Raw genomic sequence first — 65,667 nt, forward strand, 5'->3', positions numbered from 1 at the left:
AGGTGGGAATAGGTCATGAACTAAACATTAAGGCTGATTCTTTACACCTAATGAATAATTAAAACAATGATTTTTATTTATTTAGTAGAAAAATTCAAACAAAAGGCCCACTTTCTCCCTAAAAATCAACCTCAATCGAAGAAAACCTATTTGGGGCTTAAAACAATACACATAGCAGTGCCTGGTGGCTCAGTTTGTCACGCGTCAGACTCTTGGCTCAGGTCATGGTCTCACGATTTGTGAGTTCGAGCCCCCTGTCAGTCTCTGTGCTGATAGGGAGACTGCTTGGAATTCTCTCTCCCTGTCTCTCCACCCCTACCCAACTCGTGTGCTCTCTCTCTCTCAAAATAAATAAACTTACAAAAATTAAAAAAACAGTATATACAAGACCTTTCTGTGTGTAGTGACATTCTGGGCTGGATAACTCTTGGTAGAAAGAAGCTGTTTTGTATCTTGCAGAGAATGTAGCTGCTTACCCAGCCTCTACCCAGTAGATGCCATTAGCATCACCCTCTTGTATGTGACTGTCATGGTTGTTTTCAAATATTGTCAAATATCCCCCAGGGATGGGGCAGTTGCCTCTGGTTGAGAAGCACTGGCCTAAATTATCCACAAACAGCTTTCTCTACAAATATAGTAAAGTTGAGTATTGAAGTTGCTTTTATCTGATCTCATGGGGGAATGCTAAATCAGTTTATCTACTTTGATGCCCCACTGAGACTCTATTTGTTCAGATCATTGTTTTTAGAATCCACTTGAGAATTGAAAGCAGGAACTTCCTTATTCCATTCCTATGGCTCTGGCATGCCTGTTCACTCCCTGTTTAATAATCTTTTCAGCTATCTAGATATTTAGTGATCTGTCTGATTTTCTACACCCTTTGAGTTTGTACTGTTCAAGTTTCCATTCCTTCTTCTGTGTTATCATCTCTTCCCACTTCAGACCTAAGCTGAACTCACATAGCAACTTGGAGAGGTTGGAGTCTCTGGTTGCTATGATCAGTTTGTGGGTACATGGTTCAGGAAACAAAACTGTTGGCTTTGAGATTACAGATGTGAGCATTAACAGGAATTCTGCCGTCACAAATTGTTCCTTATATAATGTGCAGTGACTGCAAGATGGCCAACAGTTTGGGGGAGGATTTTACTAGCTGTTTGAAGTGAGGAATGGCTCTAGTGTACAAAATGTGTAAACCAAATTATGTCTTACAATGTTCAACAAAACACTGCAAACATCAGTTCTGAGGGGGGTGGGGGGAAGCCACCCTCCAAGACAGGGTTATAGGCACTTCTGGGAGTTGTAAACTCATGCAGGCTCCAGAAATATGTGCCTTCTAGGGGCTGGAAACTTCTGAATTCCCAACAAATAATCAGTGAGTGTGACAAAGAGGTAAAGTGCACAGACGTTACTTTCACAAAATTTATGGTGCAGTAAAGAGGTTTTAAGATGCGGACCTGAGACTGCAAACCCATGGTCAACGGGGCTAAATAAGGACCATGGATTTGTTTTGCTTGGCTTGTAGAGGATTGGCCTCCAGCATGTCTAAGAAAGGGAGAAAAAGTGAGAAAGAATGAGAGAAGTAGCTAACCTTTCGGATAAAAGAGATTTTTTGCATTAAAATCCAGATTTCCAGCTGTTTTTGAAAAATACGAAGATCTGCCAGCACTGGCCCTTATTCTGTTTCCCCACAGTGGTGCTTGGCCGGAGTGGAACAGCAGCTGCCCCTCTGATTCGAACAGGCACTCTTTGGGTCCCCACCCTGGCCCACGAAACTTCCTCACCAGGCCTCTGTCCCACTTGAGATTGGCCACCCCGCATGCAGAGCATTTACTTTGTCTTTTCACTGTGGAAACAAGCCATGAGCAAAACAGCAGCTGCCCGTTTGTGTGAGATGATGCCGGCTCAGGCCGCAGAGGTGATAACAGAGGCAGTGAGAAACGGTCAGATTTGGCATGTGTGTGTGTGTTTTTAAATTTTTTAATATTTTTTATTTTTATTTTTTGAGAGACAGAGACAGCGCGAGCAGGAGAGCTTCAGAGAGAGAGGGAGACACAGAATCTGAAGACATGGCATGTGTTTTGAAGGTAGAGTTAATAAGATTCCATGGTGGATTGGATCAGGCTATGAGGGGGAAGATTTGAAAATGACTCCAATTTTGATTTTTATGTAGATTAATATATCTACGCAAACCTATGGTGGAGTATTGGAAAACCAGTATTGACCTCTTAAAAAGAACATTTAAAAGTTTTTCTTCACAAGTACTTTTCCACCTGGGTACCCTAAGAAGTGCCACCATCACAGTCTGGTAAATGCTGACACTTCGGGGAATTTTGAGGGAAAGAACAATGAGAAGACCCCAGATGACTAAGAAAGAGACCTAAGTTCTTGTCCCAGAAGGCGGGTTGGAGAGACACCAGTCTACAGGTGAGCTCTGTGTGTCTCACTGGCCTCTCCTGTCCAGAAGGGTGTGTGTGCCCCTAACTACCCTGGGGTTGATCTCCCAGTACATGGACGGTCCTACCTCAGGAAACTCCAAATTTAGGCGCTGCAAAAGGGGCTGGGAAAGGAGAGACTCCAAGATTTACAAATGGGTGGTGTTTCAGGGCTGCATCTAGTAAGAAAGTGTTCAGAAGTTTGTTTTGAAGCTGGTTTTCGTAGAAAATCTAAACTAAGTGAAGAATTCTCTTCACCTAGATTTATATAGTTACTTTAAAAAATCAATAAAAGCAGCAAACTTGTGTCTGAAGTGTTTTTATTTTTTTTTATTTTTTGAGAAAATGTGCAATTGTCCCTACCGGGGGCAATAGTTTTATTTTGTTACCATGCGGGCAGCTTTGGTGAGTGCAGACTACTACTGGCCATGGTGGCGGTGGGAGCTGGCCGACGCCCACTCCCGGCTGGCCTTTGCCGCAGAGCCCCCGGCGGATTTGAAGCTGGACTTGGCCGCGGGAAGCCAAACTCTAAAGCTTCCTTCCCTCCGGTACCGCAGCGGCCACTTAACCCCTCCCGCGCATGCGCGGACCCCAGCGGCGTCCTCCCCGGCTCCTTCCCTCCCTCATCCGGGTCCTGGGCGAGCGGGCGCCGTGCGCGTGTCCCGCGGCCGAGCTGCTAATAAAGTTGCACTAAGGGGAAGCGCAGCGACGGCGCCGGGGGAGTGCGTCCAGCCGGCGGGTGAGTGAGTGTGGGGCCCAGGGCGAGTGAGCGGGGCCGGGGGCTGCAGCTTCTTCCGGGACGCCGCTTGCCCTGAGGCCGGAGTGGCTGGACTCCGGCCGAGCTGGGGGCGTTGGGCTGCGGGCGGAAAGGAAACCGCCCGGGCCTGCGGGGCGGGGAGAGGTAGGCCGAGTCCCGGCCTGCAGAGGTTCGGGCGGCCCGGGATGGGGCGGCCCGTCCCGCTGCCGAGGCCTCGCAGCGGCCGGTGGTGTCCCGTGCTGGCCTTTCCCTGCGCCTCCGTAGCCGCCGGGACTGTGGAGGGTGGCGCTCGGGACGCCCTCGGGGGGGGGGGGGGGGGGGAATCCGCGGCCCCACTTGTGTCCAGAGGAGCGGTTTGCTCGACCTCATCTAAGCACCACCCTCAGTCACACCCCTGGTAGGATCGCCGTGCGCGGCGGAGCCTTCCGATCTGCTTGCTAGACTGCAAAGCTGTCCAATGGCTGGATGAATCGGTGCCGCCGTCGCTTTGTGTTTCTAAGATAAGGATCCGCGCTTATCGCTGGGAATTACACCCTGGGCACTTGTGACCTGCTCCTGCACTCAGCTGGTAGTTAGACCTGGTTTCGGGCCCTTGCCCTGCCGGTTCTCACCATTGCAAAGATTTCTTCCCCTTCGTGTAAACTTCTGCATTGCTGCACGGAGAACGCCAAGCCGGGCCTGGGTGCACATTCAGGACTCTGCCCGGGCTTCCAGTTCTATATCAGTACTCAAATTCATATTCCGGTCTCTCCCCCTCCCCCGCCCCTTTCCCTCTCTTCCCCTTTCAGCTGCTGTTATTACGTGGAGTTTGGAGCCTAAGCTTTGAAAACTCTCATGTGGCGCCCGTCTTAAGTCGGAGCATGCTCAGTAGCCAAAACAGAATTTGGTTGCAGAAAGAAGCCGGGCGAGGATAGTCCGGGTATTTGGACGTTTGCCCGATTCCTAACAAAATGTTCCAATTCTGGGTTTGATGGCATTGGAGAATGGAGCTGTAGGCCAGCCTGGAGGTGAGGAATGCCTGCCTGAACACTCTGGGCCAGATCACTATCTTGATTGCAGAGACATTGTTTCCTGACCAGCTGGAGGTCTGGAGTTGAGGGGGGTGGAGGGGGGCAGGGAGGAACATTCCTGGCTGCCTGTGCGTTTAAATGGGTGTGGTGCTAAGTATATCTTGTTTACCTTATCTTTCTGTGGAAAACGTTTTGAAGTCTGGTCGGGTTTGTCACATCATGCCTGTTGCCTAGCACTCCCCAAAGTGTTCTTATCTAGCAACAAAGGCTGGAGAGGTGGAGGTCGTGCCTTGGCCTCACAGAAGTGGAGAGGAAAAGGTGCTTGAGTCACCGTTTTAAAAATTAAGTTCTTTTTAAGTAAGAGCGCTTGAATTTCCTTACAGTGCCTGAATCGTCCAGCGTGAGTTTTCAATTGTATTTTGAAACCCGAGAAGCTGAAAAACCTTAGTCCCATTAGGTTTGGTGCCTTGCAAGTAGTTCTGAGATTTCTGCAAGGTGTCATTGTGTGGAAATGGCTGTTCTAGGGAAAACAAGACTTAGACACAGTGTGACAGTTTGACATACGTAGATCAGAATGTTGTTAGGAAATCAGTGTGTTGCAGATTCAGTAGGTAAGGGATCAATTACAGATTTGTACCCACTTCTCTTTTACTCCTTCTTTGGTAACTATTATGTCCCTCTGTGTGGAACCCCAAGATGACAAGAAAACACACGCCATAAGAGACAGTTTAACAAAATTTAACCTTCACCAAAGTGGTACATAATACTTTTTAGAGTTTTAAATTTTAATTTTCGTTTTGTTTGTAGATCTATATTCCCTCGATAATGCAGATCCCTTGGTCATTGGGCCTTTCTTTTTCACATAGCTCATTTTTGATCACATAGATGTTACCGTGTAGCTTTAAAAACATTTTTTTTTTTTTGAGAGACAGAGAGCGTGGGCGAGCAGGGGAGGGACAGAGAGAGGGGGACACAGAATCTTAAGTAGGCTTCAGGCTCTGAGCTGTTAGCACTGAGCCCATTGTGGGGCTCAAACTCAAAAACTGAGATCATGACCTGAGCCGCAGTCAGATGCTTACAGACACTTAACCAATTGAGCCACCCAGGTGCCCCCCCTTAAAAAAGTTTTTTAAATGTTACTACTTGTCTTTGTTACAAAATTTCATTCATTCGTCATTTATCCTTTCCTACCTGAAATAGCTGAGATCAGCAATAAAAGTTAGGTGAACATTCTCAGCTGACGTTCCTCTTAGATTTTAAATGCATCCATATGATACAGTGTGGTAAAAAGGAAAGTCAGCAGTGGACTGGAAAAAAAAAAGGAATAAGATATTTTTGTAGAATACATGCAGATTTAGTGGTATTATCTAGTCTGGTTCACCTAGGAAGGCGCCACAGAAATGGGTAGATTGATATGTGTTGCATTTCTTTCCCCTCTGGCAAAGTCAGCTATTCATTTCAGTGGGAGACAGTGGCAGAATGTTGTTACTAATGAGGTTTGAATCAGATTGTTGTTTACTGTTGGTTATGTAACATGTTGCTGGAAGTATTATTAAAAGTTGCCTTCTGTAGCAAGGTAGAGGCAAGTAAATTCTGCTTACTCTTCACTGGGTTTTAATTCTTGGCTGAACCTGAAGGCACATTACACTATAACCATAATTATACCTGGGCAGCCTGTCTGTTTCCTGTTTTCATCATGAACCCAAACATTATGATTTGCAGTGATGATCTTTTTTGTCTTTTGCGTTAAATAGAGGCAGTATGTTTTCTGTGTCTACTGAAAACAGATTTGTAACTTGGTCAAATCAAAGATACTGGATTCTCCGTGTTTTTGAAGACTAGGCAGTAAAATATCAGTTTTTCATTTCTTACTGATGTAAATCGAAATGCTAATGCTATCTAAAAGAACCTATTTTACACGTATTGTTTGATAGTTTTATGTAAATTTTAATGTTACCAGTAGTTTGTAGAGGTTGTGAATTAAGAAAGCCCTTTTTGTTTATGACTTATCTGTGTTTATTATTACCAGATGTATATGTTGGTTTGGGCAGTGAGCCACACATTTGGGTGAATTTCAGAGCCTGCTTGAATATACTTTAGGGTATAGCTGCCTTTGGTTTATCATTCTTCCCTGTTCTCTTTATTTCTGGAAGATCTGTGTTCCATGTCTCTTTTTTTACGTTTTTCTTTTTTTAATGTTTATTTATTTATTCATTTATTGATTGAGAGAGTGGGGGAGGAGCAGAGAGAGAAGGAGACACAGAATCCAAAGCAGGTTCCAGGCTCTGAACTGTCAGCACAGAGCCCTACGTGGGGCTCGAACCGTGAGATCATGACCTTAGCCAAAGTCGGATACCTAACTGACTGAGCCACCCAGGGGCCCCACGTGTCTCTCTTTGTGTGTGTATGTTCCATACGAATCACAAAGAAGCCAAAATAGTTTATTTCTTCACATGCTACCAATGCTTTATAACTGATGGGTATGCCACTTGACTCATAAGGTCAAAGATATTGAAAATTTCCTTTTTAAAGGACAGTTGCAGCCTGAGAGATGATTTGTAACTCACCCAGTCTGAATCTTCTGGAGAGGAGAGTTACCTGGAAGGGTAGTACTGGAGAAGGCTACGGGGACATAGGGTACTTTCCCACCGAAGTTGATGCACGACCCCAGGAAACCTGTCCATATCTTTTCATACCTTGTTTTCCCACTTCCAGAGCTAATAGAGTAACAGTAATTGAAATTTTAGTGTTAGATTATCTAGTTTATTGTCATTATCTAGAACTCTGAATCTGAGAAGCATGTTTACTAGTTAGAAGGTTAAGAGGCACAGTTCTTTTTGAAGAATTGACTGTTGTGAGGACCAGTTAATTTCCCATTTTCATACGTCACCTTCATATTCTAACATTTTATTGTTTTACAGCTTTGAAAAGATGGGATAATTACAGAGTTAGTAGTTTTTTCATAAATCACCTAGTTTCTAGCTCTTTAGTTTTTGTTTTTGTTTTGTTTTGTATTTTTGCCTTGGGCAGCTAGGTGGAGAAATTTTTGGCTTCACCTTAGGAGAGAGGTGGTGTGAATGACTTTTCTTCCTGCTTTTACTGTCATATTCCTAACTTGGTTGTAATAATAGTTTGGAAGAAAGAATTCTTTATTGGACAGTTCTGTACAGGCAAGACTAAAATTGAAATTCACTTTTGGAAGCTAGTTGTTAAAGTCCATTTTGTGAACAGGTTTTGCTCTTGAATTCTATGGTATACTAGTCTCTGTCTGTAATATTCATACAATTTACAGACTAGTATTCTCTATGAAAATCTGACAGTGCTTTAATCTGTTGTCAGATTCTAACTGGGTTTTCCCTTGTGACTTCCATATGTGTCATTTTGTTCCTGCTGACAGAAGCAGTTCTCCCTGCCAATGTCCCCATCAGAACCTTCCTCTCTGCTTAGCACCTGGAGTCCTGAGAAGTGCCTTACACTTTGTGAATTTAACTGTGATCTCAGAATATGGCTGGTGCTTTCAAGGCAAGTTTTGTTTTGTTCACTTTTGTTTTCATGATGTGTTAGGATCTGCCTTGCATCCTATCTGGTAGGCTGTATAACTTGAGATCTCGTTATTCTGGTTTGTGTGTTCCGAGAAGGGGGTACTGTGGAAATATGTCAAAGCTAGTCTTTGTTTTCTTTCCCCATACTCAGGTCTTTCTGCCCACTTCAGCGAGTGCCTCCTTAACTCACTGACCATGTCCGTTTCCACTCTTTGGAATTGAGAGTATATATTAAATGAATGACAAGAGCTGAAAAGGTACCCAGAGCCATCTTTGCTCCCTTGTCTTCTAAGCAGGTGACTTGAACTCTGGGGGCGCATGTCTGGGATGCGCACGAGGTATGTGCGCATCCTCCTAAAGCACTGTGCGCTCAGGTTAGTGCTTTGTGCTCCACAGACACATTTGTGATGTAATGATTTGGTATCTGCCCTTGACAATTTTATAATTTAAAGGAAAGCACCATAATGATTGACCAGCTCTGTGTCTATTCCTGTGCCTGCAAGCCTGTACGCGTATGCTCCAACACAGCTGGGAGTAATAGAGGAAATCTTGCAGGCTCTGGGGGGGTGAGTATACATCTAGACCAGGCTCTGCTTAATTAGAGGACTTAGAGGAGCAGGTGAAGTTTAAAGAGTGATTGAAAACTGGGAAACAAAAGTCTGGATGTGGGAGATAAAAACATAGAGACTTGTGTGGGTACAAAGAGAGACTGTGCAAGATTAATCTGTGAGAAGTGTCAGGGAACATGAGTTCAGCTTCTGATTGGCTTTGAAATCCACTACGAGAATTTTTGATATCCTTGGAAATTGAGAGCCCTGGTTCAGAAAAGTAGTGATTTAAATGTTTCTCTAGAAAAGTTATTTTGGCGCCCATGTGATTGTATTCCCTCTTCCTCATAGATATTCCCATAAAGAATAGTAGAGTTTCTGGATTGGGGAAAGCTTGTGGGCAAACTTGGTTCTGGCTCGTTTCTCTTTGTCTGCAGCCAGAGATATGGCTTACATGTTTTAGTAATTGTATGTCTGGATTTAGGGTTGGTTTGACACGGGTAGTGCTGGTACTTGGTGAGTTCTGTTGCTATTAGACCCGTAAGGGTAAGATATTCTTAAAGCTTTACTCCCACCAGCCACAAAAAAAGTTACACCCTTGCAAGTGACTTCTTTGCATTGTTCCTAAGGGCCTTGTTTCTCAGACCTGCTGCAAATCCGGGGACTCTTGTTGAGATAGGTGGGAGGTAGGGTTCTCCTTGCAAACCTAATATATCTGAATTTTGTAGGATGGTTGTGAGAAATTCGTTTCCTTAGAACCCCCATCTGTAATTCTTTTGCACAGAGTTGGCTGAGATCATGGTGCGTTGTGACCTGTATCGGCATTTATTTGCGTGGGTCGATGTGCCCAGGAGATTTTGTTTTGACTAACAGTGTTGGGTGAAATTTTTGGATTGGTTGCTTGCCTTTTATTTTGGATTGAACCAGTTGGAGAAGTGTTGGAGCAGAAAGTGAAGGAACTGTTTCTGTAAATTGTTTTGCCAAGTCTGGGCATGAACCCTGCGTGTGTGTCTGGGGATGAGTTTGGAGAGTGGTGTGAGTATATCTTAGGAGAGGTGGTCAGGAGGTCCTACTTAGGGATATTGAGGTAAGAACAGGATCTTTGGGTTCTTGATATTAGTATGATTTCATTTGACTTGGAAGCCTGGTGAAGCTTAATAACATTTTATTATTACATTTAATGTATGTAAAATGTAAGTAAGTCCTAGTCTTCCTTTAGCTTTGTTATCAGTCTTCCCCCAAATCAGTTGATGACAAATCCTGTTCTTCCCGTAGTCCGGGATGACACCTTGCCATCATTGTTGACTCCTCTGTTCTCATGTTCCCCACATCTCTTCTATCAGGAAACTTACTATTCCCTAAAATGCATGTGAAGTTGTCTCCTTCTCACCACCCAGCTGCCATCACTCTGATCTAGGCTGTTATCATCTCTCACCTAGCTTACTGCAACTTTGAACTGGCCTTCCACTTTTACCCTTGCTATTGGCCAGAGCAATTCTTTCATGTTTGTCAGAAAATGTCATGTCTCCACTCAGAGCTTTCAAATCGGTTCCTATTTGAGTTATAGTAAAAGCCACTGCCCTTATATGCAGGATGTCCAATCTGGGCCTCTCCCCTCTTTAACCCCATTCGTTACTTTCCCCTCCTTGTTCACTTGATTCTCAGGCTACCTTGGTCTTGGCAGTTCCCAGAATGTGCCAGACATGCTCCCACCTTGAGATCTTTGCATTGCCTATTGTAGTTGCCTGCCGTGATTTTTCCCAGGTATCTGCCTGTCTTGCTCCTATTTCCTTAATGTTCTGACTCCCTTGGAAAATAGTCAAGTGAGGCCCAGCTCAGCCGCCCTATTCACCTTCCTCTGCTCTGTTTTTCTCCATAGCACTTTCCCCCTAACAAACTATAGTATTGCTTGTTTATCTTTTGTCTGTCTCTTTCCTCTGGAGTCTAATACTGCTGAGGACAAGGGTTCTCTTCATTTGTGTGTGTGTTCCCAGCTCCAGGAATGCTGCCTCAGAAAATATACTTTTGAATGAATTACTTGAATCAATTTAACAAGTTCTCCGAATATGCTTAGTATTGTTTCTTAAAGATTACAATCTAGTGAGAAAGAGAAAATCGCGTTAAGTCAGCAAATATTTACAAACTGATTAATATACGGAAGGAAATGAACATGGTATTAGGTTGGGGATTGGGGAAAACTTACTTTATATAGGATTATGAGGTGATCAGGGAAGGTCTCCAGGGTGACACTGACGCTGAAGTCTGAATGACCGAGAGTTTGGAAATGAGTGGTTGGAGCAGAGAATGGCAATTTTAACATCTCTGAGCTACAAAAGACATTCTAGTATAGGAAGATAAATGCTTTTGAAAGGTGAATTCTTACTAATGCTTATTGGGAGCAGGACGTGTTTGCCCCTGGTTTCTTGTTGATTTTTCTTAAAATTTGGCTTCCAAATTTGAATAATCCTAGGTAGGTCTATTGGAGAGAATTTTTTTTTTTTGAAATACGAATGTCTCTTTAAATATAAGTCCTCTCTTTAGTAAGAATTTTAATATGGCTGAGGTATAGCTGCACCTTGATTAAAAAAATTTTTTTTCCTGCTGACTGTACCGGAAGTATGTTTGTTTTAAGAAGTGTAGAATTGTATGAAGCAGAACGTGAGAAGTACACTGCCCCTTCAGCTAAGTCCCTTTCGAAAGCTTTTGGTGCACATTCACTTCCATTCATTAAACAAATATTTCCTGGGCATATGTATCACCGAGCTTACAGTGTTGAGTGAAAATAGGAATGGTTCCTCTAATATACTTCCTTACAGAATTTGTACTCTTACGGAGTTGGGCAGATCCGTGTAAAAAGACAGGTGTGTGAAGTGCTACGAGGTAGAGGAGCGTGACGCAGTGAGGGGGATCTCACCTGCGCACCGCACCGCCGTCTGGGATGGTGGTCCCCGCTGGGGAAGGCTTCGCGGAAGAAGAGATCTTTGAGCTGAAATAGAATTGGGGTGTGTGTCGTGTCTGTTTTTTAATAAGCTAGATTCTTCTGTAATGCATGATATTTCTTAATTTTATAAGGTTTATAATGCCCTCAGTAGTTGAGCTACCACTGCTTTTTCTTTGTATTTCCAAGGTACATTGGAATACTGCATTATTAATTGAAAGTTTGTGGTTTTTTAGAAGAATTTCAAGGAACTTAACACACAAGGATTCCTCCATCTTATTGTTACCCTGTTTTGTTTTGTTTTGTTTTCTTTTCCTAGCTCTGAGGGGTCATTTCCCTAAGAAATAACAAAACACTTTAATGAAAGGATCATCTAGTCAGGTTTTCATAAGCCAGAGGTAGATTGTAAAAGTCCAAGATACAGCAGATAGTAGGTCCATAGTTAGTTTCTTAAGTCCCACCAAGTTCTGATGTAGGACGTAGCACACTCCTGCCTGCTGGGTTACTGGCCTTCTCTGCTTGCTGTACATATTTTTACTCTATTTTGATGGTTAGTCTTTTTAAAAAAATTTTTTTTATTTTAATGTTTGTTTATTTTTGAGAGAGAGAAACAGAGCAGAGGGGCAGAGAGAGGGGGACACAATCTGAAGCAGGCTCCAGGCTCTGAGCTGTCAACACAGAGCCCGATGCAAGGCTCGAACTCGTGGACCACAAGATCATGACCTGAGCGGAAGTCGGGCACCCAACCGAGTCACCCAGACGCCCCAGATGGTTCATCTTTGTTAGTTATCATGTGAAAGTAAATCTAGGAGAAAATGAAATGGTGTACTAACCAGCATGTGAAGTTCTTCATAGCGCCTTCTCTTTTCTCCATTACTTTTAAGATCTTTGATATTACAGATAATGTCTTTTCAGCCTGAGTTTTTGGCTTATTAGCTCTCCAACAGGTTTTGAATAAATGAAACATCTACTCTCAGATTCACCTCTTCCTTCTGTTCATATGTGTAAGATTTAATAGATGGAGGCAGAGATGAGAGGAAAGAAAGAGAGCACGTTATGGAGCCAAGAAAGCCTTTATTGGGATCTGCGATTCCCGGGCGCGGTTCCGTGACTCTGGGAGTGGGGAGTCAGGGAATTTGCGCCTGGTTTGAAAAGGGCCGGGTTTTTATGGATGAGGGGGTTCTGGGTTTGATCTTGCGAGGGCAGATTATCAAATAAGGGCATTTTAGGGTCATGGCGGGACAGGATAGGTTGCCTGTCGTTGGGGTGAGGGAAAACTGGAGCTTCATGATTGGCTGTTTCCAAATGGGGCAGGACATTCCAGGTCTGCCGGTGGGGGGTGGGGGTTGTCTGTGCACGGTGTTCTCCTCCAGCCCACAGCAGAATGGCCACTCAGTCACCACCTTAAGGTAACGCTTACAATATGTTCCTCCAAATCTACATACTCCTCTCTTGAGATTTAGTTTCACTATTGCCTAGATGTGCATCAGTGCTTACTACTTCCTTATGGCCTTCCACCAACACTTTCTTGACCCTTGTCTCATCTTGGCTATAACTAGAATTGTCCTTTTTAGGTAAATGATGTCTTTATTTTTCAGCGTTTAAACCGTTACCTTTCTTGTTTGCCTTTGGTTCTCTTGTGTTTTATTTGTGATGCCCGTCACATCATTTTTTGTCTCTGCTGCCGTCCCTGCCCTGGTCTGTGTACTACTGTGCTGGTGTGTCTTTCTGTCATTGTGGGATTTCTACCATATATTCCGTCTACCCTCTGCCTCCTGAATTAAATAACTCTCTTACTTGGTCATGTGCTGTTGCCATTTTTGACTTCTTGAAATTCCTCTTTGAACATACCTTTCTGCTTAGAACTCTGCACTGCATATAGGGTTCCTTCTAGCCTTTTTCTTTCTTTCCCTTTTTGTCATTCATCCTGGGGCCTTTCCCTTTTGCTTCACAGACTAATTGTCCTCTTCCTGCCTCATTTGGCTTAATGATACTTTGTTTTCCTTATTCTTGTCCTTTATTAACAACTGTATTGTGAATTATAGATTATCATCTTCCTCTTTTGAGTTAGTGATAGGCATTCCCAAAATTTGTGCAAATATGATGTGCTGTTATCCACAACTCATCTTTAAGACTTTTATTCACTTCTGTGCAGTGTATGTGGTTGGGGAAGGACGCACAGCTAGGCAGAGCTAAGATGTTTTGTACACTGGCTAAGCCTCCCCCTTTTTTTTTGTCACTAGCCATTTGCAGCCTAATTAATTTTTTCTTCAGCATTCTTATTCACAAGTATATAATCTTATTACCTTCTTTATCTCCTATTTTCCAGTTATATTGAGATAATTCCTCTTTCTTTCTATTTTATTTATGGTCCCTCTAAATATATCTAAGTTTCACAGTGTTTGTTCACTAGATTTAATTATATTTAATCAAACTGCAATATTGATGGGAATTAATGGGCTCACCTTAGACAGGTATTTCCTAATAGGATTTTAGATTTTGGGACATTCTCTGGTTTTAAAGTTACAAATACTAATTCCCTGAAAGAAATATTTTGGGTAATTTGCATTTTTTGTTTTATTATCTTTGTTAGCCCACTGTGCATTACTGTAATAAGACTTAGCTTTTAAGGAAAAGGCTCAGTTTGACACTTAAAATTGTAAAAGGTTGGTATAGTATGACTTCAGAGCAAAAAAGAGAAAACAGAATTTGTATTCTCTCCCTGATTATGCTCTTGAAATAAGGCTTTAATATTTATAAATAGATGTTAAAATGTTAAATGTTAGAAATTTGAAATAGCTTCTTATGAATGTTTATTGCAAAAGAAAATAACTCCATGATTTAAGTGCCTTGAAGTCTCCTTGTTTTCTTAGAAGTTAAATATATCACCTGTAAAAAAATAGCAAATACGTATTCTTCCCAGTGGTGTGCATTAAGGTTAGCTTTGATGTGTTCGGTGGGCCAGGATGAAGATGCCAGAGATACAAGTAGAATCTGCTCAGAAACCAGGTTTTCCTGGAGAGCACTGTCTCCTATATGTGGGCTGTGAAATGCGTTTTCCTTTCTACTTGGAAGAGAACACTGAGGTACGCAATGAGGAATGTGGGAGAAGCTTTGAGGAATGAATAGAGAGTAGGCAGGGGAGAAGAGTCAAAAGAATGAGAACAAAAGGAAGATCAGCAGCTACTGGTGGGAAGTGATTGGGGGGGAGATGGGGGCAAGCGGGTAGCTGGAGAAGGGACTTTGGGGAGGACAAAAGAAAGAAGAAGCTGCATTATTTCCTTATTTCTTCTAAGGTGTAGCTAACATCTTTTTCACCTTATAACATCTCTGAGATTGGGAGGTGTCTTAAAATCAGTGGCATTTGAGTACCGGTTTTATCTATGTGACGTTTGTGATGCAGTCATCCTTGCATGTGCATAAACTCTGCCTTTCTGTTTATGTTGCTGTCATTTCTATCATTTACACCCTTTGGGGAGATCCAGTAAGTACCAGTATCAGAACTTGGAGGAGGGGTGTCGGTGACACATGAATGACAATACTGGGGTAATACTGGAACACTCTTCAGACCTGCAGTCTGGTGGCAGAGATTGATGCTATGAAGAACAATTTTAAGTGATAAAAAAACACTGTGTGATAGTTTAATTTGCAACTTGTTGTTCCTTCAAGAATAATAAAATAATGGTACATCTTAAGTAGATGGCTTTGTGTATTCATTGAAATAACGTAGCTCACCTATATATTTAAAATTGTCAGCCTGATATCAGAAATGTTCATGATTATAACAACAAAGTATCTACAGTTCTCCTTTACTGAGTGAGTAGGCACCATGCCAGGCACTGAGTTAAGTGGGTATCGCATTTAATCCTCAGGACTGATATTTATTATACAGAATAGAAAAAAATATAGGTTTAGGTGTAAATGTTAAATCCAGAATTCTAACCCAAGTTCATTAGACTTTTCAGATCTGGTGTTTTTACGTGTTATAATGCATATATTGTTATCCGTACGTAGATTAGTCTTATTGCCTATTTCTAGCCAGTTCTTTAGTTCTACGACCTAATTTCTAGCAAACTGAATTATTTTTTCATCCTCGTGGATAAAAACTCAGATTTGGGTCTTGACCCACAATTGTTTTTATGCCTCTGATAAAGCTACTTTGAACTTCTTGTCCCCTTACCCCTTCCCCAAAGGGCCATCCCCTGAATTTATTTTAGCACCTTCTACATCCTTAGGGCATATGCCATTCTCCATTGTGTATTGCAGACAGGTATGGGCAATTTTCTTTTCTTTTTTTTCATTTTTTTAAAATGATTTTTATTTATTTTTAAAGAGAGAGAAAGACAGCACGAGCAGGGGAGGGTCAGAGAGAGAGGGAGATACAGAATCTGAAGCAAGCTCCAGGCTCTGAGCTAGATGTCAGCACAGAGACCGATGCGGGGCTCGAACTCAGAAACTGTGAGATCATGACCTAAGCCGAAACCTGGCGCTTAACCGACTGAGCCACCCAGGCGCCCCTGGACATATTTTCATAGATTATCAATTTCTAATTCTTTAAAGTTTGGGTCTGGACATGTTTTATCTTTTAACCCTTTAGCTTCTTGCTTAGTGGTTTGCCATTTTTAGGTGCACTTAGTAAATGTGTGTTGTATAAATAAGACCGTGAGTCTGAAATTAACTGTAGCACTGGTATCTCAGTTTGTGCCTCAGTAGATGCTGAAAGCATTGTAGTGGGGAGCACAGAGGACCAGATTTAATTGCCCAGCGATATGTAACCTCTAAAGACTGCAGTTATTCAATATACGTTTAGGAACTTTTCTCTATTACTAGGATAAGTTTAGAGATACTATAGGAAAGTTATTATGGATAGTTATGCACACAGCCAGCTGACTGAGCGGAAAATCAGTGTTCTCAGTGTTTCTGAATTCATTTTACTTGGTAAAAAGCAAAAGGGGTGTGAAAGTTGAACCAACTTTTCATGAACAGATTCAAAATTCTACCTTTTGGTTACTAGAAAACCTAGTCATACCTTGATTTTCAAAGGATTGCATGTTTACTTGGGGGTTTATATTACAGATGTTAATTTTTTGTGTATGTAATTGAGAAATTCTTTCATAACCAAGGACTTAAGATAGTAAAATAAATCTGCCGTATCCAAGGCACTGTGATAGTTTCATTTCAGCGTGGATCAAGGTATTATTTTGAATCTGATAAATTCTACAGAGAAGGTTACAGGAGAAAACATCATATGGGTACAGTACAGCAGTTTTGATCCAATATAACAATTTTATTTAGAAACCTAAATGTTAAATATTAAGGAGAAGTGGATGAGTGAATTAGATTTGGGCTGTTAACAGTGTGTGTGTGTGTGTGTGTGTGTGTGTGTGTGTGTGTGTGTACACACACACAACATATACTGTGTTCTAGTGATTAGTGTGGCAAAAATGTTCTAATGAAATAAAAAGGCTTTGGAGTAAGGCTACCATAATAAATGTAAGTTTTTATACAATAGTAATAAACAGTCTTTCATACATATTGACTTATTTTGTTCAGTTGAGAGAAGAATAGGTTAAAGTAGGTAAAGAGGTTAATTTGTTAAGTGGTATAAAAAATCAGTTTGAAAATCAGCATATTGAACAGGATTATCCTTGGTCTCTGAAACTGTACAATCTTGTGGTAACAATTTGAGTATTTTGGAGAAGTCAGAGATAGGGAGAACAGTAGAAAGGTCTTTAAGGAAAGAATATTTTTTGGTGGGAGACTTTCTTTTTAGGGCACAATGTGTACAGTCTTTAGGAGTATGAGTTCTGGAGCTGGACTACCAGGGTTCAATTCTTGGCTCTGTTTTTAATCTATAGAAAAAGGCAAGTTACTTTTAATTTCTCTTTTCCTGTTCTCTCATCTGTAAAATGAGAACACTGGAATTTACCTGATATGGCTGTTTCAAGATTTTAATATTTTTCATCTCTCAGTGTAAGGTCCTTAACAGTGCTTGACATAGTGTTCAGTAAATGTTCGGTTTATTCTTATTATCATTATCAAAAAATATTAATTGCTTTAGCAGTTGATTTTGTTGGAAGGAGCTGTTGGATTCCTTGAAGTACCTATCATCTTTTTAAGAAAGCCAAATGTCCAACAAAAGTCTACCTCTATAGGTAACTTTTTAATATCATTCACACCGTTTTTGTCTCTTCAGCCATTAACATTGCAGCCCACGTATCATGCTTTGTACAGAGAATTTCCAGCCCAGCCCAGCTCAGTTTTTAAGAAAAGCTCATGCCACATCTAGGTTTTTCTGAATTAACGAAAATTGGCTCTAAAGAAGCCCATTTAAAATGGAACCATTGAAAATTCAATCAGTATTTTATACTAAATTGTAAATAAAAGGTCTGGTTGGGACTTTATCTTCAAAAATTAAAACTTGAGAAAAATACTAAGTTACAGTTGTAAACATGCATTCTTACAATGAACAAAGAATGGATCAGGTTTGATGGATAGGCTTAATTTTTCTCACAAGGTAATTTAGTGTGATAGAGCATCCCTTATGTTTGTCATGTGTGCTACTAACATGAAGAGCTTTTTTATTTTTGTGTGTGAAAATATCCATAAAAAATACATGCAGATTTTACTAAGGACGGCTCTTCATCCTTTGGCAGTGAAGCTATTCTCTCTCCACTAAGATCCACTTGCTGCTGTAACTGTAACTGGTGAATTCCCGAAGCTCAGTGTTCCTTGTCAGTGCGAGCCCCCTGCAGGAGTACCCTCCACCTCCACATCACTCCTGTGGGGCTCTTGGAGGCGAAGGGAACTGCACATCTGACACTTACACTGCTTGCTGACTGTCCACGAGTGATAAAGTCCGTCGTCTCTGACCCTGGAGTCCCATGTCCTTCGTCAGCATCCATGACGCAGTTAACAGACTAACTTGTTTGCCTGGGTGTGGAGAGTGGTAGGGTGAAATAAAACTCCCGACCTTACATTGTTGGCTGTTATTTTAATAACCTTTGTAAAATCTTTCAGTATTTTGCAAACTTTGTACTTCCACTGCTGGTTTGTAGGCCATTATGGTGAGGGAGATGTTAGTGAATGGGAACTAGTTTTATAAGCGATCAGTTCACAAACAGATTTTTCAAAGATTTTTTCTTAGGTATATAGCTCCTAGAACGTTTACTTTGTGTACATCTATGTCATCATCACCCAAATCAAGATGTTGAATATTTCTGTCTCCCCAGAAGACTCTGTCTTGTCCCCACTTAGTTAACCTTGTCACTGATGACATAGGTTAATTTTGCCTGTTTTTGAGAAGGAGTGATAAAATGTGTAATCTGTTGTATCTAATTTCTTCAGTATTCTATGTGATTTATCCATATTTTTCATAGGTTCTTTGTCGTTGCTGTGAAGTATTCTCTTGTATGAATTTGTTGCTATGACTTACAGACCTATTCCACTGTTGATGGATATTTATTTGTGTTATTTCCAATTTGGGACTATGACCAAGTTGCTGCGAACATGTATTTCCATTTTGGTGGCAATAGCACTTGTTTCTGTTAGTTGCTGGAGTTGCTGGGTCATTGGGATTTATGTGTGATGTGGAGTGATATTTCACTGTTTTTTTTTTTTAAATTGTTTCTGATAACTAATAATGTTGAGTCCATTTTACCAGCTAATGGCCATTGTGGTATTTTCTTCTGTGAAATGCCTGATCAGTTCTCCTGTTGATTTACCAGTAAATTCTTATAATGGCTTTATAAGCTGAGACTTAAATAATGAGCACTTGAATTACTTGCACATATCACTTCTGCAGTTTGCAAAGTTATGAAATATTTTTAGAAAAAATACCATGAAAGGTTTCTGATTTTAATCATTCCATTTTTAAAGAGTTTAGTACATGATTTGTCCCTACTCCTTTCTCAGTGCTAGTTTTAAGAAAACACCAACATTGAGTCTTAAGCTTTTGGAATCTGACACCTCTTTTTTCCCCTGACACCAGTCTCTTGAAGTTGAACCAGTGAAATCCTCATTCACCAGTCATTGGCCTTTTTTTTGTTCACATTTTCTTTAAACTCTGCCTTGTGTATGATACTCTGCAGTATTGTTGTATGTAAACCTAAGCTCCTCGTTTTCACGATACGTTACTGGTAACTTTTTCCTCTTCCCTACTAGTGAATGTTCCCTAACATGTCAGTGTTAACATGCTGCTCTTTTCCTTCTATTGAAAACCTATTTCTTATTATTCTTTCAGTTCGTTGTACAAAATCTTAAATCTTGCTCATCTTTTCCTTGTTCAACCTGTATATCCAGCTATGACCTTTTCCTGATAGAGTTCACTGTCTACTGACTAAACTACTTTCTGAGTGTCTGGAATTCTGCTAATGGAGCTATCATTATCTCAGTCACCTGGTTCAAAATTTGAAATTATCTTTGACTTCAAGTTATAGTTGATAGAAAAATCAATGACTACCCATTAAATACTCCCTTAGTATGTGATATGATGCATGGAATGGTGCCAGGTCCTGAAGCCTTCTTCCTGGAAGGATTTTGTACTCTATTTGGGAAGTTAAGATATGTCCTTGTCAATGTCTTTTTTTTTTAAGTTTTCTTATTGATTTTGAGAGGATGGATGCAAGTTGGGAAGAGGCAGAGAGAGAGAGAGAGGTAGAGAGAGAATCCCAAGCAGGCTTCCCACCGTCAGCTCAGAGCCTGACACGGGGCTCAGACTCATGAACTGTGAGACCATGACCTGAGCCGAAGTCAGAGAGACTCAGGTCAGAATGGTCAGACGTCCACCAGACTCAGCCACCCAGGCACCTCCTTGTCACTGTCTTATTAATTAGTTTTTACCATAAATATTCATTGACTATAGCCTCTTTAGAATAGGGTGGTGAAGGAATTCTTCACAAAAGAGGGTGACAGAGATTTCTCTTGAAAGACACAGATGGGCAAAAATACAGGAATTTGGGCTGGATGAGAAAGTGTGTATAGTGGCAGAGTGGTGGGTACATTAGGTTGGTATAAGACTTTTTTTTAAAGGCTCGACTCCTCCTTTGAATACTAATGATAATAATTCATGTTTGAATAGTACTTTGGAGTTTTTAAAGTATTTGTTATATATGTGTTGTGTGTACACATATTTTTTACTTAATCATTTCAGTGACTTAGGAAGAATGAAACTTGGTCATGGTCTTCTATCTTGTTAAGGATTGAATCTGATCATTTTCTATTTTCATCATACTACTATTTAAAAATTAAAAATAGTGAATATTTTGAGTTTTGACATATTTAAATAGAAAACAGCATATCGGATTACTTGCCAAGTTTTTAAAAAATCTGATTTTAAATGCTGAAGCTTTCCCATTCTTCATCCTCCTTTCCTTTCAGCAGTGGCACTCAGTACTCAGTGTCCTGAGATTGGTGCGTATCATTTTTATCCCTACTCAGATTCTCCTATCATATGTGTGCATATCTATAAATGTAATGTTTTATGTTTTAACTTTTATACAATTGCTCTTATAAAGGAATGTCTACTTTTCCAGGTTGGTCTTCTTTAATTCACTCACTCACTACTTGCTTGCTCTCTCACTGAATAAGTAGTCCCTGTTCTAGGTCCAGGGTACTATGATGGGGGGTAAGGAAGATAAAGCTATCTGCCTAGTAATGTTTCAGTGGGGAAGACATAATAAATAAAATTGATGTCTTGATCAGGTTAGAATAAATACCAAGAACATTTAGCAGGATCAGGGACTAGGGAATGATGCGGGGGGTGTGATGTATTCTGTTTTAGGTAAAGTGGCCAGGGTCGTCCTTTTTCAGGAGGTGACATTTGAGTAGGTGAATTAGTTGAAAGAGTAAGTGTGTTAAATAAGATCAGGGAGGAATTCCAGGGGAGAAAACATCAAGTGCAAAGGCCTTGAGGTAGAAATGACCTTGGAACGCTTGAGAAATGGAAAGAAGTCAAGGGTGATTAAGTGCAAAGTTAGCTGGAAGAATGGTAAGAAATGAATTTGGAGGAGAAGCCAAAGACCAGATCATGTAGGCCCTTTAAAGTGATGTTAAGGAATTTGGATACCTACTATGATGGGAAGCCACTGAATAATTTTGAGCAGAGGAATGACAGAGTTTGATATACTTTTAAGATTACTTTTATACTAGAATTCTGTGTAGTAGAAAAGAATGTGGGAACTATTTCTATATTGGTATGGGAAGATCTGAAAATATATTGTTCATATGTTTTCTGTACCTTTTTCCTTTTTAGAATACCACTGTTCATGTCTAAGAAGGTTGTGTGTGTGTGTGTGTGTGTGTGCATGTGAAATTTCTCCGGAGGGACATGAAGGACAAAATAAAAGGATTATCTGTGAGAAGGGGAATTGATGGATGATGGGATGAAATATGGGAAGGAAGTTGAGCACTCACTACTTTTTTATATGTCCAGAAAATATTTTTAATCATACAGAAGAGTATACAGTACACATCTTAAGTATCCCACCAGCTGTATTTTCAAAAACTGAGCCCTCTCCCATATAATCACCCATCGTGAGAAGCAAAACTTCGCCACGACGGCAGAAACTCTCAGATTCCCTTCTAATCAATATCCTTCCTTGGAAAGGGAAACCTCCATCCCTTCCTGATTTCTGATATTCTGATGCAGCACGCGTTAGTTTTACCTTCTTGTGGTACCAGCACCTGGAACTCCCCTCTATTCACCCTCATTTTAGTTTACTTTTTTAAATTTTCATACCATACAAGTAATGCATTAATAGATTTCCTTTGTTAAAAGGTTAAAACAATACAGAAGTGCATAGAACAAAGCCCCCTGGGCCCCTTTCTATTTCCTTTCCCTCATTCATATAGTGATTAATTAAGTGGCCTTCTAGACTTTGTTCTCTGTTGACATGCATAAATAACTTTTCCTTTTTTAAAATACATAATATGGTCAGTACTTGATAGTAGTGCTATTAGATTAGCAGTTAAAATTTATTAAGCACATTCTAGTGGTTAACTACTAATCTAGTATCTGGTCTTCAAGCTTCTCTCCTTTTTTCTTCCCCTTCTCAGCTTAACCTTTCAGTTGCTCATATATTTTCTCTCCCGTACACATGCACTACCCTGTCTGGCCTTCATTGTTATGTTCCACTGTTTTCTCAATAAAGGTCTCATTCAGCCAGACCTGTCTACTCTCCATTTTAGGAAATGCTCTATTCTTGTCTACCCACATATTTTTTTGTTTATGTCCATATGCCTCTGAAAAATCTCTTGTCTTGGACAAGCAAACGATATTTTGGTTTACTCTCTGACCCGGATGGCTTTTATCCTATTTCTTTGAGGTACAACTGAGCTCAGCCCTTCTTTATGTTTAGCACGTAACACTTGATAGTCTGTGAACTATTACTAACAAATATACTTTCAGTGTCTTGTTTTATTTCTTCAGTTTAGCATAGCCAGTTTTGCTTACCTGGCTAAAATTATCCTATGTCGGGTTGTGGAAGTTAATCCACACCGAGGTATTCCTCTACTTCTGTCCACCTTTCCACCCACGGTTCCAGGTCCTAACCTTGGCTCATAGCAGTTGGGATAGCCACTACTGGTTGATCAGCATCCACAACAATGCTTGGCCCTTAGTAGGTTCGCAGTAAGTACATGTTGGCTCTTAAGGTGAAGCATACTTGAAGAGACTTGTTTCTTTAAGCACCGTCATGACAGCTCACCATATGTGGCACATGACAAGCAATCAGTAATTCTTTGTTGAATATAACCCCATCTTATTTTAATTTTTATGTACCTGGGTTTTAACTGAACACAAATCTTTTCTGAGAGATGTATCCCAGTCAGAATGTTCTTGACACTAGAGTTGGCCAGAATTTGTCAAAGGCAGAGCCGTGGCATTATTTGCAGTTTTAGGCACAAGAAAGGAAGCATCTTTGGTCACTGACATCCTTTTTCCAAACATTACTCCTACTGTTTCACTAGCTCCTCACTGTTTGCAGTTGGCTGTGTATTGACCACACAGAATTGTGCCTGTTCTTATCATTACAGTACCGCTGCACACCGCTTCCTCTTGTCTTCATCACCAGGAGCTTCTTTAGGGTGGAGAGGAGCGGTCCGCCTAGGGCAGGTTCTTTAACTCAGCATGCTGAAAATATCACAGAGTGCAGTAGGCATCATAAAATTATAAACTGTTCCTTTTCTGGGTTCAACTTTGAATTTATTCCCTTTAAATCTACTCAGCATTCTTAGCTTTAAAAATAGATACTTCCCACTTTGTACTTCCCACTTACCTGGCCATTATATGTGTTATGATTTATTTGAAGGTTTGTTATCTCTTATGAAAAAACTAAGCTAGAATTTGATAAAAATTTGCTTCTAATAATGGGGCTTAAGTAGTACTATTGCTTTTCCCCAAACCTTATTAGGTTTATGAGATATTTTATGAAGAATAACAACCTTAGGGAAAAGGTAGATTTCTGTGAAGACTTTGGCTCAGATTAGAACATGTCATGTTCAAAATTGACATAACATGTGACATGGGTTTCAGTGGAGAGAAGGACTTCAGAATCAAACTTTCGAAGGGCATTTGAGGGCTTGGCCTGAGGAAAGGAAAAGTCTAGAGGCTGTTTTTTGGATAACACATAGGAGGTAATCTGTTGTTTTTGCTTTTGGTAATCTTTTGGCATTACCAGTGAATTATTTATTCGGGTATGAAGAAAAGAAATGAGTGGTCACAGGACTTTAGAGAAAATTTCTCTTTCTAGAGTTGGGTTTTTTGTTTTACTTTGATAATGCCTTCCTGTTCTAATTTCTAAATAACATAGCTTTCACTTACATTGATTTAGATGTGTGTTAATTGTGTTCATGTAAGTTAGGGATCTTATCCTTTTTCTTCTCTCTTTCAGGACTTGAACCAATGAAAGAATCTTATGGCACTTATGAAGATAAATGTCACTCCTCCATTTTTAATTGGAACTTCTGCTTAGAACCTGTTTATGACTTTTCATCTGTGAGCTCTTCTTTGAGTAGCCACTGACTTCGAGTTGCAGGAAGGTCTCTGAAGATTGATATCAAATGACGTCAATGGCCAGCTTGTTTTCCTTTACTAGTCCAGCAGTAAAGCGATTGTTAGGCTGGAAGCAAGGCGATGAAGAGGAGAAATGGGCAGAAAAGGCAGTCGATGCTTTGGTGAAAAAGCTAAAGAAGAAAAAGGGTGCCATGGAAGAACTGGAGAAAGCCTTGAGCAGTCCAGGACAGCCGAGCAAATGTGTCACTATTCCCAGATCTTTAGACGGACGTCTGCAGGTTTCTCACAGAAAAGGCTTACCCCATGTTATATATTGTCGTGTTTGGCGCTGGCCTGATCTGCAGAGTCATCATGAGCTAAAGCCATTGGATATTTGTGAATTTCCTTTCGGATCTAAGCAAAAAGAAGTTTGTATCAACCCATACCACTACAAGAGAGTGGAGAGTCCAGGTAGGTTCTCTGAGAAGAATTTTTTAAAAAAGTGGCTCTTCCTGATTTACATTTCAATGGATTTAGTAGTTAAAAGACTGTCTTAACCCTGTGTTTCCTTCTTAAAGATTTTAATCTTGGAAGTCATAGGGGATTTTGAATTTAGCTTTTTATATGTAGATAACATAGCTCCCAAGTAGCTAATTCTAATTCACGTTTACCGTAAGCAGTCAGTCCTAGGTACCTGGATCCAGCAGAGTTGGGTTGTGTGTACGCGCTGCCTTTCCTGTGGATGACATGTCTCAGTTTTATCTCAAACCTAAGCTTCATGTGAGTACTGCATCCCACTCCTTTGTGTATTCTAGAACTTTGTTCCTCCAGTTATCACCCCTCTCCCTAGCGTTATGTTTCCCCTCCTGCCTAGACTGTTTCTGTCAGCACACAAGCAGGTCCTAATGCTGCCTATCCTAAACTAAAAGTCCAAAAAGAATGCTGGTCTTGACCTCTTTCACATCCCCTCCCCCCTGATCTCCTGCACTCTTTCCCCTAGTCCTCTTATAGGAGTCTCTGCTTTTATGATCTCCGCAGGACTTGAATCCTCCCCTTCTTTCCAGACATTCTCCCTAGTTGGTCTCTCTTCCCTATCATTTGACTTGTGAAGACCCTCGGTGACCGCCTTCTCGATAGAGGGCTCATTCTCGGTCCTCATCTTCCTTGCCTTCTCAACATCATTTGCTACGGTTTCCTTTGTTCCTTCTCTCTTACAAATCTTTCTTTCTTGGCTTCTGGAACCCTATGCTCTTCTGGTTTTCCTGTCTCACTGGCTCTTTTTGTTTAGTCTCTTTCTTGGCTTATTTTCCTGTTTTCACATGACTCAGTCTCTAGACATTTTCTACATGGATATTTTTCCTCTGTGGGCTCTCTAGATGTCACTTGTCATAAAGCTGTCTCAAAGCTCTGGCTCACAGTTTGAACTCCAGAGTGAACTTCTTTGAGTTTTAGACCTCTTTGTCCAGTTGCCCACTTGACACCTCCACTTGAACCCTCATAAACAGAGCAGATTTCCTGTGTCTGAATAGGACTTTTGATCCCCCTCCCCGCAGTCTTTTTTCCCTCCAGTTTTCCCTGTTGAAGTAAATGGCACCAAGCATTCTTGTAATCACTACCGATGTCTTCTTACATTTCGCTCTGAAGTCCTTAATTTGAGCTATGAGCGAATGCTGTTTGCTGTCCTTTCAAAATCTATCTTGATATATCGTGTCCCTTCTTACCATTTCTCATACCACTATTCTAGTAAAGACCGTAATCATCTTTCATCTTAAATAGTGTCCTAATTGGTCTCTCTGCCTCTTTTCTTTCCCCCCAACCCATTCTGTTCTCTGCACAGCAGCCAGAGTGATCTTTAGAGGATACCAGATCATGTCAGCGCCTGCTCAAAACACTTAAGAGACTTTTATCACACTTAGAACAGATTTCTACAAGCCTCTACATAACCTCTCTTCAGACTTCCTCTCTTCCATGGAATTGCCCCACTCCTGCATCTAGATCTAGACATTATTTTTTCCTACTTCTTTTATTTCCTCTCCCCCCTCCCCTCCCATATTTTCATGGCACATTTTCTCCCTCCTTTCAGCCCTTGCTTAAATACCCCCAGTCACTGCTTGACACCGAGTTAGCTTTTTCTTTGATTTATTGACTGATGTAAGCAGACAGTTCCCCTGTCTCATTCAGCAGTGCCTAAAATAGACCTTGCACTCAGTAGGTGATTAATAGTAAGTTGTTTTTATTCTCTGTTTTTTATATTTTTAATGAATGAATTATATAAACTGAGATGCTAGTTCGCTACGTTAGTTATCTTTTGCTGTATAATAAATTAACACAAGCTAAGTGCCTTAATACCCATTTACTATCTCAGTTTCTCTGAGCCAGGAGTCCAGGCATGGCTTAGTTTGGGTCATTGGCAAGACTATTGAAGGTGTTGGTCAGGGCCTGGGTCCTATGTGAGGCTCAGCTGGGGAAGGAGCTGCTTCCTGGCTCAGGTGACTGTTGGCAGGATTGAGTTCCTTGTGGGCTCTTGGGCTCTTCTTGTCGGTTGCTGACTAGAGGCTGACATCATGTGCTTTTTCATAGGTATCTCACATGCATGGCAGCTCACTTCTTCAGAGACAGGGAGTGAGAGAGGGCCCTCCTGATGGAAGGGCATTACATTCTTATACTGTCATCACATATAGCCTGTCACCTTTGCCACATTCTGTGAGTTAGCAGCAAGTCACAGATAACACACTCAGAGGGAGAGGATTGTGCAGGGGTGAATACTGAGAGGTGGGAATCATGGTGGCCACCTTAGAGGCTGTTGGATTTCACATGGAGATAATATAAGCCCGGAATGGTAAAAAAGGCTCTGGAAAATGCAAAAAGAATTGCAGTGATAGTGCTGTCAGGGATTAAAAAAAAAAAAAAAGACCCACACATGAAACTTTAGTGTGTCATGGTTAAGAAAGAAGATTCTACAAGCTCCGACAGAGAAAAGGAAAGACATATGAAGAACTGGAAATGAGAATGTTGGGTTTCTCAAAGCACTTCTGGCTTCTGGAAGGCAATGAAGCAGTGCCCCCAGAATTCGGAGAGGGAAAGTTGTTTGTTCTGGAATCTGTCTGCAGATGAACAGAAGACAACGTATTTTCATATATGCAAGGACTAAAACATCTTCCTTTCACCCTTCTTTAGCAAACTAGTAGAGGATGAGATCCAGGAGATGGAATCCGGCCGGAGGGAAGAGAAGGGAAGTCTACGGGCTTGAGATCTGTAGGAGACTTAAGTAGTGACCGGTCTAGACTAGAAGAGTGAAGGGCGAAACGTCCAAGTGAAAAGATCGGTTAATAGATTGTTTATTTGTAGCATCTGGAAAATAGCATTGACAGGAATTTGACAAAACTGTTAGATCCTAGAAATATCAGTGGTACATACTTAAGATTAAGCAAAGCAAGGAACAGGTCAGTAATCAGCTTTACTAAAAGCACTGTTCAAGAAAACATATACTTTTGGTACATATCTGGTTCAGGATTGACTAATATTTGTACATTTAACCAAAAGTTTTGTTTGGAACTTTATTGTGGGGAAGGGGAACGGGAGTGAGGTAGAGTGATGTAATAAGAAAGCCGCTTCCTTTGCCACAAGAGCAAATCTGCAGTGTCTTCACAGATTAATAATAGCAGTATAAGCATATTACTTAGCAGCGCACACAGTAAATGTTAGAAGAAATGGGTAAGAGTTTAAATTTGTTGTCTCTAAAAGCCATATAGGAGGAGGCTTAGAAATTACCGTGTTTATTTCTTTTTAAACTGTCCATGTATTTTGGATAAAAATAAAATAATTTCTAAATAAAGTAGTATGTATAGATAATATAAAGTAAGAGAGAAGGCACTGGTTTTAGCTCTGCCTCAAATAAAAAAAGGAAAAGGAATCCTTACTAGATGGAATTCGTAAATAGTTATTTCACTAAGTCTTCCAGACAGCTAAACACAGACACTCTTACCGTCTCATGCCTGCTCCCCAGTGGCGGCTGTCCCATCATTCTGTGAGGGAACAGCAGTTGGTCACACACAGCAGAACAAAACAGTTGTAATCACATGTTAAGCACGTAATTACAACACTGATACGGTACAAAGAAAACAGACCAAAAAACAGTGCAAATGCTGACTTCTAGAGCCTCTGATTCCTCAGGTACATCCCTACGTAAGGGAGGGGAAGTATGACCGAGTTAACTTAAAAACAGATTGATTGTGTTGCTGCCGAACGATGTCAGAGTCCAAGGGAGATTTTTGGAGTAAAACTGCATTGACAACTATGGGAAAGTTGTAAAAGAGATAAACTGGTGCTTCCAGTCGGACTTGAAAGAAATCAGATTTGTTTTGACTTCCTGTAGGGGAAGATAGACATTTCTATGGTTGGTCATTTGGATCTTTAGAGAAAGTGAATGTTTGAATAAAGTTCGTCTTTTTAAAAATAGGTCTCTTAGAATACTTAGGCTTTGTTGGATGTATTTTCATTATGATCGTGTTTAGAAAACTGGTTTTGAATGAAAGACTTCTACCTAGGAAATGTTACTATTTTCACCAGGGAAAACTTTACCGAAGAACATGAATCTGTCTTTCAAACTAAGAAAGATGAAAAATTGAAAATTGAAAACATAGAGGCTTTCAGGGCATCGTCAGTGACTCCAGCATCTGTCCTTAATCTCAGCTCCTAGTTCAGTGTTTGGGCCACCTGACGGTGCTTTCCTGTCTCCTCCTCTCCTATCTCTGCCCCTGGCACAGCTCATTCTTTAAGGTGTAATGGGGTGTTGTGTTTCCCACAGCGTGCTGTTTAATCCCTCACTAGCTGGAGGTGCTCACCTCTTTGAACTCTGACTGCATTAAATTCTCTGTATTATCCTTTTTTAAAAAAATGGCTTCTCTCCGACAAACAGGAGTGGGGTCTTTCCTGGATTTTCTGTTTTCCAGAGTTCTCTATACAGGTCTAAATCCTTAAAGAGTTTTTGGTTTAGTTATTATGTAGATACACATTCAACGTTCTACAAAGCAGCCCTTCCTGAAAGTAAATTGTTTTAATGGGCTGATAATTGTACTGAATCTTTTCTGTCTACCCTTTAATGTGTATGGGATGTTTGCTTTAGTTTTTGCTGACAGATGACTTGATTTTTGTCTTTCAGTCTTACCTCCAGTATTAGTGCCTCGTCACAATGAATTCAATCCACAACACAGCCTTTTGGTTCAGTTTAGAAACCTGAGCCACAACGAGCCGCACATGCCACAAAACGCAACGTTTCCAGATTCTTTCCACCAGCCCAACAACACGCCTTTCCCCTTATCTCCAAATAGCCCCTATCCCCCTTCCCCTGCTAGCAGCACGTACCCCAATTCTCCAGCAAGTTCTGGACCGGGAAGTCCATTTCAGCTCCCAGGTAAGAATTTATTCTGTTGATATAAGCAAATTAATCCTTGAGAATCAGCAGTTCTCATTCTACTGTCCCTCTAGGTGCACTGTTACATGCTAAGAGGTAGCTGTGTTTGACTCTATATCCTTTGGTAATTGTTTGATGTCCAGAGAGTTTTAGCTTTTATTTGGCCATGCACCAGATACATGCCCTGTACCCAATGTACCATATGTTGTTTTTTTTTAAAAGGGAAGTTGGTATGTTTTTCAGAATAATAGAACAAATGTAAAATTTGTACAGAACCATAAAAGACCCCAGAATAGCCAAAGCAATCTTGAGAAAGAATAAAGCCAGAGGCATCACACTCCCTGATTTCATACTATATTACAAAGATATAGTAAGTTTTTAAGCAGTTTTTTAAAAACTGAAGTATAATTAACACAGTTTTAAAGGTATCCTAATTAAAGCAGTGTGTTATGGGCGTGAAAACAGACACATAGATTACTGGAGCCAAAGAGAGAGCCTGGAAACAAACCCACACTTAGATGGAGGGCTAATTTATGACAAAGAAGCTAAGAATGTAGAAGGAGAAGGGACAGTCTCTTCAAGTGATACTGGGAAAACTGGACAGCCACATGTGAAAGAATGAAGCTAGACCACTAACTGACACCATTCACAAAAATTAACTCAAAATGGATTAAAGACTTGAACCTAAGATCTTAAACCATAAAACTCCTAGAAGAAAACATAAGCAGGAAGCTCCTTGACGGTGGTTAGTGCTGGCTTTTGAGATTGACACCAAAAACAAAAGCAAGGAAAGCAGAAACGAACAAGTGGGATGACCTCAAACGACAGAGCTTCTGCACAGCAAGGCACATCGTGACTGGCACGGAAGGGCGGCCTACCGAACGGGGGACATCCTTGCAAATCACCTCAGCGATGAAGGGCTGACGTCCAACATTTATAAAGGTTTTTCACAACTCAGTAGCACAGAAACAAACATTCCAGTTAGTAAATTTAGGGCAGTGGGGCTGCCAAAAATTTTTGAGTTAATTTTTCTGGAGAAAACCTGTACATGACCACCATCACACAGGAAAAGATGCTCTCCATCATTAATCGTCAGGGAAATACAAGTCAAAGCCATAATGAGTTATCTGTCACCTATTTAGAGTGGCTGTTATCCAAAAGACTAGGAATAACCAGGATTGGCGCTGATGTGGAGGAAAGGGCATCCTCATGCACTGCTGGTGGGAATGCAGATTGGTGAAGCCTCTGGGAAGGACAGTATGGAGTTTCCTCAAAAAATTAAAAGTAGGAGTGCCACATAATCCGGTAATTCCATTTCTCAGTACTTACCTCAAGGAAACAAAAACACCGACTTGAAAACATGTGCCCCCCTGTGTTCAGTGTAGCATTGTTTACAGTAGTCGACACGTGAAAGCGACCTCTGTGTCCATCGATGGATGAGTGAATAAAAACGGTGGTGTATTCAGCCATAAAAGAATGAAGTCTTGTCATTTATGACAGGATGGCTGGACCTTGAGGGTATTAGGCTTAGTGAAGTAAGTCAGGAAAAGACAAATATAATAAGTTGGTTTTTTTCCTGAGACAGATGTTTATTGTATCAAGTAGTTGCTGAGGGTCTTCAGTCCACCAGTGCTTAGCTGAGTGGTTCAAGGGTAGGGTCTCCATCAGGTTGGAGTTAAGCTGTTGGCTGGTGCGGTGGTCATCTGACACCTTAGCTTCAGCTGGAGCATGTATTTCTAAGATGACTCACTCACATGGCTCTTGGCAGGATGACTCACTTCATTGCTGGTGATTGGCCTTGGGCCTCAGTTCTTTATCATGTGAGCTTGTCTTCAGACTTGCTTGAGTGTCCTCCTTACATGGCAGCTGAGTTCTCTGAGAGTGAGGGCTCCAACACAGAGCAAAAGAAGCTTCCGTGCCTTCTATGACCAAATCTTGGAGTTGCGAACCATTCTGCATTTCTTATATTTGTTAGCAGCAAGTCACTATGTCCAGTTCACAGCTGAGGCGAGGAGGAACCAGGCTATACCTATGGCTTTTAGCAGAAGGCTCAATTCCTTATTTTGGCGATCTTTCCATAGAGCTGCCTGAGTATCTGTATGACAGGGCTGTTGGGAGCTGGATTCCCCAGTGAGTGAGTCCTCTGCTGCTGCTGGTGGGAATGCAAACTGGTGCAGGGTCCCCTGAAGGAGAGGCGGTTTCGGCGAAAGAATTGGAGATGAGAGAGTTGAGAGAGTCGTGTGTTTCTTTCTTGGTTGGTCACCAGCCTGGCATCTAATAAGATTTTTCTTAAATGTGTGGAATCAGTGAAACAACAACAACAACACACCAAGATCGTAGATGCTGAGAACAGATTGGTAGTTGTCAGAGACAAGAGGTAGGAGAAATGGATGAACTGGTTTTGGTTTTTTTTAGTTCAAATAAATTGAATGTTTTTAAAAAAGCAAACACAGTTTTGGGAAGATGATCCTTTAAGAATAATGAAAAAAACAGTCACTTTCTCCTTTCATCTCTGATTCTCTCTCTCACTGCTTGATTTTTGTCTCTAGTGTGTCTCACTGTAGACAGTCCAACAGTCCAGCATAGTGTAGATGATCTTATATTCTGCCCTTCCCTCCTCTGCCTATCTTCACTACAAACTCCATGGAAAGGGGAAATTTAACTGCATCCCCAGAGCCTGCATTACGATAGACCCTCAGTAAATATTTACTAAATGAATGGATGGAATTCTAGAAATACATATATACATTTACAGCTAACTGTATATAGAGTGGCTGCCACTGTGACTGGAGCATAAAGCCAAATGGTGCGAAGTTGACAGGTTTCGTAGGGGGTCCCGTACACTTTAAAGGCAGCGTGTTCTAATAGGTTATCAACAACCTGAAGACAGAAAAACGCTGTTTGAGGACTGTGAAGTGAAGTAGGTAATTGGGAAAAACAGAAGTGTTGTTTAATTATAACTGGATCATTTATTGGACCAAATGACTAAATTATGTATTACCAGGCATTAAAAAAAAAAAGTTCTAGGGGCACCTGGGTGACTCATGTGGCTAAGTGGCCAGCTTAATGATCTCGCGGTTCATGAGTTCCAGCCCCAGGTCGGCTCTGTGCCCAGAGCCTGCTTTAGATTCTGGGTCTCCTTCTCTCTCTCTGGCCCTCCCCTGCATGCGTACTCCCTCTCTTTCTTTCTCTCTCAGAAATAAACATTAAAAAACAAATAAAAGTTCTACCAAAAAAATGGAAGTAGCCATATTTGACTTAAATATTTTCATATAATTATATGAAGTGCTATTTATTGAGTGTCTTTTGTGTAACTGTACTATGATGAAAGATAGTGCATTAAATTTAATCTTCAGAACAACAATGTGAGATAGTGTTCCTCTTATTATAGGTGAAGAAAGAAATTGATAATTCTCTGCAAGAGTTTAAGTACCTTCCCTAAGGTTTAAGACCTAGGCTTCTCTGACTCTGACATCTTTGCTTTTTTAACTTTAATGATTGTCACATCATTATAAACTTTGGAAGGTTAAAATGCACTCTAGTCATCTTTAATTAGGTCTGATGAACTGGTTTGCCCGGAGAAAGATCATAAGTAGATTTTATAAAGTTCCCAAATTTTGTTAATAGCATGTCCCAAATGGATATATTGTTTTGTCACTCTGAATGCCTACTGTTGCACAGGGAGCCATAGGTAAATGTATTATTTCTGGTTTCTCTACTGCAGTGAAATATCAGTTGATGCATTTTTTAAATTTTTTATCCTTCTAAAAGGAATTAAGTTTCACCTGTTTAACTTGCTATTAGGTATTTGTTCAAAAACTAATTTTTATACTTTGTTCTGGAGTCAGTCTGTTTCTCAGAATATATTTTGTACAAACTTTGGGGTGAGAGGCAGATTATAGTCAGTATTTACAATTCCTGAGACAAAGATATAATTATAGTTTTACAGATTTTCAGCTATGAGTGCTGGAACTCAATAGATTTTCTAGTTAACATTCAATTTCCTAAGAGAATTACCTCATCATTTAATAAGGCATGACAGCCATTTTAGGATGTTGCAAAAGAATTCGATGTCTCGCTGCTGTTCATGTTGATACATTTTGTACATCATAGTTTTATTTTCCAGTGTTCATTAACAATACATAGTATGTGATGATCTTGATAATTTAAAAGTGTCTCTTTAGGGGTGCTTGGGTGACTCAGTCAGGTAAGAGTCTGACTACTGATTGAGGCTCAGGTCATGGTACTAGTGTTGTGAGATGGAGGCCCGTGTCAGGCTCCGTGCTAAGCTGGGAGCCTGCTTGGGATTCATTCTCTCTCTCACTCTCTCTCTCTCGCTCTCTCTCGCTCTCTCTCGCTCTCTCACTCACTCACTCACTCACTCTCTCACTCTCTCACTGTCACTCTTCCCTGGTCATGCTCTCTCTCTGATGTTCTCAAAATAAACAAACATTTAAGAAAAATTTAAAAAAACTAAGTATCTTTTAGGTATGTACTCAAACGAGGATAATCTACATCCTTCAAATTGGTTTGTAATACTTATAGTTTCTCTAAGCATATAGTTCTGAGCACATTTTCTCATTTTCTCCTGCCCTAAGACAGCGTCCTAGTTTTGTTTGTGGTGGTCACTGACAAATTCTGCTGGTAATCTTAGGAACTTCTCAATGCTTAAAGAATACCTGTAAGCAGGATGAAGGTTTTAGCTATTCTTTTGGGGCTTGAACTTGGCTTGTTTTCTTCTTCCTAGCTGATACTCCTCCTCCTGCCTATATGCCACCAGATGATCAAATGGGGCAGGATAATTCCCAGCCCATGGATACAAGCAGTAACATGATTCCGCAGATTATGCCCAGTATCTCCAGCAGAGGTAAGAGAAGAATACTGTGTCTTATTGTTGTTGCTTTGTTTTTAATTTTTTAGTCACTTTTTAAAAACAACTTTATTGAAGTATAATTTATATACCTTAACGTTTATCCATTAGAAGTGTATGGTTCAGTGATTTTTAGTAAATGTGTAAAGTTTGGCACCATCATCACAATCTAGTTTTAGAACGTATTCATAATCCTTTCAAAACATCCCGTGTCTCTTTGTAGTCTGTCCCTGTTCCTGTTTTCAGCCGCAGAGACCCTCTAGTCTGTTTTCTGTTCATATAGACTGACCTTTTCTGAACATGTCCTAATAGTTGAATCACATAATGTGTCATCTTGGCATCTTGGCTTCTTTGATTTAGCATGAGGTTTTCAAGGTTCTTTCACATTGAAACATGCATCAGTAGTTTGTTCCTTTTTATTGCTGAACGATATTCCACTGTCTGGATGTACCACATTTTTTTATCCACTCACCAGTTGATGGACATTTGAATTATTTATTGTTTTTGGCTCTTATGGGTGATACTGTTTGGAATATTTGCATGTAAGTCTTTGTATGGGCTTTGTTTTTATTTTTCTTGGATCAATACCTAAGAACGGAATTTCTGACCCAATATGATAAATTTAACTTTAAGAAAACTGCTGATTTCTCCAGAGTTTCAGTATTGTTTCATATTCTTACCAGTAACATTTGAGGATCACAGTGTCTCCACACGCTCTTGATACTTGTTATTGTTGGTCTTTTTGATTGTAACATTTTCGTGTGTGTGAAGTGGTGTCTCCTTTTTATTTTAATTTGCATTTCCATAATGAGTAATGATGCCGAATACACACACAATGGAATATATTACTCAGCCATCAAAAAGAATGAAAATTTGCCATTTGCAACAATGTGGATGGAGGTAGAATGGATTATGCTAAGCAAAATAAGTCAAGCAGAGAGAGACAAATATCATATGAGGCCACTCATGTGGAATTTAAGAAACAAAGCAGATGAACGTATGGGAAGGCCAGGGGTAGGGGTGGGGGGGGTGGAGAAAGGGAAACAAAGCACAAGAGATTCTTAATGATAGAGAACAAACAGGGTTGATGGAGGGAGGTGGATGGGGGATGGGCTGGATGGGTGACAGGTATTAAGGCGGCCACTTGTGAAGAGCACTGGCTGTTGTAAGCGGTGAATCACTGAATTCTACTTCAGAAACCAATATTGCACTGCGTGTTAACTAACTAAAGTTTAAAAAAAAAAAGGATGCCTGCTCTTACCACTTGTAGAGTTTATCACTGTTCTGGAGGGTCTAGCTGTAAAATACTAAGTCTCTTCTATACCTAGTTTGCTGAGAATTTTTACCATTACTGGATGCTGGATTTTGTCAGAAGCTTTTTCAACATCTCTCAAGATGACCAGACAAGTTTTTGTTCTTTTTTCTAACCATAAGGTGTATTACATGAGCTTGAAACCAGTCTTTTATTCCTGGCATATTTCCACATGGTCATGGTGTATTTTTTACATATTTCTAGATTAGATTTACTGATATATTGTTGAGTATTTTTACTTGTGTATTCATAAGGAAGGGATAATGGTATGTAGTTTTGTTGGATTGTCTTTATTCAGCATTGATATCAGGGTGATAATGACATCATGGAATGAGTTGGGAGCAGTTCATTCCTATTTTTGGAAGAGTTTATTTGTATTATTTCTTCTTTAAATACTTGATAGAATTTACCAGTGAAGCCATTTGGGCTTGGACTTTCCTTTGTCGGGAAATTTAATTCCTGTTCTGTTTCCTTCATTCTATTCAGAATCTCTGGTTTTTTGGGTTTTTGTGTTTGTTTTTGTTTTTTTGGTTTATTTTTTTGAGTCAGTTTTGGTGATTCATGTCTTCCTAGGAGTTTGTCCACTTTGTCTAGATTGTGTCATTGTTGACATAAAGTTTTTCAGAGTGTGGTTTTTAGTATTTATAATTTCTGTGGAGGTTAGTGGTATATATCTTCTTCATTCCTGATTTTGGTAATTTGTGTTTTGTTCTTTTTTTCTTGGTTGGTTTAGCTAAAGGGTTATTAATTTTGTTGATCTTTTGAAGGAACCAGCTTTTCTCTTTCTTACGGATTTCTAGTCCAGTCTATCTTATTTTCTTTATTCTGTTTACTCTAGGCTTCGTTTCCTTCTCTTTTTATAGTTTCTTAAGGTGAACTTTATTGTTACTGGTTTGAGTTCTTTCTTTTTTAGCCTAGGAGTTCAAACCTGTAAGTTTTGATGCGATTTGTTTTCATATTTATTGAGTTCACAATATTTTTAAATTTCCCTTGTGATTTTTTAATTTGACCCTTCATTTATTTAGCATCATGTTTATCGGTTTCCATATATTTCAGGATTTCCCCAATATTTTTTGTTGATTACTAATTTAATTCCATTGTAGGAATATAAGGCATTGAACGTACATTGTATGATTTCAGTTCTATTTAAAACTTATTGAGAAATGTTTTATGCATGTTTTTGTACAGCCTGTGACCTAAAAGTGGTTTTTAGATTATTAGATTATTAGTTGTTGGGGCTCCTGGGTGGCTCATTTGGTTAAGCGTCCAACTTTGGCTCAGGCCACGATCTCACAGTTCGTGAGTTTGAGCCCTGCGTAGGGCTCTGTGCTGACAGCTAGGAGCCTGGAGCCCGCTTCCCATTCTGTGTCTCCCTTTCTCTCTGCCCCTCTCTGGTTTGCACTCCATCTCTCTCTCTGTCAAAAATAAACAAACAGAAAATAAAATTTTTTTTAAAGAAGAATATGTGACAAAGATAGTCTGTAGCTTTCAAAAGCTAAAATATTTGCATCCCACTTGGTCATGGAATTTAATCCTTTTTATATCTTGCTGGATTTAGTGGGCAGAAAAGGTTTGCCAGCCTCTGGCAGAGCTGTGGTCTATTTTAGAGATTTATTCCATGTGCATTTGGGAAAAACACTGTATATTTTGATAATGTAGGATGTCATAAGATCTATGGATTTTAGTTACATCAAGTTAGTAGTGTTGTTCAGGTCTTCTGTATCCTTATTTTCTTTCTAATTGTTCTATCAGTTATTGAGAGTGGGAGAGTGCAAGTTGGGACATCTCCCAACTATTGTTGAATCCTTTATTTCTTCTTCCATTTCTGTTGATTTTGCTTCATATATTTTGAGGGCTGTGTTGGTAAAGTGAGCAATTTGGTATCCTTATGTAGATGCACAGTGTTGTGCAACCATCACTACTATCTATTTCCAGAACTTTTCATCATCTTAAACAGAGCTCTGTACCTTTTAAACAGGAACTGCCCATTCCCCCTCCTCTTAACCCCTTGGTAGCTATCATTCTACTTTCTTTCTCTCTGAATTTGCTTAAGTGGAATCATAATATTTGTCCTTTTGTCGCTGACTTATTTGACTTAACCTAATCTTTCCAAAGTATATCTAGGTTATAGCATGTGTCAAAATCTCATTTCTTTAAAAACTGCTGATGTACTCTTGACTGCACATTACTGTGCGCACATCCGTACCAGTTTGTTAATCCATTTATCAGTTGATGCACATTTGGGTTGTTTCTACTTTTTGGTAGCATAGTGAATAATACCCCTATGAATATTTTTGTCTGGGTATTTTTTGGACTCTCTGCTTTTTAATTCGTATTGTATCCTATCCCTAGGAGTAGAATTGCTGGATTTTATGGTCATTCTGTTTAACTTTTTGAGGAACTGCCAAACTTTTTTTCCACAGTGGCTACACCGTTTACATTCCCCTAGCAGTGCATTAGAGTTCTAATTTCTCTACATTCTTGCCAACTCTTGTTAGTTTCCATGTTTCTTGTTTGTTTGTTTTTTTTGTATAATAGCCATCCTAATGGGTGTAAAGTGGTATCTCATTGTCTTTCTAAAGTCACTATGTTTTGAGACCTTAAACTCCTTATATGACAGGTTAGAAGAAGTAAGGTGCTGCCGTTTTACACATTTCTCAAAAGAATGGTGTTTATGTGTGCTTTGTATGTGTTTGTGAAGATACCAAATGAGTGTATGTCACATGTATTTTCCCAGGAGCCCCACATTCGTAAGAATAGTTCAACTTCAGGCCTCCCTAGTAGTTTGTTAATGTGCAAATAATGTCTTTGCTTTTTCAAGGTCTAGAATTTATCTAGGAATTTTTTCATACTGATTTTCTTGTAATTCATAGAATCTACATTTAGATCAAAATGTCTCAGACATGAATTTCTGGATGTGAATTCTTGCACTTCATTTGCTTTGCAGCCTAAGATAGCTTTTTAAATCCCTCGGCTTCACTTTCTCCATTTGTAAATTAAACAGAGAGAATATCTACACAGAATTATTAGTTGCTGGTTGGATTAGACGATCTGTGTAATGACCGTGGTGTACCTCATCACGTAGCACACAGTGCATGGTGTTCTCATTCTCCTTGGAAACTTCACCTGTCTTCCTTCTCCTCCTTCTCCTGGCGGTACGGAGGACCGAGTGCAGTTTCCAGGTGGTGTGTGAGACCCTCCTTGCTGTACTGTTTGTGCTAAGCCAGACAGCTTAGGCCCTTTACAAGAACTTGGCCCTCAAGCCATCCTGCCTTCATTAGATGTCTTTTTTCACTGAAGTTTCCTCTCAATTCAATCTTGTTTTGTGTTATTTCTCTCTGTTTTCTTTGACAGAGAGGTGGCAGAAGGGAACTCAGTTCAACCATAGCGCCTTGGATTGCCAGTTGACCGTGTGTCCCTTGCCTTGAGCAGAGGCACAACTTTTCATTCTCTTCTTTTTTTCCAAACCAAAATTGTCTTTTTAGTTGCGCTTAGCATTGCGTTCTCTCCAAGCTTCTGTTTGGCTCCAGCTTTCCTGACACTAGTCTTAAAACTGCCTGCAACTCATTTGTCTGTGTCTTTGGTTATGGGCCCCTCCCTGCTCCATCTTTTGTATAAACTTCTTTAAATTCTGACCTCTTAGGACTTCTCTTTATGGGTCCACATTGGTTTATTTTTCTCTGTTTCTCCTTATCTGAATTCTTTGCAGTTGAATAATCAGCATTGAGTTTATAAAAGTTCACCGGTTCTTTTGCATGGCCTGCCTCAGCCACATCGCCACTCTGAAGGTTTTTTTGGACATTTTGTATGTCTGCCTTTTTTGAAAGAAGATTTGAGGCTTCATGACTTATCTTCCTCATTTCAGCCTCAAGAAAAATACCCCACTGGCACCGGAAGAAGAGTTTCATGTGTCCCTCCCTCCATTGCATCCATTATGAATTGTTTTCCATTATGACTTTTACAGTAAGAGTTTGGCCGGTAGTTTATTTTATGTATAAATCTTTTTCCATAGGCAGTTCTGACAATTAACATTAGAATGTAGGGGCGCCTGGGTAGTTCAGTCTGTTAAGGGTCAGACTTCGGCTCTGGTCATGATCTCACGGTTTGTGGGTTCGAGCCCCATATTGGGCTCTGTGCTAACAGCTCAGAGCCTGGCTGGAGCCTGCTTCGGATTGTGTCTCCCTCTCTTTCTGCCCCTCCCCCATTCATGCTCTGTTTCTCTCTGTCTCAGTAATAAATAAACATTAAAAAAAACTTTAAAAAAAACCATTAGAATGTATGCCACCTTTTACCAAAGTTAATGCTCACTTAGGCGTGTGTGTGTGTGTGTGTCAGCAGACTTCTTTTATATGAGTTTTAGGTTCACAGCAAGTAAGAATGTAAAACTACAGAGAGTACACACACACACACACACACACACACACACACACACACTCTCTCTCTCTCTCTTTCTCTCTCTCTCTGCCTGGCCAGCTACCAAAACCCTGCACTGGAGTGGTCCATTTCTTAGAATCGATGAACCTGTCTCAACAGTATTATGCCAGATTGACAGTTTAGATTAGAGGTCGTAGTTGGTGCGTACGTTTGTGGACTGTAACAAATGAATATGGCCCTGAAGCACATGGAATACACCGGTGGTGTACACAGCAGTGTGTAGGGCACCACCCTACAGCTCCTCTGTGCTCTGCCTCCTCCCCCTCTCTCGTCTCTCGTTCCTCGGACTCCTGACACTTGCTGTCTCCATAGTTTTGCCTTTTCCAGGATGTCATCTAATTAGAATCATACCGTAATATGGCCTTGTCACTTTGGTTTCTTTCACAGAGTAAAATACATTTAAGTGTCTTCATCTCTTTTCATGGCTTGATAGCTCATTTCTCTGTCGAGCTGAATAATATTCCATCCTCTGGGTGTACCACAGTTTATTTATCCATTCTCCTACCAAAGGACATTTTGGTTGCTTTCAAGTTTTGGCAGATAGGTATAAAGCTGCTATAAACGTCTGTGTGTAGGTTTTTGTGTGGAATAAATACTTAGCTCCTTTAGGTAAATACTGAGGAGTGTGTTTGCTGGAATATATAATAGGAGTATGTTTAGTTTTGCAAGAAACTGCCAAACTGCCTTCCAAAGCGGCTGTACCATTTTACATACCCACTAGCAACTATTCCAAATTCTTACAGCTCCACATCTTCACTGGCATTTGATGTTGTCCGTCTTTTGGATTTTGACCGTTCTAATGGATGTATAGTGGTATTTTATTGCTATTTTAATTTGCATTTACTGATGACATACATTGTGGGGCATCTTTTTCTATGCTTATTTTTTATGTGTGTATCTTTGATGAGGTGACTGTTTATGTATTTGAGCCATTTTTTAAATTGGGTTATTTTCTTGTTGAATTTTAAGAGTTCTTCGTATATTTTGTATATTTCTGTATCAGATGTGTCTTTTGCCCATATTTTCTCCACTTTCTCTGTGGCTTGTTTTCTCATTCTGTTGGTAGGGTCTTTTGCAGAGCAGTTGTTTTCAGTTTTTAGTGAAGTCTAGCTTATCAGTTTTTTTCATGGTTCATGCTTTGGTGTTGTATCGAGAAAGTCACTGCCGTATTCATGGTCATCTAGATTTTCTCCTGTGTTATCTTATAGTGTGTTATCTTCTAGAAGTCTTAGAGGGTTTTTTGTTGTTTGTTTTACATTTAGGTCTCTGATCCGTTTTTAGGTAATTTTTGTGAAGGGTGTGATGTCTGTATCTAGATTTTTTTTTTTTTTTTGGCATGTGAATGTCAGTTGTTCCTGTGCTATTTGTTAGAAAAGACTGTCTTTTTTCCATTATTGCCTTTGTTCCTTCATCAATAAGCAGTTAACTGTACTTATATGGGCCTTTTTCTGGGCTCTCTCTTCTTCTTCTTCTTCTTTTTTTTTTTTTTTTAACTTAAGAAAGAGAGAGTATACTCAAGTGAAGGAGAGGGGCAGAGAGGGAGGGAGAGAGAAGGGGAGAGAGAGAATCTTAAGCAGGCTCCACACTCACTGTGGAGCCCAATGTGGGACTCAATGACCCTGGAGTCATGATCTAAGCCAAAATCAGGAGCTGCAAGTTCAACCGACTGAGCCACCCAGGTACCCCTGGGACCTCTCTTTTGTTCCTTAGATCTGTTATTGTATTCTTTTTGTCAGTGCCATACTGTCTTAATAACATGTTTTAAGGTAAGTTAAATAGTGTCATTCTTCTGATTTTGTTCTTCAGTACTGCATTGACTATTCTGAGTCTTTCGCCTCCCCAAATAAACTGTAGGATCAATTTGTTGATATCCACAAAATGATATGCTGGGGTTTTGATTGGGATTGCCTTGGTATCTATAGATCATGTTGGGAAGAACTGACATCTTGACAATATTGAAGCTTCTTATGAATATGGGCTATCTCTCCATTTATGTAGTTCCTCTTTCATTTCTCCCTTTAAAGTTCTTTTTTCTTCATATATATCTCATACCTGTTTTGTTTAATTTTTATCTAAATATTTCTTCTTTTGAATGTTAGTACAAGTGGTGATGACACATTTTAGTGACAAATTCCATATGTTTATTGCTGATATATAACAAAGTGGTCGACTTTTGTATATTAACTCCCTTGCATCCTGGACCCCTGCTAGAATGGCTTCATTAGTTCCAGGAGGTTTTTATCTTAATTTTTCAGGTTTTCTATATAGAGGGTCATGTCATTTGTGAACAAAGTCTGTTTTATATCTTCCTTCCCAATATGTATACCTCTTATTTCCCTTTCTTAGCTTTTGCATTAGCTAGGACTTCCAATACAATGTTGAAAAGGAGTGGTGAGAACATCTTTAATTTTTACTGATCAGGAAATCTTCTAGGTTCTCACCATTAAGTATGAAGTTACAGGTTTCCTATAAATGTTCTTAATCAAACTGAAGAAGTTCCCCTCTATTCCTTGCTTGCTGAGAGTCTCACTTAGTTTTTTAGTTCATATTTTTGTTTAGGATAATTTTACAAACACTGGTACAGTTAAATTGTTCAGGTTGCTGATACAGAGGCTTGTTACACAAATTTAAACCTTGATTAGGTTCTGCTAAAAAAAAAAAAAGAAAACCATTTAAAAATAAAACACAGCTGTTCAAAATCTGTGGGACACAGCAAAAGCAGTTCTATGAGGTAAGTTTGTAGGGATGCAGGCCTGCCTCAGGAAACCAGAGACATCTGAAATACCAATCTAACCTTATACTTAAAGGATCTAGAAAAAGAGGAACAAAGCCTAAAGTTAGTAGAAGGAAGGAAATAATAAAGATCAGAGTGAAAATAAATGAAATAGAGACTTAAAAAAAAACAAAAGTTTTATGAAACCAAAGTTGGTTCTTTGAAAAGATAAACAGAATGGACACCTTAGCCACACTCACCAAGAAAAAAGAGAAAAGATCCAAATAAATAAAATCAGAAATAAGAGAGGAGAAGTAACTGCTGACCCCACAAAAATAAAGGGGATTTTAAGAGACTGCTGTGAAAAATGATACACCAACAAATTGGACAGCTTAGAAGAAATGGATAAATTCCTAGAAACATGTCATCTTCCCAGACTGAATCAGAAGGAAGTAGAAAATCTAAACAGACTTATTACCAGTAATGAGATTGAATCAGTAATCAAAAAAACTCCCAGCACATAGAAGTTCAGAACCAGATAGCTTCAGAGGTAAATTCTGTTAAACATATAAAGAAGACTTAATACCTATTTTTCTCAAGCTATTACAAAGTAGAAGAGGAAGGTTACTTCCAGATTAATTCTGCAAGGCCAACATCACCTTATACCAAAAGCAAACACACTACAGAAAAAAAGAAAACAATCATGAACTTAGATGCAAAAATCCTAAACAAAATATTAGCAAACCATATTCAGCAGTACATGAAAAGGATCATTCACCACAATCAAGTGGGATTTATTCCATGGGTGCAAAGGTGGTTCACTATCTATAAATCAACCAGTGTGATACATTACATTAATAATATGAAGGATAAAAACCATATAATAATCTCAGATGCAGAAAAAGCATTCGACAAAAATCCGTATCCGTTTATGTTAAAAACTCAACAAAGTTGAATTTAGGGAGAACATACCTCAACATAGTAAAGGTCATATATGACAAACCCACAACTAACATGTTTAATGGAGAAAAGCTGAAAGTTTTATCTTTAAAACCAGGAACAACATAAGGACTCCACTCTTGCCACTTTCATTCAACAGAGTACTGGAAGTCTTAGCTGCAGCAGTCAGACAAGAAAAAGAAATGAAAGGGACCCACATTGGAAAGGAAAAAGTAATAAAAACTTATTATTTGTAGATTACATGGTACTATATATATGGAAAACCTGAAGACTCCCCCCAAAAACCTGTTAGTACTAAGAAAAGAAATACTATACAAATTCACTTTACAGGATATGAAATTAATATCCAGAAATCTGTTGTGGGATCAATCAAGTGGGATTTATTCCATGGGTGCAAAGGTGGTTCAGTATCTATAAATCAACCAGTGTGATTGTTTAGGATTTTTGCATCTAGTTCATGAGGGAAATCTGTACAATATTGATAAAGTAGCTGAAGAAATTAAGAAAAAATTCACATTTTCAATTGCATCAAAAAGAATAAAATACCTAGGAATAAATGTAACCAAGGAATCAAAAGACCTGAACACTGGAAACTGTATAAACACTGATGAAAGAAAGTGAAGATGATACAGACAAATGGAAAGGCGGCCCATGCTCATGGAGTGGGGGGCTGATGCTGCTAAAATATTTACACTGCCGTGCGCTGGTAATCAAAACGGTATGACACTGCCATAAAAAGACTCCAAATCAGTGGAGTGGGTAGAGAGTCCGGAAATAAATTCACACTTAGGGCCAGTTAATATACAACAAAATAGGCAAGCTATGCAATGAGGAGAAGATAGTCTCTTAATAAACGGTGTTGAGAAAACTGAGTAGCTACATGTGAAAAAATCAAACTGTACTGCTTTCTTCTAAAATACACAAAAATAAACTCAAAATGGATTAAGGCCCTACATGTAAGACCTGAAACCATAAAACCTTCTAAAAGAAAACATAGGACAGTGATCACTTAGACAGTAGTATTAGCAACACACTTAAGGGATATGTCTCTTCAGGCAAGGGAAACAAAGGCAAAAATTAACTGTTTGGGACCATACCAAAATAAAAGCTTTGTACAGTGAAGGAAGCCATCAACAAAAGGAAAAGGCAACCTGCTGAATGTGAAAAGATGTTTGCAAATGATAGATCTTATGAGCGGTTAGTATCCAAAATAAAGAACTTCTATAACTCAACAACAACAACAACAAAAACCCAAACCAAACAGTGGGTTAGAAAAATGGACAGAGGATCTGAATAGACATTTTTCCAAAGAAGGTATACAGATGACAGCGGACATAAGAAAAGATGCTCAGCGTCACTAATCATCAGGGAAATGCAAATCCAATCATAGTGAGTTGCCCCCTCAAACCAGGTTGAGCGGCAAGTGTCAAAAAGACAAGAAACACGAAGTGTTGATGAGGATGTGGAGAAAAGAGAACCTTGTTCACTGTTTGTGGGAGTGTAGATTGGAGCAGCCACTGTGGAAAACAATATGCAGATTCCTCAAAAAATTAAAAAATAGAAACACTATATTTTCTAGTAATTCCACTCGTGGATATTTATCCAAAGAAGGTGAAAATGTGATTTTTTTCCCCAAAAACTACTTTGAAAAGATATCTACACCTCTGTGTCTGTTGCAGCATTATTTATGAATAGCCACAATTTGGGAGCAACCTAACTGTCCTTTGGTACATATGGATAAAGGAGATTTATATACAATGGAATATTACTCAGCCATAAAAATTAGTGAGATCTTGCCATTTTGCATGAATATAGATAGGTCTGAGTGCATCTAGTTACTCTGCTAAATGTGAAATAAGTCACAAAGACAAATACCATATTATTTCACACACGTGTTGTATAGTGTATGGTGACAGGTGGTGGCTGCTCGGATCGTGGTGAGCAGTGAGCAGTGTATAGGGATTTAATCACTGTGTTGTCTGCCTGGGACTGATCGGGTGTTGTATGTCAACTATATTACAATAGTAAAAGTTTTAAAGAAGAAAATAATGTGGTGTGCCTATTCTTGTATTTGTATTCGGCTGAGGTTTCAATTCATCACATTCAAGGCGTTAATTTTTTTTTTGATTCAGACTCCAAGCCAGAGAGAAATAATGAGACTTAAGTGAAATATCTGAAAGTATTTTTCATAGAGTGCTTGGGTTGGGTTAAAGGGAAACAAATGAGTTTTCATAGAGTGCTTCAGTTTCTAATTCACTCATTAAGTGTTTTGTTTTTTGTGTTTTTGTCTGGTTTGTTTACAGACGTTCAGCCCGTTGCCTATGAGGAGCCCAAACATTGGTGTTCAATCGTCTACTATGAATTAAACAATCGTGTTGGGGAGGCTTTTCATGCCTCTTCTACTAGCGTGTTAGTGGATGGATTCACAGACCCTTCAAATAACAAAAGTAGATTCTGCTTGGGGTTGTTGTCAAATGTTAATCGTAATTCAACAATTGAAAACACTAGGCGACATATTGGAAAAGGTAATTTTGTCGTTTCCCTGCGTTCACTTGAAATGAGTCCTGTTGTGCTTGCCATTTACCATGTATCATGGAAGGTGCTGGAGCATAAGATGAGCCTAGAGTATGGGCGCTGCCCTCAAGTTGTACTGGCCCATGTATTAAGACCTAATCAGTCCTCCTTTGCTTACGTGTACTGCTTAGTACTTAGGATCTGAAATCCTAGGTTTCTGTATTTATTTTTTGTGTCTTCTGATTGGAGTTTAAGCTTTACAGAAACCTGCATTGTTCACAGCATTATTTTCAGTAGTCCCTGGCTCATAGTAAATGTACAACAAATACTTGTGGAATATATGAGTGCTGGTGGAGGAGTAGAATTGATTAATTGAGGTATTTGTGGAGTATTTTGAGTTGAAGTGCCTTTCAAGAATTTCTCTTAACATTGGGGGAGCCCGGGTTACAGGTAGGAAATCCAGTTGGAATGATACAAGTTTCCAGTGGCTTCACCACCACCCTTCCTGTCTTTTAAATTCAGGTAACAAGGTTTTATTTGTACTTCATCCTTCAGAACAGTTGCCACAACAAACAAGGAACTTTCCACACCTCAGGGAAAGGTTAGGGTCTCATGCATCAAGTGGCCAGGAAGGACACCTGTCCCAGGTAGAGTGCATTGCCTGTCTCATAAGAAGTGTAGTTTTTACCACTTGCTGTTTCTTGCTTCTTTGACCTGAGAAAGTCTTAGTCTAAGTTAGGACAAGACATACATAATTATCGTCATTAAAGTGATTTCTTGTACAGGAGATTGAGCCAAATAGTATGGCCAAAAATAAGTTGGAAAGAAAGTGTCCATTCTCTTTTGACTCAGTTTTTTAGGTAAAATGCCTCACTTCTGTGCGCTGCTTTTCCCACTACAGTAGAGTAATTTAAGAGAAATCTACTTGGCGAATTCTTTTTTGTTTTTAATTTTCTTTTTTACATTTATTTATGTTTGAGAGACAGAGTGAGACAGAGTGGGGGAGGGGCAGAGAGACAGGGAGACACAGAATCTGAAGTAGGCTCCTGACACAGGGCTCGAACCCACCAACCGTGAGATCATGACCTGAGTCGAAGTCGGACACTCAGCTGACTGAACCACCCAGGCCCCCCAAGCGAATTATTAATTTTAGAATCTGTTTCCCCTTTTTTTCCTCTCGTACTCAGTTCTAGGATCCTTTCCTCTATGTGTCATTTTACTTGCTCGAAAACAAAACACAGCTTTTCGTGTCACAGCCTGGTACAGGTCTGTGACTCCCATGTGTAGGAGTATGTGTGTACAAAGATGGTCTTTTTAGCACTGTTAGTGGTAGTGAAAAGTTGGAAATAATCTTAGCTTTAACTACATGATTGAAGTTTTAATACTGAAACTATATTATTTACGTATTTTTTAAATAGCAAAAACATTGTTTTTAGGGGAAGTAAAATAAATCTATTTAAAAATTCTTCCTGTGACCTGAAATTACATATGTGACTTAGGGTCTCTCTCTCTCTCTTTCTCTCTATCTCTATTTGTCTCTCTCTCTCTCTCTCTTTTTTCGTTTATGTATTTATTTTGAATAGGAAAGAGAGAATGAGCACGGGCAGAGCCGAGAGAGAGAGAGAGAGAGAGAGAGAGAGAGAGAAACAGACAGACAGAGAGAGACAGAGACGGGACACAGGATCCCAGGCGGACTCTGCTGACCGCGAGAGGACCTCGGGTCTTTGAATGCTGCTGTGCTCTCCATTAGTAAAAAGGGTGCAAAATGCTCTGCCAGTTGACTCTGCGGGAGTTAATAGCACCCGCATTCCTTTGAAAGGATTCATAATAGGTGGTGCCTTTTTTGTCTTTTTGCCCTCACTTTCTCTCACAGAGCTAACAAGTGATTGTTGGCCAAGAGACGACATCCTAAGAACTGATGAACGGACTAAGCTGCCCACCACTGTAGATTTGGGCAGCCATTAACCTCTCCGTGCTCGGCGGCGGCGGAGGCCCTCTAGTGGTAGCTTCTGCCGCCAGGCCTTGGGCGGAGGCTGTGGATGAGTGGGTGTTCTTGGCTGCACCTCCTACGGCCTCTTTGGTGTCGTTATGCTGCTTTATGAAGGTGAGTCTTGGCATGCTCGTCTCTTTCAGGTGTTCACCTGTACTACGTTGGTGGAGAGGTGTACGCGGAGTGCCTCAGTGACAGCAGCATATTTGTACAGAGCAGGAACTGCAACTTCCATCACGGCTTTCATCCTACCACTGTCTGTAAGATCCCCAGCAGCTGCAGCCTCAAGATCTTTAACAACCAAGAGTTTGCTCAGCTTCTGGCTCAGTCTGTCAACCATGGGTTTGAGGCGGTCTATGAGCTCACCAAAATGTGTACCATTCGAATGAGTTTTGTCAAGGTGAGTGGGCTGTAGGCTGTAGCTTGCTTTGAGTTGTAAATATGTACATCATATTTCTATAGGTTATGATTTTCGAAAGTCTTCATTGAAAGGTGGGATTTACTTTTTACTTAATAGGATTTTAAGTGATGTTGAGTTTATAGCTTTAACCACACGGTAGGTCCAAGTTTTAATTTTATAATCCAGACATTATAAAATGCATAATACTGATAGTGATTTTGATACTGAATAGGGGCTGAATTTATAAAGAATTTCAGTTAAAGACTAAATTGGTAGACTGCATTTTACATTAAAATTGCTTTTGAAGTTTCCTAGTCTCCGCAGTTTCGATTATTATATCCCACTGGAGTGACTTAAAAAATTCTTCAGAATACTAATATTATCTTCCATGTATTTAACCTCTTTTATTAAGAGTTTGCAAAGTTGAGAGAACTTTTCAAATTTATCATTTGCTCTTGGCCTGATTTTATTGGCATTCCAAAGATGATGGTTCATGAGTAAAATTAGGGAAGACTTTTAGTTGATATGTTTAAGCATCCTGTGCTATCTCCACTTGGTCCTTAAGGATTTAGCCCAAAAGAGCATCAGTGAAATACTACATGTGGGCTTTTCTTTCTAACATTCAGACTCACGGTCCTGTTTCCTTGCTGCTTTGCTGTAGATCTGTTATCAGCAGCCCTCTCTCCATGGAAACCTAACTTGTATATTTAATCTCTACTCTACCCCCTCCCCCCTGCAGCCTAATTTATCTGTGTCAGCCCTACTTTAAGCTGTAAAGCGGAGAACTTGGTAAATCCAGGCAAATAAAAGTAAACAAAATTATATTTTAATCTTTATCTAGAATTTTAGGTTAAAATGTTCCAGCTTACTTCATCCTAGTTACTTTAATTACACTTGCATGCACGGATCAGATCTACAGTGCCTTAACTGATAGTTAAAAAAAAAAAAACCAAACTTAAAAACCAAAACCTTTTTCATAACAAAATCTGATGTGAATGTACATGAGATTGTAAGTTTTGTTTTTCTCATTGAGAATGTGTCTCACAGCAGAAATATTTATATTTCAATTATGAGATATTATATTGTATTAACTTTCTAAATGTAAGAAAAAAAAAAGAATTCTAAAACTTTTTGCTCCAAGGGTTTCTATTAAGGGAATCCTATCTCTTTCAGAAAGTTCTGCAACTCTGTGTTGCTTTTAATTCCATGGTGAACCCTAAGATTGGTTTTGAGATCGCTGTTGTTAAAGTGTCTCTTTGTTAGTATGTTAAAATTGGTTTAAACTGGTTTACAGTTTGAAGAGGGATTTGCTGTGATCTCTTCTCGTTTCTTAGGGCTGGGGAGCAGAGTACCACCGGCAGGATGTTACCAGCACTCCGTGTTGGATTGAGATTCACCTTCATGGGCCTCTTCAGTGGCTGGATAAAGTCCTGACTCAGATGGGCTCCCCTCTGAACCCCATATCTTCCGTCTCATAGTGCACAAGTAGTCTTTTCAATTATATTATTAGTGGACTTGTTTTAATTTTAGGGAAACTTTCAGTACAGATACTGTGAGCCTACATGGAAAACAGATATTACAGCTTATTTTTTCCTACATAATTGTGACCAATACATTTGTATTTTGTGATGAATCTACATTTGTTTATTATTCGTGTTCATGTTAACTCTCAAAAGTGTTGTGGAAATTGCACATAGAAGTATTGTACCCCAGTTCACACATTTGGCATTGATCTTAAACTGGAACATATTTTTGCCATATTGTCCCAACAACTTGTTGTTTGTTCAGTTTTTTAGAAAAATTTAATGCATCACAGAATGAAAAATTATAATAGAAAAAGAAGGTATACGGTGAAAATTCTTCCCTTCTACTCTTAATCCTACAGGAGCTATACTTTCTCCAGTTTCTTTGTCCTACCAATGTTAAGAAAGTTCCTTGTTTTCCAAAAGCATATGGTAGGAGCTGAAAAGAAACTATAAAAAAAAAAAACCTTTATTTGAAGGAACACTATGCACTGCTCTAACAAGTAGCGTTCAGTAAAAGCAAAGTGATAGTTTTCTAGATGATGTCATAAAGTGTACTTTTATTACAGCTGAGTGTGTGTCAGTCTGTTGTGGCTTCCTTCAGTATATCTTTTGTAAAACATTTCCTTTTTTTAAAAAACTTTATTGTAAACAACGGATCTCCAGTATATGTCACTAACTCCAAGTCTGTCCCAAGTCCTACTTTATAGCTAGTGATGGTGCATGCGCGGTCTTGTTCACCTTGGCTACTTTTGGCCACTGTTGCAAGAACTCTAATTTTGACATATGCATTAATCTCTTATTTTGCACTTTGATGGGTGACAGTTTTTAGTGTAACCTTTTATGAAACACACTCAAGTGACTTGGACTTAGATGATCAGCCTTACTTCCTTGGTGCCCTTTTGTATTAACAGACACTGTGGTTTATAGAGGACAGTTGTAGGAAATTAGACTTTTTCTACCTTTTTTGTATTTTCAGCCTAGATTATGAGAATGTTATTCTGTAGCTCCAATGTAAGGTGCCTTTCTAATTCCCTTCTGCTCTCTGGGTGTCGCTCATGTTAAAATCACGCACTCCTCCCGTTGCTCGTACTGGCGTGGTTGCCCCGAGCACGGAAAGGACCTGTGTTCTGTAGCCGGAAGAGCTGCTTCACTCTGGCCCTGGGTCGAGGCTGCTGGTCTGGTACTTAAACGAATAAGCAGTGGTTGTTGAGATAGTTGATTTTGAAAGATTCTCATATCAGAAAATGCACACTGTTCTCTCAGTTCCCGTGTATGCTGTTTTTTTTCCTCCCCATTTCTTAGCACTTCTCTGGATGCTAATCTCCCAGAACACAGTCCTCCGAGAAGAAAGACATGAAAACTAAAATATCTGTTCAGTCAGTCATGCTTGAAGGCTTTGGGTAAAGGACTGTTAACCTCTTCTTCCAGAGAGCCGCCAATAGACACTTGGGTATAGCATGAGAACAAAGACTTCATTTTGAAAAAGTGACCTAACTTAACCTATCCGAGAAAGCTACTTTCTGGTGCCTTTTCAAAGTACATGGAGCCACATCAGTCTTCTGTTTAAAGTGCTAGTTTGGTTTGACTTTCTACTTTGCCCTTTCGCATTTTTTGAGGGAAGGAGAATGCGATTCCTTTTTTCTCTGACATTATTTATCGTTTTTACAAAGTGCAGCCAGTGGATGGTTTAGTTCTGTCAGATCAAGTGCCATATATGTTTCAGCTCACAGTCCTTTGCTGCATAAAAGGCTACTTTCCCACAGTCAGCTGAGCCTCAGACATAAGTAAGCTCTCCACGACATCCATTCATCATCTTCCGCACATGTGTCCGCCCCATGAAAGAGAATTATTTGCTTAGCGTTAGAACCTAGCTATTTACATTGTTCTCTGACTTACCAGGCTTGAGGCATAATCTTTGGAACAAGTGTGTCAGAGGAAACCACCAGGTTGAATGACAGATACATGTCATCAACTTCCGTGGACTTGATCTGGTGTAAGCTATTGAATTGTTTCATCGATGTTTTCAGTTGCTTTGCTTAAAATTGCTTTTATTCCTGTTACAGTCTTTGGAGTTGTCAGGATTTTATGTGATTGGTCTTTTCTGTGTTTTCCTTAAGGAGTTGTATCTCACAACGGTCAGTACTATTGACCATTAAGAGTTCCATGGAAAAGGAGAAGCCTGTAGTCTTACCTAAAAGTTATTAACCATATGCCCCTGGATTTTAACTGAAATTTTTATTCTGTGTCGTTGCTTCAATAATTCCCGGGGGTGCCCCAAATTCATGAGCAGGAAATAAAAATTGCCAGTAAGATTTTAAAAACTAAAATTCTGACCGATAAATACACTTCTGAAAGAAACCATTTCAGAAAATTACAGTTTTAAATTTTTTAAATCTTTAAAATTTTTGAATCTTTGGAGTGGTTTATGGCCAAATTCATGAAACCATCAGCACCAGTAGAATAGTCTCATTTCATATTAATATATGTGAGCTAAAAAGAGTAGAGCCTGAGAATAATAAAATTATAACCAGTTTGGTAAATGCAAAAAGAGAAATAGACTGAAAATTCATCTGAGTAATGAATTAACCCAAGAAAAAGGTGCTTGGAAAAATAGAATTTAAGAGATGCATTTGACCAGCGTGTTTTTATAATACAGTATTATGGTCTGTTTGGTATTGCCTGGCTTATGCTGTAGAATGTAAACTATTAGGCATGTTATTGATCTTCTGAAGCTAACACTTTTTCTTTAGAGATTAAAGAAGACATCAATCAAAATGTCAAGTGTATACATCAGAATATAAATCACTTTTCACACTTACTGTTATGTAAGGGACCCATGGTAATAGAATTGGCTGGGTTTCTTAGTTGAAACCCACAGTAAGATTCCTAGGTAGTTCAGTGAGCTGTACCTAATAGTATAGAAAGAGGATGTAGCTACTTGATACTTTTCCTAACATTTGAGAGGAAGATATCCTTGTAAGATGTAAAATGATCAAGAAGTGTTCAGATCTGAAATCTCTTGTCAGGACGAGAACTGGGGCTCGCGGGTTCCTGTGAGGCGTTCTGTTGAAGGAGAAGGTTTGTCCAGAAGATGAAACCCTCCCAGTGGCAGAGAACCTCCAAATGTCTGAGAGTACCTGTTTCAGTACTGTATTTCTGTCCTGGAAAGCCTGTAATACGCCAGCTTGGAACCATTTCTTTATACTCTATGGTTGTTGGCTCCGTGTTCCTTTGAATCGTTACACTTCCCCACTAAATGTGTCCGTGTCTTTTATACTTGCTGAAGAAGGAGGACTTGGTAATTCAGCTTCCAGCGAGGACTTCGGTTTTGGATCTGTTAACCTGTAAGAGGATCAGAGCCCTCCTTTGTCGTAGTGCTTAAATCCTTGTGCACTCTCTCAAGGTAGGACTGTAGCTGTGTGTCCTCGTGACACTCAGCAGCTAGATAAGCGAGGATCTCTGCAGGTGGTAGATAGCATGGTGGTTTCAGACATGTTTGGTGATTTTTGTGGGAGGGGGTTTTCCTAAACACTGTTTGTGGGTGGTCTCTCGGGCTACTAACTCGGGCAGCTTTATGGAGGGCAGGCTCATATTCGGGGCCCATTTCCTCCAGAGCAGCAGCGTTTCCCTCCCTGATAGAGGTGGGATTTGGGAGAGGCGTTCTTCTCACAGAAGACGCATGTGTGGAAAGTGAGAATTCAAGGCATTTCTTCTGCAAAAACACTTTTGCCTGCTGGACAGAAGCTTGAACAGGTCTTTGGAATTTACTGGGTCACAGTTTAGCATTTCCTAATTACGAGAGGTAACAGTATTTATTAAGCCTTTGTTATATTGGATTATTCGTAATGAAACACCTTCTAAACTACAGCTGTGTTACAACTGCAGTGTTACCCTAAAATTGGATGGTTTACAAAAACCAATGAGAGGTATTTTACATAGCCCAAAAAAAGAATTTTTTTTTTTTTTTTTTTTTTTTTTTAAGTAAGAGCATGTGATGTGCTATTTGCTGGTAGCAGTTGCTGTAAAACAGAAGACAGGATGTCTTGGTGAGAAGACCCGGCCTCAGTGCAGGAGACTTCTGTCATTCATGGCAAAGTGAACACCTCCCAGTGATTCAGTTCTTAAATTGTTAGCAGTCATCACACACCATTGTCCTTTAAGGATTTCTTTGAAGATCCTGTTATTGAAAAGTTCAGAATTCTGTGTGCAGGTAGATTTTGCCCTCCATGAAGAAGCAGTGCCTTCCTGATACTAGCTGGTGTTCACTGTAATACGACCACAGTGAGGCCCAGCAGCCCCACCTTCGTTATGAAAGAAGTTTATTGGAGTCAGATCTTCTCATATCATTGGAGATAATGTTGCTTTGATTTATTCCTGAAGTATTTTGTACGTAGGGACTCTTGAAGATAATAATTGGGCAAGCAATTTTCTTAAGCTGGTTGGTTAAAATTGCCTTTTAAAGATCACTTATTTGAAAATTAGATTGACTGTAATCCTGAAAACGGGATGTTTTTATGTGCCTGCCCATCTTCTCTTAAAAAGATACTTATATGCAGAGGATAAAGACCAAACCAATGGCTGCACTGTAGGTCCGCTTCTTGTTCTGCTTCTGTTTATGTTGTAGAAAATGAAATTCTGGCAAGATGCTTCAAGTCTGTTACCTTTTTGATACTCATCACAATGTATTAGGTTTTACTATATTGTGCTTCTTCAAAGCCATAACTCTTACGAACTTTGTTTTTGCATATTGTTTGCTAATACCTTATTTTAATAAATCTCAAAATCTGCTTAATGTGTCTGTTGGGTCTTTTTGTTTGGGTGTTTGTGTGTTTGTTTAGGGTTTTTCTGGCACTCTCTCTTGACTTAACGCCTTTCCCTTAGTGGACTTAGGACAAGGACGAGGTGGCTGCTCGCTGTGACCGGCTGTGTCATCGTACGTGTGCGCTGGCAGCAGGAATGGATACACCACGCCGTGCTAGTCAGTGGGAGGTTCGCTCAGAATGATTGTGTTTTTCCATTCTGTTTGTAAGAGGGTTGATGTGTTTCTCTTAGTTTGTTTAGTGTAGTTTAATTGGATTTTGAAAAAGTATTTAGATCTAGAGTCTGGAGTATTTTAGTTTAACCGCTCATTTCCCTTGTCTCCATCTATCTGTAAATGAACACTCCTGACTGCATGGTTGGGAGGCAGCGTAGTGGCTGTGGGCTCTGCCTGGGAGTCCTGGGCCTCAGGGTTCTGTTAGCTGTGTGCCTTTAGGCAAGTTGCTTCACCACTCTACCTCAGTTTCCTGATCTGTAAAGTGAAAGTCTATTTTATAGCATTTTGGGAACGAGTAAATAAAGTAATACAAATAAAGTACTTAGAACAGTGCCTGGCACATAAGAACTCATATTTTTATTCTTATTCTCTTGTATTTCTTCTTTAGTTGGCAGGACTTTTTCTATGCTGCTTGACTTGAGTAGATCGGCCCTTGATTATCCACGTTGCCAGTTAACTTTGTTTTTATTTTCAACTTAAAAATTTTTTTTAAAAAAATCACAGATTAGTTTTATTAGTCCCACCAAGTACATACTTTTCTACCAATGTTGCAGATAGGAGAAATGCAAACTCCTTCTAGTTAGTAAGGGAAGAGGAGAAAAACCTAAACTAAACATTTAAAAAGATATTTTTAATGTTTTTAATTTATCTTTGAGAGACAGAGACAGCGTGAGCAGGGGAGGGTCAGAGAGAGAGAGGGAGACACAGAATCGGAAGCAGGCTCCAGGCTCTGAGCGGTCAGCACAGAGCCCGACACGGGGCTCGACCTCATGAACCATGAGATCATGACCTGAGCCGATGCCGGACACTTAACCAACTGAGCTACCCAGGCGCCCCCAAACTAAACATTTTAGCCCCAAAGAATAAATACAAAAGCTCTTGTTCTTCTCTTTGGAGAAAAGCCTTCATCAGCAGAATCCATTTCAATCAGTTCCTTATGCCTTTTTATTTTAAGTATAAGGTATTGGCAGTGACTTCAGTGGCCGTGTTAGAAACAGTTTTTTCAAAGCATTTTTAAAAGCATTTGTTCTGGTCTATGATTTCCCTGAACAGCGAGAGGTGTTGGCTTCTCTCCGATGTAAGATAATTAGTTTTCAAATTGCTGCAGCCCAAACAGTTCAGGTGATGAGGGATCAGCTGTGACAAGGGCTTCATCATTCCTTCAGATATGACACTCAGCAGCTAATGCTCTCCCACATCACAGCGGCTCTGATGCAGGCCCCGGTTTATACATATTCATAAGAAGGCTGTCAGTACCCAGGGCAAGCTTGGAGGAAGTACTTACTTCGAGATCTGGAGCATACATGGTTCAAAGAAGGAAGCAGTTTTTTAAAAGTTCCTCAATTTAACATGTTAAACATTGCTGTGTATTTGTTGAATTTGTAAACCTATCATTAATAAAGATTCGAGTTTTAAAAAGGTTGTTGTGTCCTTTGATCTCAATCACTTTGTGGTTGTAGTTTCAAGAAAGGAGGGGGGGACTCTAGGGAAGGTATAAAAAGAGTTGTTGGTCGCCTTTGTAACCATCCCTGTCTTGGGCTCTGTGGGGTGGGAGGTGGAAGGGGCAAGTAGCTCGGTGGCCAGGACTCTGGTTATCCGTATCAAACCAACTGCATGTGTGTAAAATTTCTGGGAGAGGCGGTTCCCGAGTCAGTGTTCTGATATTCATGCCTCTATTTTGAAAGCATCCTCATACTTTTTGTTTTAATCTCTTTCCCCTTTCCCTATCCAATAAAAACCTCACCTAATGTTACTTCATTTTATTTAAAAAGTTTTTAATGTTTATTTTTGAGAGAGAGGGGCAGGGTGTGAGCAGGGGAGGGGCAGAAGAGAGGGGGACTTAGAATCCGAAGTAGGCCACAGGCTCCGAGCTGTCAGCACAGAGCCCCATGTGGGGCCCGAACTTACATGACCTGAGCTGAAGTCAGACGCTTAACCAACTCAGCCACCCAGGCGGCCCGAATGTTACTTCATTTTCAACATTACTGTTGTCTGAGCTACATGCTGAGAGTTTTAACGGGACAGAAAAAGAAACTAAAAAACAAACCGGTAGCTAACTGGTATGCATATGCGTGTTGTAGCGCGTGTGCTCTTCTAACCTGTTGGGGTAGCCACCCTCCATTTGGTCCTTTCCTTTCTTAGGCAGAAAGTTAGCTGATTGTGAATGGAGCTAGGCTTCCTCATTTGAAAGAATTCTCAGAGAAATTGGTTCAAGAGTGTTTATTGGATTCAGTATACCCAAAAGAATACTGTCCTCTCTTAACTATCTTGTTGAATGGCAGACTTCTTCCAAAATGTCCAACACCAAGCCTGGGTCTTCAGGTATTTTAATGAGGTTGCTGAAGTGACAAAGTCAATTGGGATTCATTGAAGCAGCCTCTCAGGAGGAACATAAGACCTTTGGATTTTGGGAGAAAGAACAAGTTTTTCATTTGTTGTGTTTGTCACCATCTAACATACCGTTGATTTTATTTCTTTACCCTGTTTAGAGACTGTCTCATCTCCTGGAAATGGAAGCTTTCTGAGGCCAGGCCTGTGTCCTCCCTGATAGAGCAGTTCTTGACAAATTGTAAGCACTCCCGTATTCGTGGAATGAATGAGAATACGGAGTCAGATACGATTTCTTACACTAGAATTCATCTTTTAAATTAGGTAATATGATGTTCCCAGTTGAATGGTTTATAGCTCAGCACTAAGTATCATCTCTTTTTTGTAATTAAATGTTTTTAAGTGTTTTATTTATTTTTGAGGAAGGGAAGGAGAGCGCAAGAGAGACGGGGTGGGGGGAAAGTGGGGGAAGAGAAAAGACCCAAGTGGGGGAGGGGCAGAAAGAAGGGGACGGAGGATCTGAAATGGGCTCTTTGCTGAGAGAAAGCCTGATGCATGACTGAAACTCACAAACTGAGATTGTGACCCGAGCCACCCAGCCACCCCTAGATACCAGATCTCTTTACTGCACGCCTCATCAAAGATGAAAGAGAGAGACTCACCTCAGAAATTAGAAGACAGTAGCTGTTCTTTGTTCTTGAACTTTGAGATCTTTGCCCCAAAATTATCAGGTTCCTGGAATCGTTGGTTAGAGAAACTACAGAATTAGCCCTGTTGATTGGAGCTTTACCCTGTTGGCATTTAATGTATTCCCAGAGAAAGTTGAAGGTTTACTTGATGTGTTTTACCAGAGAAAATAACCACAAAGTACTTTACATTTCAAAGCTTTGTGAGGGTGGCAGCGTTAAACACCCTGTAGCTGGGTTTTAGCAGCCTGGTTTAGGTCTCCTAACTGCACCCCCAGTTGTGCATGAGGGAGAGGCCTGTAACTGCATTCGGGGTGCGTACCTCAGGTACCACCTGACAGGGACCGAGCTTAGTGGCCTTATTTGTCCTTCCGAATACAATATTGATTTTACTGGAGAGTGTATGTGGAATTGTAGGGGGTAAAAAAAGCACAGAGGAGTTCGAAGGGCTGGCTGTCCCAACAACTATGGTAATGTAAGATTAATAATAAACACTCCCTGATTGCATTTTCTTCACGTACACTTCTTTAAATTTTACAGAATTTGCTTCAGCGAAATTAGAGCAGTGGTGGTGAAGATCGTGAACACAAACCAGCTAGTTCCGTATAAGTGGTCAGACTGCAAGGATCTTCATGTGAAAACAAAGGTGCTTTCCTTTTAGTGTCTGTTCAATGAACGGCTGGAAGTTAACCAGTACCCATCCGCCCCATCCTTAATCAGGGAGCACCTGTGTCCACTGCATACCACGCTTCCCAGCCTCCCTTTCAGCTAGCTGTTGGTCACGTGACTAAGGATAGCCGCCGAAATAGGTTCCATTCAGTGTAGTGCCCCGAGGGGAACATTCTCCTTGGCCTTTTCCCCTTCCCAATGGCAAGGATGCAGATAGGGTGGCAGGAACTAGAGAAGCCACCTTGAGATGGAGACGGAAGCCAAGGGGGGAGGGTGACAGTTATGTGAACAAGAAACTTGGAGGTGGGGGCTGTCCTTCGTTAAGACAGTTCAGAGTGTACACAGTACTTGCTCACTCACTTCCCCTCACCAGATCCTCCCCGAGTGCTTACTGCAAGGCAGGCTTTACACCAGCCAGTGCTTAGACCTCCCTTGCCGTAGCAAGAGAGTCAGCTGTCCTCGTGGAAGGCAAAGCTGTAACATAGTTGAGTGGTTTTGACCTCTGTTTGGTTAGCATTACTGGTTCAGTCTGGAACATGGAGAAGCAGCAGAAATGAAGAAGGAAGGAGACTTTAAGAAAAAGACCCTGCGCCTACTTTTTTTCTTGAAAGTTGTAATAGTCAACTTATAAAATGTAATAGGTCAACTTATAAGATATCAGAAAGCTTACTGTATATGTTTGGCTTAATTACTAACCACCTCATCGTGCTTCCGTCACAGCCGCCTGCTAGATAGATAACTTAGGTTGCAAAACTCTCCCCCACCCCTTTTACCAAGACCTGGTCAAAGGCAAGATCCACAGGTGAAAGTCACCTAGTCACTGCCCCAAGGTATCTTAGGTGTCTGACTATGATTGGTCATTTTAAAGGGACAAAGAACTTTAAAATGACAGGTTCCCGCCAAAACTAACATCTGTGGATTACAATGTAATTGGCTACCAAGGAACGCTGTGAATGTTATTGGTTAACTAAATAATGATGTATTCTGTCCATATAATCTCACTGCCTCCTTTGTTTGGGGCCATTCTCTGCACTTTTCTCCTTAAGATAAGGGGGTCAGGTTTGGCCCGGCTGTAAATAAAATCATGCCTTGCTTCTATTCGGCATTTGGTGGTCTTTTCGACATCACCCCGGAACAGAAGTCTGTATTTTTGTTCTGGTCTAGAGCACTTACTTAGCCAGGTGGTTTGCTCATTTGTTTGACTATAATGTCAGGTTTAGGATAAACGGAATAAAACCAAAGTTCTTTTCTTCAAGGATCTTCATTCTGGTTGGTGGAGACAAGAAACAAGAACAATGAAATAGAGAGCAGTGGGAAGTTCTGAGGAGAAAATGGAGGAAAGGGAGCTTTGGGGAAGGAAGATAGTTGAGGTTTTAGATCAAGGATCCAGGGAAGGTCTCATTGAGATGGAAATTTTGATAAAGTTCAGGAAGAGGTGAGGAAGTCAGTGTGTGAAACAGTGATTTAATTGATTCTTAGTCAAGACAATGCAGAAAGCATGAATGATAGCACAAAGTAGCTCTCCATCTACCTTCAGGAAAAGCAGTGATTCAGGCAGAAAGCCAAGTGTACAAACTTAAATTCCATGTTCTTTAGTCTCTGCGGGAGAACCAGTCACAGCTGTCGTGTTACATGGATGGAGACAGGAGATGTCAGTTACTAACAGTTTTGTGGATTACCACCTCCAGGAAACTGGCCACTTGAAGGGCCAGTCAATAAGGAGAGTTCAACTCAATGGTGTATGTGATACAAGTTTAGTTTTAGGCCGAAAATCAAAGGCGAACATTTCAGGTGAAGAACCCACAGGCAAATTTACCTTCAACTTCTAACTCTGTCTTTCCACTGTCTTCATTCAACAAAGACCCGTGCCCATTTTGTGTTTACCGCTGTGCTAGGCATTGAGACGGCAGCAGTGACCTGGGCAGACGCTGTCCCTGACCTCATACAACTTACATGGTATAGAAAGAGAGGTATTAGGCTCCGAATGACGCAGTTGCTTAATAGGTATGATAAGGGAGCTGACTGGGGGCTATGAATGAAGGAAACTGCTGTCTGAGAACTCAGGCAAGTCCTTTTGAAGGAGAGATGTTTAAATTATACCTGGAGGATGAGAAGGCATTAGCCAGGTGAGGGAGGGGAGACCCTAGGGCTGAAAAGTACAAAGAAGTGTGAGTAAATGAGGCTGGAGTGGTTGGCGGAGGGCAGACGGTGCTGGGTCTTGTAGGCCGAGATTAGGGCTTTGTTGTAAATCCTGAACACAAGGAGAAGCCGTTGGAGTATAAACTGGGGCCTCAGGCAGATATTGGGCTCAGATGCTCCTCTGATTGGAGAGAGAAAAAGAAAATGTTGGGCTTAGAATTTGGGGGGCGGTGGTGGAGATGGAGGGGAGTAGATGGAGTAGACTGGCATCTGGAAGGTGATGGGTTGCATGTGGGAAGATGAAAAGTCTGGGGTCAAGAAGGACCACTGTGGCTTTCACTTTGGGCAGCCAGGTGCTGGTGCAATTTACTGAGATGGAAAAGCCTGAAGGAAGGTCTGATGTTTATAGAAAGATGATGAGTTTTAGAGCTTGAGGTTCCCTATGAGCTGTCCAAATGGAGATAATCGAGTGGGCTCAAGGATAAGGTCTGGAGCGAGTCATTTGAAAAGCGCCTGAAGCTGAGAGTGGATGAGCCAGTTTAGTGAGAATGTGCAGAGAGAAGTCCTGGGACAGCTTCCCTCCCACTCTGGGCACACCTGCCAGAAAGGGGCAGGCTTCTTTACCATTTGGCACCTTTTGAAGAAGTTCAAGTCACTGAGGAATACCAGGCGCTGTTTGTGCTGCTGCGAACACTTCTGAAACGGTCATCCTGGTTAATAATAAGAATGGCTCCCATTCAGCCACTTACTACGTGTCAAGCGTGAGCTAAACACTTTACCTACGACATCTCATGCCATGTTGAAAATCCTGTGCAGCAGGTGCTATTACTGTCTCCATTTCACAGGTGTGGAAAGTGAAGCTCCCAGAAATCCAGAGACATGATCCAGGCATAGTGTGGATAGCCAAGGTCAGGGTACCTAGTACCAGGGTGAAAGCTCTTAGTCACTACCCTATGCTGCTTCTCCCAGGTTCCCTAATTTCCACCCTACCACCGCCTAGGCCCCCATCAGAAACGTGTGCTCAGCCCTCTTGTCTGCTCCCAGTGGCTGGTTATGGGCAAAGCAGTCCAAATGCCCGTGGCATGGGTCCTGCTTGTATTTCTAGCCTGCCAGGTCCAGCTCTCCAGAGGCAGCTCCAAAGCTTCATGGGACTGGTGGGAGAGCAAAGGGCAGAAGGACGTGTGTGCAGACTCACCCCCTGATACCATCTAAATGTCCCATCGCCTCAGTGCAGTCCCCTTACCCTGCGTATCAACAGGGGGCAGACATGAGCTCAGCCACCTCCCTGCTTTCGGGCCAGAATGTGGGGCTAAGTCCAGCCTGAGAAAGGCCCGTTCCTGCTCAGCCAGTCTAACTCTAGAAAAGAGACTGAAATTATGCAGGGGCACAGTGCTGGCAAAAGCAGAGCCCCAGTCCAGTCTCTCTCACCAACCCTGCCCAGTTCCTAGATTTAATCTCTACATAGGCCTAATTACCTAAGAGTTTATTTCAAAAGCATCTGTGTGGGGTGCTTGGGTGGCTCAGTCAGTTAAGCGTCTGCCTTCGGTTCAGGTCATTATCTCGTGAGTCTGAGGGTTTGAGCCCTGCATGGGGCTCTGTGCTGACAGCTCAGATCCTGGAGCCTGCTTCAGACTCTGTCTCCCTCTCTCTCTGCCCTTCCCCTAATTATGCTCTTGCTCACTTGCTCTCAAAAATACACAAACATTAAAAACAAAAGTACCTGTGTAGTTGAAGTGGCCAGGCCATTGGATTAGGTGGCTGAAACCAGTGCAAGGCAGCTGACACAGAGATGCCTTCCAAGCTGTCTCCATCTTCGTTAGTGCTTCTCAGCTTTAACCTCTTAGGCCTTGGGCCTGTATTGTATCAAGGGATCCCAAGAGCCCCCTGGGATCTCTCTGGTTTAGCTGATGCTGGCCCAGGAATCTTAGGCAACCTCTAAGCCAGTCATCCACTCACATTTCCCTTGCAGGAACCAGCCTTTGCACTGGTTCGTGGTCACCCTAGACAGTGAGCCCTAGTGAGAGCACATCTTGTTTTGGGGTCAGGTTCACCTTTTGACACTGTTGCCTCAAGTCTAAGGCCCAGTTAGAGTAAGAGCTAGCTGGATGCTAACTAGCGTGTTCACATTTGTTACCACATTTCACTTTCAACCCTGCAGAGCTAGGCGAAAGAATACCCATTTCAAAGATGAGGAGACAGGCTGATATAGATTAAATGATGTGTGAGGAGTCCCACAGCCAGTGAGACTCCGACTAGTTTGCATAGTGCCTTTAGATCTAGTCATGGGGAGATGTGGAGGAGTACCCTGTCTCTTTACCCCTCCTACCCCTTCCAGCCCCCACATTGCAGCTGAAAAGGGACCCTCTTATCTGCAGCATGCTACTCCATGACACCCACCAGGGCTCTTGTATTTCCTTACATTTATTCCATTTAATCTTCTCTGCCACCAAGGGTCATGCAGATTAGCTGGGTTACATTACTAGAGGCTGGAGAGGTTTGGCTACATTTCCAAAGACCTTGCTAAGATGTTCTGTGAGGTTTGCACAGAATGAGCACCATTAGGGGTTGGTTGGGGTTAGCATTCCAAGATGTGGTCACTCCAGCCCAAGGTGAGACCTCGTCTACAGCCTGTGTGTCCTGCTTCCTGGGTGGGGGCCAGGGGGGATGTGGAGGTACTCACTGGCCGAGGTGGAGCAGTGGTGAGGAGCCCTGGCCTAAGACTCCAGCCCGGGCAAATCTTTCCCCCTGCCTCACCTGGGTCCTTAGACATCCCTCCCAAGAACTCTGCACAGTTGTATGCCTGTCTGCATTTTGCCTGATGCAACATCCTAGCATTCTTCAGATTCTCAAAACCTGAGTGACCCCGCAAATGGTGTAGCCCTACTGAATCAGATAATCTACCACATCTATTTTTAGTGAAACATTCTCTAAGCTCTAGTGCCCTACTGAGCCAGGTAACTCCTGAAACTATTTTAAACCCCCATAATGTAGACTCCCTAGAGTTAGGTTAACTTTGAAAATGGCCAAGGTTATCACAAATCTGTCTACTCCCTCCCAAGGTCTTTCTAATCACCTCTTCCTAGCTGGCTATTCATCCACTGGGTTCACCCCTCCCACCGGCCCTGGCTCGCCCCGCATACACCGCCCGCGTTCCCCAGCACCAGCCTCTGCCTACTGTGCACAGAAGTCTGAGCAGCTGATCCCAGGGCAGGACGCTCAGGCCTTTCCTTCATCAGATGGTTCTGGTCTACACCTGGCTCTTGGAAGGCTTCAGGCCCAAGAGGCTCTGAGAGCAAAGGAGAGGGCCACGTGCAAGCAACTGCCCTGTAGAGAAAGGCTCCTTGGAGCCTTTACAGGGATTTTTTTTCCTGCAGATAAGGCAGCAATTCCTCCCTCTCTCTCTCTCTCTCTCTCTCTCTCTCTCTCTCTCTTTTTTTTTTTTTTGGAGACCAGCTCTGAAAACACTTCCCAGAACAGTTACCTGATTGACGCTAAAGAAAAGCTAGAGAGGAGGAGGTACCATTAAAACCGACCTGCCTCATGGAGAAGAAGGAGGCAGATTGAGCTGAGTGTGGCCCGCTAGCCCTGCCTGCCCTTAACCCCCTTCCCAAAGTGGCACGCCCAATGACCAGAGCGTTCTCAGGGCTGGGTCCAATTCGGTGAGGTTTTATTGTACAAACGCGGTCCCTGGAGGTGCGGGACGCGGATCCCCGACCACAGGGTGCTGGGGCAGGTGCGACCCTGTACCTCTAGACCAGCTAACCCTCCCCTGCCCGCAAAGAAAACTGAGCCCTTGGACCCGAGCGGGACCTACTTAAACTCAGCATCCCCTCACTTCCCTTAGGAGATGCAGCCCCCAAAGGCCATCATTTCCAAGTCCGGCTGAGTTCAGTCTTGGATTCTTGAGGGACGGGAGTCCTCGGTGCCAAGGGGTGGAAGAGGCGGTAGCCGCCGCGGGAAGACAGCCACCGGCCAGGGAGACGGGATAGGCAGCTCCCGGCTAGTTGCGCCCTCGCCGAGCCATGTCTGCCCCTTCGCTGTGCAAAGTAGGGGAGTCAGCGGGCGGCGGGGCAGGCTCCTGTGTCTGGACTGGCGCGCCGTCTTTCAGGAAGGCACCCCGGCTAGACCCGCTGTCCGGGGAAAAGAAAGACTCCTCTAGGGGATCAGAGCCTTGGAAGCCCGCGGCTGCTGGGATCCAGACCCTACGCAGCCTGGGAAGGCCTCCGACTCCCTTTACGCCCCGGCTTGCCGCTCGAGGTCGGAAAGGGTCTTTGGGTCAGGGCGCGGCGTTCCTAGGGGCCAGCGACCCCCCCGCACCAGGCTCGCCCCGCCCCGCTCCTCTCGGCGGCCGGGGGTGAGAGCGGGACACTGCGCCCACCGGCCCTGGCTCGCCCCGCAGCTACACCGGCCGCGACTTCCAGGGCGCGCGGGCGTCGCGCAGCGAACGGTCGTGGGGCAGC

At 41.0% G+C, this 65,667-nt stretch overlaps 2 protein-coding genes across 4 annotated transcripts in view; both read left to right on the forward strand.

Annotated features, from left to right (window-relative positions):
• Positions 1-3,046: 3,046 nt before the first annotated feature.
• SMAD5 (SMAD family member 5) lies at positions 3,047-55,142 on the forward strand. Of its 3 annotated transcripts, XM_029941958.1 has the most exons (8): positions 3,047-3,171; positions 3,978-4,196; positions 24,118-24,689; positions 29,380-29,631; positions 34,379-34,498; positions 46,224-46,445; positions 48,568-48,824; positions 50,159-55,142. In XM_029941958.1, exons 3-8 carry the CDS (start codon positions 24,287-24,289, stop codon positions 50,300-50,302), a joined length of 1,398 nt encoding a protein of 465 aa, XP_029797818.1. In that variant the 5' UTR covers positions 3,047-3,171; positions 3,978-4,196; positions 24,118-24,286; the 3' UTR covers positions 50,303-55,142. The 3 variants fall into 3 exon arrangements, with proteins under 3 accessions (XP_029797818.1, XP_029797816.1, XP_029797819.1); XM_029941956.1 differs by lacking the exon at positions 3,978-4,196; XM_029941959.1 differs by lacking the exons at positions 3,978-4,196; positions 46,224-46,445.
• A 10,087-nt stretch (positions 55,143-65,229) lies between these two features.
• The window catches only part of LOC115293386, an 8,664-nt gene continuing 8,226 nt past the window's right edge, over positions 65,230-65,667 (forward strand). Inside the window, exon 1 of the mRNA XM_029941174.1 lies at positions 65,230-65,464. Within this exon, the coding sequence (XP_029797034.1) occupies positions 65,230-65,464 (235 nt within the window). The remainder of the gene's footprint in view (positions 65,465-65,667) is intronic.

The sequence above is a fragment of the Suricata suricatta genome, chromosome 6 (genome assembly GCF_006229205.1).
Source record: "Suricata suricatta isolate VVHF042 chromosome 6, meerkat_22Aug2017_6uvM2_HiC, whole genome shotgun sequence".
Lineage (NCBI taxonomy): Eukaryota > Metazoa > Chordata > Mammalia > Carnivora > Herpestidae > Suricata > Suricata suricatta.

Bases quoted from the DNA above. Each gene is read 5' to 3' on its own strand.
- SMAD5 (XM_029941958.1), top strand. From the start codon at position 24,287: ATGACGTCAATGGCCAGCTTGTTTTCCTTTACTAGTCCAGCAGTAAAG. The intron at 29,632-34,378 runs GTAAGAATTTAT...TCTTCTTCCTAG, and splicing joins AAGTCCATTTCAGCTCCCAG to CTGATACTCCTCCTCCTGCC. The intron at 48,825-50,158 runs GTGAGTGGGCTG...CTCGTTTCTTAG, and splicing joins TTCGAATGAGTTTTGTCAAG to GGCTGGGGAGCAGAGTACCA.